Source organism: Gossypium hirsutum, chromosome A08, assembly GCF_007990345.1.
Source record: "Gossypium hirsutum isolate 1008001.06 chromosome A08, Gossypium_hirsutum_v2.1, whole genome shotgun sequence".
NCBI classification, from domain to species: domain Eukaryota; kingdom Viridiplantae; phylum Streptophyta; class Magnoliopsida; order Malvales; family Malvaceae; genus Gossypium; species Gossypium hirsutum.
Window position 1 is genome coordinate 111,602,472 of NC_053431.1, and position 72,089 is coordinate 111,674,560.

The 72,089-nt window shown below is 33.0% G+C and overlaps 3 protein-coding genes, 1 non-coding gene and 1 pseudogene across 14 annotated transcripts; 3 read left to right on the plus strand and 2 right to left on the minus strand.

Moving 5' to 3' along the window:
- Positions 1-14,177: 14,177 nt before the first annotated feature.
- On the plus strand, positions 14,178-18,233 carry LOC107920463 (pre-mRNA splicing factor SR-like 1; annotated as a pseudogene).
- A 901-nt stretch (positions 18,234-19,134) lies between these two features.
- Positions 19,135-19,241, plus strand: LOC121205242 (small nucleolar RNA R71). The gene has a single exon (XR_005900327.1). It is a non-coding gene; the product is annotated as a small nucleolar RNA R71 (small nucleolar RNA).
- A 9,185-nt stretch (positions 19,242-28,426) lies between these two features.
- Positions 28,427-34,818, plus strand: LOC107919828 (inactive poly [ADP-ribose] polymerase RCD1). Of its 11 annotated transcripts, XM_041074793.1 has the most exons (10): positions 28,463-28,799; positions 30,007-30,207; positions 30,353-30,394; positions 30,463-30,663; positions 30,804-31,613; positions 32,026-32,267; positions 32,670-32,767; positions 33,483-33,668; positions 34,183-34,278; positions 34,388-34,818. In XM_041074793.1, exons 4-10 carry the CDS (start codon positions 30,623-30,625, stop codon positions 34,448-34,450), a joined length of 1,536 nt encoding a protein of 511 aa, XP_040930727.1. In that variant the 5' UTR covers positions 28,463-28,799; positions 30,007-30,207; positions 30,353-30,394; positions 30,463-30,622; the 3' UTR covers positions 34,451-34,818. The 11 variants fall into 11 exon arrangements, with proteins under 11 accessions (XP_040930729.1, XP_040930727.1, XP_040930725.1 ...); XM_041074791.1 differs by having other exon boundaries at positions 30,353-30,663; positions 32,652-32,767; XM_041074790.1 differs by having other exon boundaries at positions 30,451-31,613.
- Positions 34,819-59,206: 24,388 nt separating this feature from the next.
- LOC107919110 (uncharacterized) lies at positions 59,207-62,316 on the minus strand. Its single transcript, XM_016848639.1, has 7 exons — positions 61,891-62,316; positions 60,901-61,139; positions 60,642-60,813; positions 60,447-60,567; positions 60,227-60,374; positions 59,893-59,961; positions 59,207-59,534 (listed from the first exon to the last, which is right to left on the minus strand). Exons 1-7 carry the CDS (start codon positions 62,314-62,316, stop codon positions 59,207-59,209), a joined length of 1,503 nt encoding a protein of 500 aa, XP_016704128.1.
- A 309-nt stretch (positions 62,317-62,625) lies between these two features.
- Positions 62,626-63,433, minus strand: LOC107919111 (uncharacterized). Its single transcript, XM_016848640.1, has 2 exons — positions 63,137-63,433; positions 62,626-63,051 (listed from the first exon to the last, which is right to left on the minus strand). Exons 1-2 carry the CDS (start codon positions 63,431-63,433, stop codon positions 62,626-62,628), a joined length of 723 nt encoding a protein of 240 aa, XP_016704129.1.
- Positions 63,434-72,089: the final 8,656 nt, after the last annotated feature.

Here is a 72,089-nt window from a genome sequence, read left to right on the forward strand (position 1 = left end):
ACACATAAAATACTCGAATCAGGTTTTTATTGGCCCACTCTATTCAAAGATGCCAACAGGTATGTTACTTTTTGTGACAAATGTCAAAGGACGGGTAATATATCCAAACGTGATGAAATGCCCTAGACAAATTGCTCTCATGTGAAATATTTAACATTTGGGGTATCGACGTCATAGGTCCATTCCCCAGCTCATTCAGGAATAAATACATATTAATAGCTGTTGATTATACGTCTAAATGGGTGGAAGCCCAAGCTTTACCTACTAATGATGCTAGAGTGGTAATACGATTCCTTAAGAAACTCTTCTCTTGATTTGGAACCCCTAAAGCAATTATCAGTGATAAAGGTACTCATTTTTGTAACTCCCAATTTGATAAAAACCCTTAAGAAATACGGAGTTCACCACAAAACAGCTACCCCCTATCATCCTCAAACTAGTGGACAAGTCGAAGTAACAAACCAATAGCTCAAACGTATTCTAGAAAAGACAGTAGAGTCAAACAGGAAAGACTGGGCGATGAAAGTAGATGATGCTTTATGGGCTTATAGAACTGCTTTTAAGACCCCTATAGGAACATTCCCTTATAGACTTGTTTACGGAAAAAGTTGCCATCTACCGTTTGAGTTAGAACACAAGGCATTCTGGGCTATAAAATTTCTAAACCTTGATCCCAAACTTACAGGTGAAAACAGGTTGATGCAGCTGAACGACCTAGATGAGTGGCGAGCCAATGCATATGAAAATTCGTGCCTATACAAGGAAGCAACGAAGCGCCGCCACGACACTCGTTTGAAGCAACGAAGACAATTTCAAGTTGGAGATCTTGTCCTATTGTACAACTTGGGGCTCATATTGTTTCCTAGGAAGCTTAAATCACGATGGTCAGGTCCTTTCGTAGTCCAAACTGTGTTTCCATATGGCACAGTAGAGGTAAGTCATCCATCACAAGGCGCTTTTAAAGTAAATGGACATCGTCTCAAATTTTATTATGGTGAGAATTTCAAAGACGATAAAGATGAGCTACGACTCCACGAAGTTACCTAAATATACCCACAAGGTAGATTTGAGTTTAGACTATAAATAAGCACTTCTCGGAAGGCAATCCGAGCAATAACGGTGTTAATTTCTTTAAATTTTAGTTTTTAACATTTAATTCACTAACTGAGTCACTGAACACAGGATTTCCAGAATCACATGGCCAGGCACACGGGCGTGCCTTAGGCTGTGCCTATACCATGGAAGGCAACACGACTGTGTGATACGGCCGTGTGAAAACAGAGCAAAAACTTTTCCCCAACACGGGATTCGATAAGTTGCCACGGCTGTGCGACATGGCCATGAGCAATCTTGACAAATTAACACGGGCGTGCGCCTTCATACACTGGCGTGGGAGAAACGAACGAAGAATGACTCGGCCGTGCAACATGGCCGTGTGCACCAATGCGCCCAATTTTGAAAACCATGAAACGCACGGGCTGAAATGAGGGCACAAGGGCGTGACTCACGGCCGTGTGCCCTAATTTCTTCATAAACACCTATTATTTTTATTTATTTTTTTATTTTATTTTTATCTTTATTTATATGTTGAAATTACTTTTTATTTCCCTTTAATACTATTTTTATTTTATCTTAAGATTTTATAATTTTTATTCGGCTATTCCTTTACGAGTAATTATGCTTCTCTATATTTCCTAAAAGAAGTTTCTGATTCTATCACAGTTATAAAGAGCTCCAAAGCTGGAAAAGGTTCTCCACGACTACCATGTCTTGCCCGACCACCATGATAACCTCTTCGCTGGACACTGTGGTCGCAGAGCCCACCCTCTACCACCACCGGAGTATCCTCTACCAATCTCATCATTTCCTTGGTCGATTATTCTCTATAACTCCAATTCAAGGATTTCATTCATCATTCAGGAAGTCTCACTCATTTCCCTATCTTATGATCTTATATATATATATAATTCAATAAATCTAACTTTGTACGTTGAGGGCAATGTACATCTTAAGTGTGGGGGGTTGTTTATATCTTTATCAGAAAAATCCCTGAATTTTGTCTTATTCTCATGTGATCTTCTCATATCAGTATTAGAATGAATTTTGATTAATTTATGATCTTTATTGATATGTCTTGAATTAAAACATAGGTATCCATGCATTGATGGTTCAAACTTTAAGGAATTAGAGAATCAAGCATGATAAGTTGATTTTTGAGTTTTAAAAAATTTATAGGTTGTTTCCCCAAGTTCAGGTATTATCTTGAGTTGAAATTCACAGGTTTAACATCAAAAAGCCATAATTTTGTGAGATCTTGAATCTTTAAAAGCATCTATTATTTCTTTCATGCTCACTTTTATTGTTGCTTTGAGTGCGTCAATCTTGATTTGTTATTCTAGAAGTTGCTTGATTATGCATGTCAAGATCACACCATTTGGTTTGATATGACAAGATGATAAAGGCACTTAGGTTTAACCCACTCACTTCATAAAAGCCTACCTTTACAATTAACCCTTAGTGAACCTCCTTGAACCCAATAACACATTTATTGATTTACCCTTAATATTAACCCATAACCTATTATTATTGAAATCCCCTAAATTAATTTGATCCCTATTTTTGTCGAGATTTGATTTGAATAGATTGCTTAGCTATGTTTTATTTTTGATAGATAGCCTATGTTATTTGACTTATTCTTAAAAAAAAAATTTAATACATACATATATATTAGTAGTAATTCGTTGTTTTTGAGCTTAAGTGTTTAATTCCATATTCTGAGAAGAAACTCACTTGTATACGATTAATAATTAAGTATTTTTCTAGTTAGGTAATTTTTCAATTCAATCTCAATTCTAACCTGTTCTTTCAGTTTGTGACCACACCCCCTAACTAAAGCCACGTTACAACCCTCTAAAAACCTTTTGATTGATGTATCATCTCAATTTATAGTGGTGGAGATTTGATTTTCATGCAAGCCTATGATAATAACTTTTTATATTGACTAATGAGTGCTTCATTTATTGTCCTTAATCACCTCGAGTGATTTGAGTGAATCCTTAGTGAGGATGTTAAACTTTGTGATATTTTGAATCAAAGGTAATCACTTAGATGAGGGGAGACACATATGTTTTCATGATAAAATGCTCAACTTGGAATGTTTGAAACTTTGATGTTCTTCTAGTTGATTTCTCAATGTATGATTACTTATGGTTTATTTTGAGATATTATTGATAGGGGTTATAAGTTGAGAAGAATTTATTTTGATTGTGAGTTGAAGAGTTTGCTTGAGGACAAGCAAACGCTTAAGTGTGAGGGTATTTGATAAACCGTAATTTATACATATTTTTATCCCATGCTTAGCACATTTATGGATAATTCTCCTTATAATTGGTGAATTCGATGCTCCTAATTCTTTAATTCCATGTTTTATACTTAGGTGAGTACAGGAGAGTAAAAGAAACGAGAAAGAGGCGGAAAACGGAGAAAATGGACCAACATGGGAAATCAACATGGCCTGGACTTCCTCACACGGGTAAGCCACACGGCCGTATCCATTTGGAAGAATCGAAGCACGACTTACACAGGTAGACCACACGCCCGTGCCTATGTAACAACCTTGAACATGGATTAAAGAAATCGCACACAGACGTGTCACATGGGCATGTCCCTGTCGAGCCCAAGTTTAGTTCTATTCAGAAAAGGCCACTCTTGAGGGCTTTTAGGCATTCTAAAGCCTATTTAAACACCTGAGGAGGCACTTAAAAGAGACACACAGAGTAGGAGATAAGGAATTACTCAAGGAAAGCCGATTGATCCATCTAAGAAGCCGGATTCATCGTCAAGACTGAAGATCTCCCTTCAATTTCCTTCAGAAGTTTTAAGTTTTCTTTATGTTTTGTTATCTTTATTCTTTTGAGATGTTTTCTTTCATAATTATGAACTAAACCCCCTAAATACCTAAGGGGAATGAAACCTAAGATGGATCTTGTTATTATTATCTGAATTGTATGATAAATATTTAACTTGTTCTTAATTATGTGTTCTTAATTCTTGTTTTAATATTCCAGGATATTGATTTAAGTTAATGTGCTTATTTAGAGAAGTAAAAGTCCCTGTCTAAGAGTAAATTTATCGTAATTAAGTGGAGTTGATTACACGCCTAGAGATAGGGTGACAAGATTTTGCCAAATTAGGGTGAAACCCAATAAAGGAGTCCATAGATCGAGTTAATGCAACACTAGGGTTTTAATTAGAAAGAGATTTCAATTAATCAACCTAGGGTTAGACGTTATTAGTCTTGAGAGAGATAATAATATAAATTAGGGATTTCTACGGATCATGTCAAATGAATAAATCGTCTGATTAAGAGTCAAATAACAAGTGAAGTCTAGGTGGATTTTTCCTTGGGTATTACCTTAGTCAATTGAGTTTTCCCAAAAGCTTTTCCCCAAATTTCTCTCTATACACCCTTAGTTTAGTTAATTAGTTTAGATAAACAAATCCCTTAATTTTTTAGGCTAGATAATAAAAAGAAAGTAATTACTAGTACTCTTGGTTCCTTTGGGTTCGACAATCCAATCTTGCTAAAGCTATACTACTGTTCGATAGGTACACTTACCTTCATCGTGATAATAGTTAGTTTCAAGAACGATTAATTATAAATTTTTAAAACCTATCGCGAATATCACGTATCAATCATCTCACTTGCATCTCTGTTTCATTATTTCTTCATCTATTTACTGTTTTCATGTCTAACATAAGTTGTCCATGTCAGTTCCTAGGTATTTCTTATCACTATTTCCCGTATTTCTATTGCTAATAACTTGATTTGTCTTTTAGTTGAGATTTGTTTATTTTTAAGTACTATTTTCTCACTAAGATTTATCATTATTCCTTTAGTCCTTTGATTCCTATGCAGTGTCACTATTTAGTTTTGGCATGCTTGAGTATTTGTCCATGCTATTTTTCGACTAATTTATTATTTTGGACTACTCAGATTTTTGGCTTGCAGGTGTGGGGATTATTTTATTGATAACTTAGTCTTTTATTTGCAGGCATCATGACAAACCCAAAAGGCAAGAAAGCCGCGATTCCCACCTCGAAAAAACGAAAAAGAGTGACATCTTCCTCGGGTCCCACCACCGAGATACAGCACCCATTCCTCCAATTCTCACCAGGGCCTCAAGAAGAACTATTTCAGATTCTACGTGCCCGACCCCTTGGTGTGGGCCGTTGCATCAATTGGGCCGTACTAGAGAAGGTCTACCTAACTGATTCGGTACGGGCCCTCCTCACCACAGCTCCGTGGGACCAATTTTTTGATATCATCAAGTTGACATATTTGGAATTCACCTTGGAACTAGGCTCGACTTTCCAGTTACAGACAGTGATGGCAGAGTATGACGACCCAGGAACAGTTCAATTACGCCTTGGGAGTCTAGTACATCAGTTGAGTGTCCCTAAATTTGGAGTTACCTTGGGACTCTATACCGATGAGTTTATGGAGGCCGGCCATTTTCCCTACCTCCACTGCCACATACATCGTTCACCTTCATCATGTTGGTTAGACCTCCAGCCTACTACAGGCATTTATGATCCTAGTCGTTCAAAGGCATCGACTCTAGCTCCAGCTCTGCGCTATCTCCATGCCCTTTTGGCACACACATTAACGGGGAGGCGAGAGAATGCTGGCGTCGTCAACACTTACGACGCATACTTCCTGTGGAGCATGAGGCAAGGGCATATTTTTGATCTCGCATACTTCGTAGCCCTTGCCTTCCGCCACCAGACAAAATGACACTGAAAGGGAGTCATCAGCATCTGCCCATATGTGACTCATCTAGCACGATATTTTGGGGTCCTAAATACAGTGGCGCAGTCTTCATCGCTCACTCTCATTGGCCAGATGTCCCCACAGGGCATCCAAAGTATGCTCCATATGCGAATGATTGAGCGTCATCGTGGGTTCGACCCTCCTCAGTACCGACTTACACGAGCTACCGATGAGGAGGACACCTAGGATATTCCTGATGATATCCTTGTATTTTAGGAGGACCCACCTTCACAGCCACCACCGAGTCACTGACCAGTTCATGCGGCTGCTTCATTATCGAAAGTTTCTGACCACCTTCATCGCTTTGAGCAGTATTGCACTCCGCGATTCGATAGTATCAAGGCGACGCTACAACAAATTTGCCAACATTTTCACATATAGCCTCCAGCACCACCACCTCACGATCCAGCTGTCGACGAGGACTATTAAGTCCATCTAATTTTCAAATTGCTTTTCTTTTCATTTTATCTTTATTTTGGCATTTCTTTTGCACTTTCGTTATCAATTACTTACAAGACTTTTATTAGTATAATTTGAATATTATTTTATCTAGTTATTTCATTATTACTAACCACAATAACCATATACATATAAATCCCTTAAATATTATTGATGGTATCGCAGTTTCAAAAGGTTCAGTCGATGAGTACTACTAAGGCATAAACAAACAATCATCCACAACTGCCATGTCCTATTCGACCACGACCATGCCACCATGACACCGACCACCATGATAACCTCTTTGCTGGGACTGTGATTGTGGAACCCAACCTCTACCACCACCTTCACCTCTATCTACATGTCACATACACATCACTTTCAATGCCTCTAAACCTATTCCCACTCTTTCAAAGATTACATCCAAATCCATGGCAGTTTTGCTTCTCTCCCTCTCTTTTGGTATTATGCTTATATTGCTATTATCTATCTCTGTACATTGAGGACAATGTACATCTTAAGTATGGGGAGGTTATTGATGTGATTATCAGAAAAAGACCTGAATTTTTATCTTGTTCTCAAATAATTTCTTCATATTACTATTAGAATAAATCTTGATTGACTTATGATTTTTTATTGATATGTTTTGAATTAAATCATAGGTAACTGTGCATTGATTGTTTAAACTTTAAGACACTAGAGGATCAAGCTTGATAAGTTGACATTTGAGAATTAAAATTGCTAGGTTGTTTCCCTGAATTGAGGTATTATCTTGAAGTTTTGAATTTACAGGATTGACATCAAATACCTATAAATTTCGAGAGATTTTGAGCCTTTTAGAGCATACATCTTTCTTGCTCACTGATTGTTTTTATGAGTGCGTCAACATTGATTTGCTATTCTAGAACTTGCATCGATTATACATGTCGAGATCACACCTTTGATTTGATATATTAAAATGATAAAGACACTTAGGTTTTAACCCATTTACCTGCAAAAAGCCTACCCACATAATTGACCCCTAGTGAACCCCTTTGAGCCTTAACTATTATTTCTCGACTTTATCCCTCAATTTAAACCCACAACTTATTCCTTTTTTATCCATTAAGAATTTTTCCCTTTTTATTGACTCCCTTTTTATTGAGACTTAATTTGATTAGTTACCTAATTATGTTCATTCACTCCAGTTGCTAAATTATTTCTTATCATGTATTCTCCATTATTGTTCTTATTCTTAAAAAAAACCGTATATTTATTCAAATTACACATTTTTCTAAAGAGCTTGGATAAGTTATCGTATTGAGAGAAAAGCTTCCTTCATTAGTTTTGGTTAGTGTTAATTCTGGCACTTGTTTGTAATTCAATGACTAGCTTTATTTTTTCTAAGTTTGGTAACCTATTAAATTAATCCCAATTCCAACCCTCTTTTGTAGCCTTTATCCACACCTTTAACCCAAGCCCCATTGCAACCTTGTTAAAGACATTTTGATTTGTGTATCATCTCATTATAGTGGTGGAGATTTGATTTTCATGCAAGCCTATGGTAATAACTTTTCATGTTTGACTGTTGAGTGCTTAATTATTGAACCTTAAACACTTTGAGTGATTTGAATGAATCATTAGTGAGGATGTCAACCTATGATTTTATAATTGAAATGCTCAATTTGGATTGTTTGAAACTTTAATGTTCTTATTGTTAAGCTCTTAATGTATGATTACTTGTGGATTATTTCGAACACTATTAATGAGAATTATAAGTTAAGAAGGATTATTTTATTTATGAGTTGAGGATTTTGCTTGAGGACAAGCAAATACTTAAGTGTGGGGACATTTGATAAACCATAATATATTCATATTTTTACCCTATGCTTGGCATATTTATGGATGATTTTTCCTTGGTTTCATTGAATTTGCTCCTAACCCTTTGATTTCATGTTTTATACTCAACAAAGCCTAGGATAGAAAAAAGAGCGAGAAACGGGCCAAAAACAGACAAATTAGGCCTAAATCAGTGTTTCACACGGCCTAGGCACTTCTACACGGGTAATCCACACGCCCGTGTGTGACACACGGGTAGACCACACGCCCTTGTGTCATGGCCGTGTCAACATTAATCGAAGTCAGGATTGTACACGGCTGAGCACCTTCACACGGGCGTGGCACACAGCCGTGTTCCTATCGAGCCCAAGTCTAGTTCTACTTGGAAAAGGCTAATTTTAGGCTATTTTAGGCATTCGAAAGCCTATATAAACACCCTAGAAGAGGATTAAGGGGGAGACGGAGAGTAGAAGGCAGAGAAGTACTCAAGAACAGCCATCGGAATCACCTCGATGGCAGGATCTACATCAAGACTGAAGATTTTCATCCAATTTCCTAGAAGTTCTTTGGGTTTCTTTATGTTTTGTTGTTTTCCATACTTTGAGATGTTTTCCATTATTATCATGAACTAAACTCCCTAAATATCTAAGGGAGATGAAACCTAAAACAAATCTTATTACTTTTTGATTTATATGATAAATATTTGTTCTTATTCTTAATTGTAAGTTTTAATCCTTGCTTCAATATTCCAGGATATTAATTCAGGTTTTTGATATGCTTATTCAGTGGAGGAAAAGTCTTTGTTTAAGAGTAGATCATTCATAATTAAGTGGAGTTACATACAATCCTAGGACGACATAAATCTACCGGATTAGAGTCAAATCTAATAAGGGAATCCATAGATCGAGTTAATGCGACTATAGGGGTTTTAATTAGAAAGAGATTTCAATTAATCAACCTAGAGTCAGTTGTTTTTAGTCTCAAAAGGGATATTAACATAAAACAGGGATTTCTATAGAATAAGTCAAGTGAATAAATCGTCTAATTCAAAGGTAGTAAGTGAAGTCAAGGTGGATTCTTTCTTGGGTATTGTCTTCTCAATCGGTTTTTCAAATGTATTTTTCAACCTTAGTCTCTGTCGTAATCTTAGCTAATTAGATAATTAGTTTTAGGTAAATATTCTCTTAATTTTTAGGCTAGATAATAAAAAGATAGTAATTACTAGTACTTTTAGTCCTCGTGGATATGATATTTCTGGTCTCACCATAACTATACTACTGTTCGATAGGTGTGCTTGCCTTAAGTCGAATTTTTAGTTAGTTTAGCGATCATCACACTTCGTGACGCATCATCTAATTACTTGATCTACACATATGCGAAAAAGAAAAAGGATCTTCCTAAAAATATTTTTTCCCATCAGTAAAGAACTGTTTCTTTTGCTCCCTTTTGGTGTAACGTTAGCAGCTAAATAATTCGCAATATCTGCAAACCAAGGTTCCTCAGAGTCAGTATAGCAAAGAGTTGTTCTTCAGGGAATGAGTCATTTATCACATGTTCATCAAGCTCCTTGAGATGTGGATTTTCTAATATAGATAGATGATCTGCTGTAAGATTTTCTGCTCTTTTCTTATCTCGAATTTCTAAATCAAATTCCTGCAACAATAAAATCCACCTTATTAGTCGAGGTTTTGCATCTGTTTTAGTAAGGAGGTATCAAAGAGCTGAACGGTCAGTGTAAATGAAAACTTTAGATAATATTAAATATGGTCTAAATTCATCGAATGCAAAAACCACAGCCAACAATTCTTTCTCCGTCGTCGTATAATTTTCTTGAGCGCCTGTCAATGTCTTGCTAGTATAATAGATCGGTTGAAAATGCTTGTCTTTTCGCTATCCAAGAACCGCACCTACTACAAAATCACTCGCATCACAGATTAGTCCAAAGGGTAAATTCCAATCAGGTGCAACTACAATTGGAGCATTAATTAATTTATTTTTAAGAGTATTAAATGCTTCTAAACATTCTTGATTGAAATTGAAAGGTACATCTTTTTCGAGTAAATTCGTTAAAGGCTTAGCTATTTTAGAAAAATCTTTAATAAATCTTCTATAAAATCCAGCATGACTTGAAAAGCTTCGAATAGCCCTAACTGAATTAAGGGAGGTAATTTCTCAATAGTTTCAAATTTTGCTTTGTCAACCTCGATCGTTTGCTAGAAATTTTGTGGCCTAACACAATCCCTTCATGAACCATGAAGTGACATTTTTCTCAATTCAGTACAAGGTTAGTTTCCTCACATCTTATTAAAACTCGTTTTAAATTTTTAAGGCAAAGATGGAAAGAGTTACCGAATACCGAGAAGTCATCCATAAATACCTCCATAATGTCTTCTACGAGTTCATCAAAAATGGGCAACATGCATCACTGAAAAGTAGTAGGGGCGTTACATAATCCAAAAGGCATTTGTCGATAAGCAAACGTACCGTATAGACATGTAAATTCATTTTCTCTTGGTCCTCAAGAGCTATTGGGATTTGGAAATAACCAGAGAGTCCATCTAGGAAGCAATAATACATATGCCCAGATAATCTTTCCAACATCTGATCAATGAATGGTAAGGGAAAGTGATCTATTCTGGTGGCATTGTTCAATTTCCTATAGTCAATGCAAACTTTTCATCTCGTGACTGTTCGTGTTGGGATTAATTCGTTCTTCTCATTAACCACAACAGTCATGCCTCCTTTCTTAGGGACAACCTGCATAGGACTCACCCAAGAACTGTCAGAAATAGGATAAATAATTCCAGCATCTAGAAGTTTAATTACCTCGACTTTTACGACTTCTTTCATGTTAGGATTCAGTCATCTTTGAGCTTGCACGCAAGGTTTATATTCATCTTCCATTAAAATTTTATGTGTGCAGAAAGAAGGACTGATCCCTCTTATGTCAGAAATCTTCCAAGCTATAGCTCTTTTATGCTCCTTCAATACTTGAAGAAATTCATCCTTTTTAGTTGGCTGCAAATCTAAAGCAATGATCACTGGTAATGTGGAATTATTTCTAAGAAACGCATATTCTAGGTGATTTGGTAGTTGCTTCAATTCTAATCTAGGAGGTTCTTCCACGGAGGGTTTTAATTTTAATTCATTGTTTACCTCAATACCCTCATAGCTCTTCTATCTAAGTGAAGGCTCATTAGAATTTAGTTCAGCTTTTATCTTACCTATCATAGAATCATCGTCATTTACCTCCTCTCCTTGAGCAAGACACAATTCCAACATGTCCTTATGTATGATTTCTTGTAAAGAATCTTGAGTAGTATGATCAATAGAATCAACAAAATAACAGGAGTCATCTTATTCTCTAGAGAATCTCATGACATCATAAATTTTAAAAATAATCTCTTCATCACCTACCCTAAGCACAAGTTTACCGTCACCCACATTAATAACAGCCCTAGTAGTGGCTAAAAATGGGTGACCTAAAATTAAAGGTACCTCAACATCCTCATCCATGTCAAGCACAACAAAATCAACAGGGAATATGAATTTATCTACTTTAACGAGTACATCCTCGATAATACCTCTAGGATATTTAACAGATCTGTCAGCTAGTTGAAGACTCATCCTAGTAGGTTTTGGTTCCCCAATGCCAAGTTGCTTGAACATTTTGTAATGCATCAAATTAATGCTAGCGCCTAAATCAGCTAGTGCCTTCTCAACATTTAAACTATCAATTAAATAGGGAATAGTAAAACTTCCTGGATCTTTCAGTTTGGTTGGCAGTTTATTTTGGAGTATGGCCGAGCACTCCTTGTTGAGTTCTACTATGACAACTCTTCAAACTTCCTTTTATTTGTTAACAGCTCCTTCAAAAATTTTGCATATGTAGGCATCTGCGAGTTAGCTTCAACAAAAGGTAAGTTAATATGCAACTGTTTAAAAAGTTCAAGAAATTTACCGAATTGTGCATCCATGCGGTCTTTCTTCAACTTTGCTGGATACGAAATTGGTGGTTTATATTCCCTCAGCACCGGTTTTTCACTTGTTTCAGGTTTTACTCCTCATCTTCTTTTCTGTCAGATTCTTGTGGCAGTTTCTTTTCAGATTCAGCTAACACTTTTCCACTCCTTAGTGTAACTGCTTTCACATGCTCTTTTGGATTGGGTTCAATGTTACTAGGTAGACTCTCTAGTGGTCTCTCTGAAATCATTTTAGCTACCTGTCCTATTTGATTCTTGAGCCCTTGAATGGATGCTTGCTGATTTTTAAGTGCAGTTTCAGTGTTTTGAAAATGGGTTTCCGCTCCTGAAATAAACTTTGTCATCATCTCCTTAGGGTTTGGCTTTTTCTTTTGCTGGTAAGGTTGTTGTTGGAAGCCTGGAGGGGGTGGTCTTTGATCCCCTTGGCCTCCCCATGAGAGATTTGGGTGGTTCCTCTAACCTGCATTGTAAGTGTTACTGTAAGGATTATTTTGAGGTCGAGGATTATTACCCATATAGTTCATTTGCTCATTCTCCATGTTGGGGCCGTAGGGTGGGTATTCTGAATTGCTCATCCACTACAGCAAAACAGGTTTTTAGCGGCGTTTGGATAAAAAATGCCACTATAGATTAAGCATTAGCAGCGCTATTTGAAAAACGCCGCTATAGGTCGAGCATTAGCGGCGCTTTTTAAAAAACGCCGCTATAGGTCGACCATTAGCGGCGCTTTTTTTAAAATGCCACAAAAAAGTTAAGCACAACGTCATCGTTTTATGTTGAACTTTAGTGGCATTAACGGCGCTTTTTGAAAAACGCCGCGATAGATTAAGCATTTGCGGCTCTTTTTGAAAAACGCCGCTATAGATCAAGCATTAGCGACGCTTTTTGAAAAACATCGCTATAGGTTGACCATTAGCGGCGTTTTTTCAAAAATGCCACAAAAAAATTAAGTACAACACCGTCGTTTTATGTTGAACTTTAGTGGCATTAGGGATGCTTTTTGAAAAACGCCGCAAAAAACATTTTATCTGTTTATTTATTATTTAACTGGTTTATTTATATTAATTAAAATACAATTTATTTTTAATTGAATATTTAAATTCTTCAAAAATAATAATAACATGTAGAAAAATTTGAAAGTAAAAACATAGAAAAATATTTGTTAAAAATGAAAAAAATTAAAATACTATTATTTAAAATAATTTTAAAGTTTTTTGGGTATATGACTTATTGTTTTTAAATTTATATATTAAATAATTTCTTATATAATCGTAAAAGAGATAGTATTAATTTTAAAATATTGAATTAATTATCATTATGGTTTAAGGTTTATGATTTAGGGTATATAATTTAGGGTTTAAGGTTTAAGAGTTACTATTTTAAGGTTTATGGATTATGGATTATGGATTATGGGTTTAGGGATTATGGTTTATGGTTTATGGTTTATGGTTTATGGTTTATGGTTTATGGTTTAAGGGTTGGGATTTAAGATTTAGGTGTTAGGGGTTAAGGGTTTAGGGTTTATGTTTTATGATTTAAGGTCTAGGGGATAAGAGTTAAGGGTTTAGGGTTTAGATTAATTAGTGTTTTTAATTTATATATTAAATAATTTCTTATATAATTGTAAAAGAGATAATATTAAATTTAATATATTAAAATTATGATTATAGTTTAAATTATTTAAGAGATAATAGATAAACTTTATATATATTAAATGGTTTAGGATTTAAGGTTTACTTGAGATTTGTTAAATAATGAAATTTTATGCAATCAATTAATGCTTCTATATTTAAAAATATTTAATCTAATTCATTTGATATATAAAAATATATAAAAATTTCAAAATTTATCTAATTTTTTAAATATTACTTAAATTTTTTAAAAAATATTTATATAAAATTGATATGAAAGATATAATAATTCAATATAAAAATTATAAAAAAAATCAAGCATTAGCGGCGTTTATAATAAAAACGCCGCAAAAGGCAAGCAATAGCAGCGTTTATGATAAAAAAGCCGTAAAAAATTAATTTATTTTAAATAAAACTGTATCGTTTTGATATAATACGTGGCTAAATTTTACTTTTGATTGAAACGACGCTGTTTTATTTCTCTCCCCCCAATTCACTCTTCTTTCCCAATTCCATTTTCTTTCTCAGCGATTCTCAGCCTGTACTTTTATTTCTCTTCCTCCATTCCCTTTTCTTTCCCAATTTCCTTTTCTTTCTCAATTCCCTTTTCTTTCTCAGCCTTTCTCAACATGTTCTTCTAATTTATACCCGAAAAACTTGATTAGTCTCTCATTTTTGTTTTTAATAGGTAAGAGGTAAGCCTAAGCTCTCATCTCTTCGACTTAGGTTTATTGTTTATCCTCCTCCTATCAATTGCTTTGATTCCTTCCCAAAATTTCATCACTCTCACGCTTTTTAGTGGTGCGTTTCTCAATTCCTTATCCTTCCCTTATGATTTCTCGGTTTTCCCCCTTATCTTATGTTGAATCTATCTACTTTTTCTCTTTATTCGGTTATTTCAATTCTGGCCGAGGATATTTTGTTAAATGAAACTTTTTTAAGGGATTTGCTTTGTCGTTTGTACTTATTAGGGTTTTGAGATTTGATTGACGATTAATATGCTTCTACGCACGATGTTTTAAAGAAAATACCTTATTTCCAATTAATTTGATTAGGGTTGGTTTTCGTATCTCGAATAATTTTAAGGTTTTTTTTTAGATATTAGAAATCAGGATGGGTTTTATGGTTCTTTTGATTCTGTTTCTTTTCTCTCGAAAATCAGATGATGTTATTTTGAGCGGAGTAAGGTTATGATTTATGACACTTTGTGTGTAGTCTTGTGTTGACAGTGCAGGGTATTGTCATGGAGATACAAACATGTGCTAAACCGACTGATTCACTGTTAGAGAAGGTGCTTTGTATGAATATATTATCTTCTGAATATTTCAAAGAGCTTTATTGATTAAAGACTTACCATGAAGTCATTGATGAAATTTACAATCAAGATGATCATGTCGAACCGTGGATGACTGGGAATTGTCGTGGTCCTTCTACTACATTCTGTTTTCTTTACAAGTTTTTTTACCAAGAAACTTGCTGTCAAGCAAATGCATGGGCTACTGAAGCACCCTGATTCTCCTTACATTAGAGCAGTAAGTAGAAGTTTTGCCGTTTATCTTCTCTTATTTGTTTTCCCAACCATGTAAAAATTGTTTGTTGGAAGAGAGGATGGATAGTCGTTTCACCGTTGTTTTTGGATTTATTCATGTCTATTGATCTTTGATGTGTAATGCGGTTGAGCTTTCCCACTTTTGTACATTTGCTATCAACTTATAGTTCATTACTATTGTTGTGAATCTGAAGTTGTCATTACAACCTGATTATGGTTTAAACATGACTTCGTTACTCTATCATTGTTGTTTGTATTTTTGGACATTTTAAAAGTTATAAGTGCTTGCTTAGTTAAGTGGACTGCCTGACCAAGTTTGCCTTATTTTTCTTTTATTTGTAAAAATAAATATGTAAGCATTATAATATTATTGTTTTACATAGCAGATTTCCTCGTTAAATGTTTGATTTTTTTTTGTTTAGAGCAGATCCTTTCGCTAAGAAGGATTGGTACGATATCAAGGCTCCTTCGTCACTCGTACTCAGGGTACCAAGGTTTTTTCTTTTAGAAAATTATTTATTTATTACCCTCTTGAATTTTGTTTTAGGGTTTAATTTGACTGTGATAATAGTAAAATTAAGTCTGTTATAAAATTTTCCCTCAATCTGTCTTTGGAACCTTGATTCATTTGTTGCCATGCGACTTAGTTCAATGCTTCTGAATGTTAGTCTTTGATTGTTTGTTTATGGTTTATTGAAACCAAACCTAACCAGGTACCTAGTGGGGTTTTCCTTGTTAGTTGATGTTCATGTTCAAAGTAAATCCTGAGAGAGAAAGAGAGATAAACTAAAGTCATGGTCTTTAAGGTTAAAATATACTCAGATTGGTTATTGTTTACTATTTAGTCATATGGAAACTGACTTACCTTAAGCTGTAGCTTTGAAACAATTATAGGTAGCTAATTTTATGAGAAGATTTCTAGTTTGATTCTGCCTATGTCATAAAAACTTGAATTGATAGATGAAAAAATATTGAGTGAAGTGATAACCTATATTACATTTTAAAAAGAGAATGTATGTTTAAATTTTGAAGGTAATATTATTGAAAGAGACAGATACAAACTTCAAATATAATATTAACAGTAAATTTGACGAGAAAAATATAAAAAAAATCATAAAAACTTTTTTTAAACCAAAAGAGGAAGGGAAAATGTTAAACATAAATAAAACGTTACAAATTTAATGTCAAAATTCGAGTCTCATCAATATTTTTGTTTCACTCTTTAGGAGCTTTGCAATTTCTTATATATCTCTATGAATGAACTCTGAACTCAATGCATTTTCTTATATATTTTCTATCCGACATCCATTCTTTGGTCACAAAATGATTAAAATATATATGATTAAAATCATAGACTTCTTTTGATGTTTTTGTCTTATATATGATTAAAATATATATGATCTAAAAGCAAGAGAGAAGGAACTTAAAGCAAAAGAGGCTGAACTGAATAAGCGTGAACAGGTAATTTGTTGTTGGCTGTTTACAGTAGAGTGAGGCTGGCCCTTGAATAATAAGTGTGGTGCTTTCGATTTATTTTTGCAGTACTCGATATCAATTGTGATAAGTTGTTCCTTTCGCTTTGCAGTTACAAATTATACAGATTTCTGAAGTAATTTAAATATTGTTATCTTGGCACAAAAAAATCAAAACCATAGTTTTTGAATCTGAATTTCCAATTCATATTTCAGTTTAGTTTTTCTAACTGAATGCTTGTAAAATATCTTTATGTTCTGTAGTCTTTTTATTATGAAAATACTAAAATTATGCAATGACTTGATTCTTATATGTTCGGATGCAATATGTAACTGTGTTGTATGTAAGGTGGTTTTGCTATTCATTTTGCTTTTAGATTAATTTGTCCTTGTAGTAACTGAATGTTAACTTTATATTTTGCAAGAGTTGAGAAGGAAAGAGGATGTAATAGCACGAGGTAGGTTCTTTTTTATTTTTTATCATGATGAGTCCCGAGTTTATCCATTACCAGTTTGATTTTGACATGAGTTCTTGACATGAGTCCCTTAAACATCTTTTGCTTTTTTCTTCCAAAAGTTTAACGTCTTTCCATTAGAGTTTCATCGTCAAGTTTATCTCCTCTTCCTTTTGATCGACATTTTCAATACTTTGGGTTCAAGATCCCTTATATGCTAGAGGTATAGAGTTCGAACTTTGGCATGAGCTTGTTTTTCAGCAACTATGGCATTTTGCGCTCATCTTCAACGATTAGACACTTCAAAGTGACTAAAGATAATACCAAATTTGTTTGAATGAAAAATAATAACTTTATCAATGCTATTGGACATAGAAATTAAGATTATGATAACTAAAAACCTGTGATATTTGTGAGCTTAATAAAAAAAGTGAAACATGTTATGAGTCACATGAAATCGAGAAAGGAGATAGACATTAAACACGTGAGGTTCGTCATGACATCTCCTTTAACCTTCATTTGACCATTTTTGTCTTTTTCATATATGGCTACTTATTTTCTTTTTGAGGCCTTTACAAGTCCATCAACATGAAACTGGACTTATGCCTATCACTTATTTACAACGACATTAGCATTTACGATTAGCCTAGCCTCAGTTTTTTTATTATGGGTTTACTTTTTACTGATTTCACTTTTATTACAGTAAATGGTATAGCTAATTTCCTTGTTTTGCTCAATCAGGTGACCTAGATTCCGTTTAACAATTTTCTTTATTGCTGGAACAAGTCTTATCCTGATATAAACCTAATGTATCTATTTTGGTAATTCCATGTTTCATTTGATTTATTGATTACAATTGTGATTGTTTGTTGCAGGGTTTTGGTTTTGATTTTAAACCTTATGTCCACCCAACCTATAATGCAATAATGTCTCGCTTGACTAACCAAGATCAAGATCAAAGTACTTCACTAAGTTATATATGCAGGCATTGCAATACTTTGGCTTCATCTAAGCTTGAACCAGCCCTCTGTTGTATATTGTTTCTTCTTCTTTTCTGATTTTTTTTCCTTTGATTAATGAGAGGTGATGATGATTTGGCATTCTTTTCTCACCAAGATGAATTTTGTTTTAGAAATTGTAATACTTTGTGAGTGTGTCTGTGTGTGTGTGTGTTTTTTTATGTATTAAATTACATATTGAATCAATGTTTATGTATTAAATTTAAATTCATTAATTTTTATATTTAGTTTTGAAGTTTAAATTTTAATAGAAAATTTAATTTAATTAATATTTTTTATTTATCCTTAAAAGTATATAGTTTAAAGTTCAAATTTCAAAAATTAAACATAATATAATATTTAACATAGAAATAAATATTATTTAATTAAAATAAAATAATTTTTTTAAGGGTCATGATCTTTAGCGGCATTTGTGAGAAAAGCGTCGCTAAAGGTCATGTTTTTTAGCGGCGTTTGTGGAAAAAGCGCCGTTAAAGGTCATGTTCTATAGCGGCGTTTTTTTCATAAACGCCACAAAATGTTAGCGGCGTTGTCTTTAGCGGCGTTTTTTGCGGCGTTTGTAAAAGCGCCACTATAGGCCCAAAAAGAACGCCGCTAAAAACCTATTTTACTGTAGTGATCTCACCTCCACTTGCATCACACTGCATTACTGGATGTACCTGCGTAGAACCAAATAAACCATCAATCTTCCTATTCAAAAGTTCTACCTGATTTGAAAGTATAGTAATCGAATCGATGTTAAAAACGTCGGTTGCTTTTTTTGGCTTTGTCCTCATGACTTGCCACCGATAATTATTCAGTGACATCTCTTCTATGAACTCATAAGCCTCTTCAGGTGTCTTATTATTGATAGTTCCTCCAATAGCTACGTCGATCATTTGTCTAGTTGAGGGATTCAAACCATTGTGGAAAGTTTGAACCTGTAGCCAAAGAGGTAACCCATGGTGAGGGCACCTTCTCAATAAATCCTTGTATCTCTCCCATGCATCATAAAGTATTTCTAAATCCATCTGCACAAAAGAAGAGATGTCATTCCTTAACTTTGCCATTTTAGTCGGCAGAAAATATTTAAGCAAAAATTTTTCAGTCATTTGTTCCCAAGTAGTGATTTACCCTCGTGGTAACGAGTTTAACCACTATTTAGCCTTATTTCATAATGAAAAGGGAAATAACCGAAGGCGAATGGCATCGTCAGAAATGCCATTGATCTTAAAGGTGCCGCAGAATTCCAAAAAATTTGCTAAATGAGTGTTTGGATCCTCGTCCTGCAAACCATCAAACTGAACAAACTGTTGTGTCATTTGAATTGTGTTAGGTTTCAATTCAAAATTATTTGCAGCAACAGCAGGTCTAACTATACTTGATTTAGTTCCTGTTAAATTGGGCTTAGCATAATCGTACATAGTACAAGGAGCAGGATTCTGATTCACTGGATTTGTGGCCACTACAGGAGGCAACGAGTTGTTTTGATTTTCAGCCATCTCCTCGGAGTTATTGGTGTCATCCTCGTGCTCTTCCTCTATATACCGTAAGCTTCGCCTTATTTCTCTACGATTTCTACGAGTTGTACTTTCAATTTCGCTGTCAAAAAGTAGAGGTCATGACGGGTTTCTTCTAGTCATGAACTATAAAAACCTGCCAAAAGCAAATAAAAGAAAAATTAGTAATTAAAGTAAAAAGAAAATTAAATTGCAATAAAAATAAAAATGGCTAAAGTAATAAAAATTAAGCGTTCCTAATATCTTAGTCTCTAGCAACGGCGCCAAAAACTTGATGGTCGCTAAACTAACTAAAAACTCGACTAAGGCAAGCACACCTATCGAACAGTAGTATAGTTATGGTGAGACCGGAAATATCGTATCCACAAAGACGAAAAGTACTAGTAATTACTATCTTTTTATTATCTAGCCTAAGAATTAAAGGGATGTTTTTAAACTAAGACTAATTATCTAATTGACTTAAAAATACGACAGAGATGAAAGTTGAAAAATACTTTTGGAAAACCGATGAAGAAGACAATACCCAAGGAAGAATCTACCTAGACTTCACTTATTACTTCTGAATTAGACTATTTATTCACTTGACTTAATCTGTAGAAATCCCTGATTTATGTTATTATCCCTTTTGAAACTAAAAACAACTGACTCTAGGTTGATTAACTGAAATCTCTTTCTAATTAAAACCCCTATTGTCGCATTAACTCGATCTATGGATTCCCTTATTAGATTTGACTCTAATCTGGCAGATTTATGTCGTCCTATCTCTAGGATTGCATGCAACTCCGCTTAATTATGGGGGATCTACTCTTAAACAGGGGCTTTTGCTCCACTGAATAAGCACATCAGAACCTGAATTAATATCTTGAAATATTAAAACAAGAATTAAAACTCACAATTAAGAATAAGAATAAGTATTTATCATATAATTCAAATAGTAATAAGATCTGTCTTAGGCTTCATCTCCCTTAGGTATTTAGGGAGTTTAGTTCATAACAATAGGGGAAAACATCTCAAAATTGGGAAAATAACAAAACATAAAGAAACCCAAAAACTTCAGTAGAAATTGAATGGAGATCTTTAGTCTTGAAGTAATTCCTGCTTCCGAGTTGATTCCAATGGCTGTCTTTAAGTATTTTCTGCCTTCTGCTTTCCGTGTCCCTTTTGATCCTCTTCTAGGGTATTTATATAGACTTTGGAATGCTTTAAAACCTTAAAAATTAGCCTTTTCGAGTAGAATTAAACTTGGGTTCGACAAGGACACGGTCATGTGCCACACTCGTGTGAAGGTGCTCAAGCCGTGTGTAATTCTGAGTTGGTTTTTAGTCGACACGGTCATGACACACTGGCGTGTGGATTTCCCGTGTGGAACTGCCTAGGCCGTGTGAAACACTGAACTAGGCCCATTTTGTCCGTTTTTGGCCCGTTTCTTACTCTTTTTACTATCCTAAGTTCTCCTGAGTATAAAACATGAAATTAAAGGATTAGGAGCATCGAATTCATTAAATCTTATAATAAACCTTCCAAAAATATGTCAAACATAGGGTAAAAATATGTATATATTATGGTTTATCACACAAATATACTGCCATGGTCCAACCATGATCTTACATTCACAATGCCATAATCCAATTATGGTCTTTTCACTGAAATGCCATAGCCCAGCTATGGTCTTACGTTCTACACTTTTCCATGGTCCAACCATGGTCTTATCCGTCAATTCATCACTGATCACAGAACGATCATACTCAATCCTGTTTTCTACTCAATTTGAAAATTTGTTTCGATTTTCATCTTATCACAATAATCATGGTTCCACAACAAAGATTTGAAATAATACATTATATAATCTCTGATTTTAACAATCAATCATAAAATTCAACCATATTAACTTACCTGGGTCAATCTGTAAAATTTGTAGAAATTCAAAGACCAATCCGCTACTTTCTCTTTTCCACTTTTATCTTCGGATTCTTGATCTAAAATATAAAATTTTCTATTCATTAGCATATAATTCAATTCTAATTCACTTCACAATTATGTCTTTCAATTTTTCTAAAATTACACTTTTACCCTAAATTTTATAATTTTTACAATTTAGTCCCTAATCAATTAACCCATCAATTGAACTATTTTTTCTCAATCAACACTTTATTCCATCATTCTAAACTACTACACAACATTTTGTACTCATAATTTTAGCACAAAACCCTAATTCTTAACTTTTTCACAATTAGGTCCTAAAAATCAGTTTCTATTAAAATCACTTAATAAAATCATCATATAATGAAATTAAAGCTTCAAATCCATGATAATTCATCATAAACCTCCAGAACTCATGCATGGTAACTTTCAAAATCACTCATAAAATCAAAAACTAATGATTTCAATAGTTGGACCTAGTTGTAAAAGTCTCAAAATCACAAAATTACAAGAAATAACCAGGAATTGAACTTACTTGTAGCAAGAATATGAAAAAACAGCTTAGAGAGACTCTTTAATGGTGTTTTTGACTGAAGAAAAATGAAGAAATGTCTAGATTTTCAACTTAGTCTTTATTTTATTTGTTTAATTTGCAAACTTTCCAATTTTGCCCTTATTTCACCCAATTTCTTTGTTTTTCTTTGCCTTAACCATTTCAAACATTTACTTTAGGCTAATTTCCCTTTTAAGTCCTCTTTCATTCAACACTTAAGCTATTTAATCATTTTAACAAGTTTTGCACCTTTTTCAATCTAGTCCTTTTTAATTAATTAACTATCAAAACGTTAAAATTTTCTAACGAAACTTTAATTCTAACTCACTAACACTCTATAAATATTTATAAAAATATTTACAGCTCGGTTTATGAAATCAAGGTCTCAGTACCTTGTTTTAGACTAACTTTTCCTAATAAATTCTTTTACTTCACAAAATTCACTAATTCAAAAATACTTCTAAAATCTCATTTAAATAATAAATATTAATTTATTGAGTTTTAAAACTCACTCATCGGATTTAGTGATCTCGAATCACTATTTTCGACACCACTGAAAATTAGACTGTTACATTCATGTAACCGAACAATCATTAAAACATTTCAATCAGTTCAATCCTAATAATCAATGCTTATTCCAGTAAACAAGTCAATCACTTATCTTATTTAATCAAGAGAAATTGAAGAAAAATAGTAAAAAGATTCAGATACACGAGTTATAGTATCAGGGAGCACCGATGTGCTAAATAGGGCACAAATGTGCATACAAGAGCTCCGAACTACAAACAAGAAACCGGAGTGCATAACAAGGCACAAATGTGCAATCAGGGGCACTATAGTGCATACAAGATCACAAATGTGCTATTAAGAGCATCGTAGTGCTAACAGGAGTACGAAAGTACTATCAGGAGCACCATAGTGCTAACATGATAATCGCACATTTACCTTATTGGCATGTTAATTGTATCCTAAACATTCATTAGGTTTAAACGGGCAATTGTACAGGATTCAGGACTTTCATGTTACTATAACATTCACAAGTACGAAGGCATATATCAAAATCATCTCAATATCATGCGTTACTCTACACAGAATATATTTATCACATACATGTCTATTTATCTTTCAATTGAGTCCAAACTCAACCTTTATACAATGTTATTTCATCCAAGATTCATTTAGTACATATATAAGTATTTATAATAGAATTAATTAACATTTATAATAATTTTAAACTTATGAACTTACCTAACACAATCAGCTAACGAAATAAAACATAGGGATTATCCTGTAGTTTTCTTTTTCCTCGATTATCAACAACTTGATCTATATAATAGTTAAAGTTCAAATTATCAATTTCAAATGTATTATAACACTCAAATACATGCATATGACCTTTTAATTTCATTTTACACAATTTTCCTAAACTTTTACATTTTATTCAATTTAGTCCCTAAAATAGAATTGAGTATAACTTTCACAATTGTACTTTGTTTTTCATTCCAATTTCAATTATAACTTTTACAACCCTAATTTATAGAATTCTTCATCAACATCTCATTTTAGTCCCTTAATGCAAAAACTAACAAAAATCACTTAACAAAATAGTCCTAAAGCATTTCCAAGCTTACAAATCTATCATTTCCTATCAAGAACATTAAAACATCAACAATGGTAACTTTTACAAACTTTAACAAAAATTTAATTTAGTACCCGAGATAGCTAGTTAAGTTACAATGATTTTTAAAACATAAAATTTATAAAAAAAGAGTTTATAAAACCTTACCATGCAAGGCCAAATAGATTGAATATTTGAGAGATTCTTACCTATGGTGAAAAATAATCAGTGGAAGAAGAAAGTGATGACAACCATCACTTTGCTATGTTTAATTATTTTTATTACCTTTTATTAAATTATTATTTTAACCTTAATCATAAAAAAGTTCCACCCAAAATCATAGGCTTAACAGTCCATGCTCTCATACAAAGGGTTATTTTCCTTTTAAAGCCTTAAGCAATTACCAATTAAGTATTTTAGCTAATAAAATCCAATACCGATTAACTTACGATTTTTTATGTTTTAGTCTTTTTTCCTTAATTAACTATCAAATCATCAAAATTAACAGACCAAACTTCAATTCACCTATACAATAGCTCTGTAAATATTCAATGAAAATATTTATGAGATCGATTTACAGAAATAAGGTCCCGATACCTCATTTTCAAAAACCATTGACTTTCGGTACGAACCACTTGTACTATGTCTAATTGGCCAATTAACAATTCTATCAAATCATGATTTATTATAATATTATATTTAACTTATAAATATTACATAATAATATTTATAGACTTACTCGTTGGAATTGTGGTCCCATAACCACTTTTTTCAACACCACTGAAAAATGGGTTGTTACAATGATGAGCTTGTTTTTAAGCAATTTGAATGTCTTTTCAATAGTTTAGCTTATTTTTTGCAATTAAGTAAGTGTAAATGTCTCTTTTTATTCATTTTGAGACCCTAATTGGCCAATTGTGCCATTGGGGGCCCTAATTCCCTAAGTTAGTTAAGTTAGTTATTATTGTAGCTAGGGTTTATTTGCACCTTTAGTACCTCTTCTTTATTTGTAATGACTTTCAAATTTTTATGTTAATGATATTTCAGTTTATTTTATTTTCATCTGTCAAAAACTTCGTCTTTAGTGTTCTTTGTTTATTATTTGGCTATTAGATACTCGTCTTTACTTTTCTTTTAAGTTTTCTAGGTATCTAAAATTTCATTTTCTTGTTGACTTTGATGTTAATGGCTACCATGTTTCCTTTTTTTATTGTTTGTTAGCTTAGTTTTTATCATGAGTAATTGAACCTTAAAGGGGTTGATTGATGGAGATGTGGGTCAGCTGATTTTTTAATAAGGGGCTAAATTGCAATAAATTAGACTAAATGGAATAAACCTAAAAACTTAGGATTAACGCCCCTTAAGGAAAATCTAAGCAAGTGACACCGATAGGTAATCTTCTTAAGCATCTATTCGTTAGTCTCGGGCTAGCCGGTGAAATCGAGAGATAAATCATATTAACTTGTCTAATTTGGTAAAATTGGGGCCGAGAGGTAAAATGGAATCATTTTAGACATTTAAGCAATTTAGGTCCCTAATTTAAGAGTTGGTGAACCACATCAAAATCAATCAACCACTGTTATTTATTTATTTATTAATTCATCAATTTGCACGCTTTACGATTTAGTCCTTTTGTAGTTAGTTCATAAATTAGTGTAATCACTCTCAACTTTATGGTTTTTCATAATATAATTTTTAGTGATTAGTTGGTTAAACTCTTTATTTTGCATGCTCGTAGCTAGATTTGGTTCAATTGTTGACTCATTTGGGTTTGATCCTTAGAGTACTCCATACCCCATTGTATAATTATATTACAACAGACCCGTCACACTTGCAGAAATTGCACGATAGTATATATTTTGATTATTTGTTTATTATTTTAGTGTTGATTTCTCTCTTCCATTCATGAGAGTAGGGGAGAGGTGATCACTTCCGGAATCTCCATTGCTTCAACTTAGTGATGCTTGGTAAGCAGAGTTGATAGTTTCTGTCAATCATGACTCTCTTCTTTTCCATGTTATCAAAGCCAAATATTTTTCCCATTATGGGTTCTTTGACTTTATAAAATGTAGGAACCCTTCGTTTATTTAGAAAAGTGTTCTAGCAACCAAATGTTTGCTTGCTCAATGAGTTTGATGGTAGGTTGGTCTGGGACATGATATTCAGATTTGTAATGAACCTTGGATTCCGGATGATTCAAACTTTTTTGTTGCCTCTACTCTTTTGGATGGTATGGATGAGCTTCGACTGTACGATCTTTTCAATTAGAACAAGGCTAGATGGGATTTGGCGATGGTTGATGGTTTATTGGCCCCTTTGATGTGCAAAGAGTGTTACCAATCCATTTAGCAACCGATAAGTTGAGAGATAGACAAATTTGGCATTTCACATGATCGAGTGAGTACGGGGTTAAGTCGAGATACATGCTGGTTTTGAACACGCTGTCCAATGTTATGAATTTTGCTATTGAGAGGCATTGGAACAAGTTGAGGAATTTAGAGGTCCATCCTAATGTCATCGACTTCTAGTGGTGTTGCTTACAGTGTTTTCTCCAGTATAAAGGTGGCGTTGCTGATATTGGTTGTCCGATCATTTCCCTTTGTCCTCATTGTGGGGTGTCAAAAGTGTAGAGCATGTTCTAATATATATTGCCTGATTGCTATAGTTGTTTGGCGGGAGTTGGGGTTGGTAGTGGAATCATAGTCGATTTTTCCTTCTTGAGCACCATTTTCGATTTGGTTGTTGTTCATTCTCACCACCGCATATTGACAATGACTTAGAGTTTCTGGCTACATTGAAATCTTCTCATTTGGTAATAAAGTATAGTGTCCTTACAGTTATTTTGATTGCTGATCATTTTCTACAAGATTGAATGGATGCTCGTAACATTATTAACAATTTACATTGTTAACAATTTACAATAACCTATTGTCGAGGTGCGATAATAGTGAGCATTAGTTTAGACCTGATCTGGAATGGCTAAAGTGTAACGTGGATGCGATAGTTAACAACGAGCAGAGACGTTCCTCATTTGTTGTTGTCCGTTCTCATATAGAGGCTTTTGTCTAGGGTGTTTCTAGTTCGCTACTTTGAGGGTTCAACAATAACATGGCTAATTTGTTTGTCATATATGAGGCTCTATCATGGTTGAAACAAGAAGGTTTTGAGGAGGGGGTCATTGAGTCAGATTGTGAATTGGTCATAGCCACATTGAGAACTACTATGACAAATCTTTCTGAGTTTGGGAGCATTTTGCATGATTGTACTAGTATTAATAAAATATCTGAGTTAGTGTTACGAGTCAACTAGGCACCAACTCGTTTAGTGAAATTATGAAGATGTTCTTCCATAATTAAAATAAGTTATTTTTTTCGAAGGTATTTTAGTCTTTTTATTTAAAAATAAATAAAAATTTTACACGAGGTAGGATTTGAATCCATACCAAGTACATAGTTTCCACATGCATACGTATGTGATAAGATTTCTAATTTTATTAAAAATAATATATATATACACGTGTTTTAATTTTTATATAATTTCTTTAAAAACTTACTTTTTTTTCCATGAAGTAACTATTTTGCCTACATGCTTATATAGCTAGATATAAAAGGGAGTTTAATTGATATTCTAAAAAAAAAAAAGTTCAAATGACCTTTCTTTTAGCTGACAAGTGGAACATCCACAATGCTATTTTATTTTTTATTTTATAAAAATAGTTAAATTTTAATTTTGATCTCTCTAATATACTTTAGTTTGAGGTTTAATCTATATATTTTAATTTCTAATATAATTTGGTCTTTATATTTTTACATGTCATTAATTATTACAAATAATTAATATTGTTAACTTTTTTAATACTTTAAAAGTCTTACAAACTAACATGTGGCTTTCTATTTCTTTAAATTTGCATCGCTTTTTTCTTGACTTTATAAGATAATGGTTAAATTTCAATTTTCACCTCTAAACTATGTTGAAACTTGAGATTAATTTATATATACTTTAAATTTTTACATAATTTGATCCATCTACATTTATAATGTTATTAATTAGTTTAAACAGTTAATTAATATTATTAACTATTTCAATCAAAATACCGACACTAATTTTTTTCTAAATATACTATTCCACAGAAATTTTTTTTATTAAGACAATTTTGAATGTGTATTTTTTAAAAAACATTCCATCAATATTTTCAATGCTATTTTTATTTTTACATGATTTAATTTCAAAATGTCATACCACGTAATAAGCAATTATATTGTAAAGATAAAAAAAATCTAAATTTACAAAATATATAAAATTTTAAAATATATTTTAATTTAATTTGACTTAAAATGAGTTTAGATAAACGGTAAAATACAATACATTTAGTTTAATTTTTTTCTTATGCTATACGATTATTATAATATCTAATTTTACTATTATTATTATTTTTAGACTAATCACAAAGCGTCTAATTTTTTTAAAGGGTGTCACAAATTCCAGTAAATAATCATGAAAAAGGAATTTTCAGTCAATAATTGTGAGTTTGACAGGAAGTTTATCTTCTAATGGGGCCTACACTGAGTTATTTTTGCTTTCATCCAAATATATAAAAACCTATAATAGTAAGCTCCTTGTTTTTCCGGCTATTTTTTTTTAGTTCCCCCAATTACCCTTCCTAGCAACCGCCTTTACGCTTTAAATGAATGAATTTTAAAATCCCGAAATGACCCTCATGTTTCCTCTCGTTTAATTTCGAAGTCGTGGATGACGGATCCAATCAAAGATACTTGGTGACAGCATAATTTGTGACGGGCTTGTAACTTTATCCTCAACTCGTTTTGATGGTTCGGTTCGCCCTTGCTTTTCGTCCAAGAAGGCGAGATAGCGCAAAAGAAAATAGTAACTAATTCTTTGAGTTAGGGTTTTTAACTTTTCTTTTTCTTTTATTTTCTTCTCTCTCCCATCCCTCCACCTTCTAGAAAACAGAAAAGTAAATCAATCACTCCAAAATTTATCTCATCTGCAGGTAATATTTTCCATTTTCTTTTAGTTTTATTTTCCGTTTTATTTTCTTTGATTAAGTTTTTGACAACGGATTATATAGATCGGCCCTGATCTTGGCATCTGGAAGGCGTTGACTTCATTTGTTGAATGGTTAATTCTTTTGATGGTTGATTTCTGTGATAATTGGTTTTCTAGGGGGATCAATAAAAACATTATGATATGTTAATTTTGAGAATTTTGCTTTAGGATTTTCATTTTAGGTTTTTTTTCGACCTTGCAGTTTTTGTGAGAAATTGCGGATTTGTAGAATATTGATATTCTCCTTTTCTTTTTCTTTTTTGATTGACTCAGTTTTCAGCTATAGAAAACATTTTTTTAGTTTTTAATTTTAGGAATCTATGTTCCAAGGTTGAAATTTTGTATTTTCTTTTTTTAATTCTCGATCACCATTCTAATCACGTGAAACACCAGATTTCTTGTCATCTTATGTTCTTAGTTTTTTTAATTAGTGTAGAAATATATTTAGTTTGATGATTTGGATGAAATATTTTTTAGGCTGATTTTCTATTTTTTTCACAAAAAAAAACACACTCGAGTCTTTATGTATTTGTAAGAATTTTCCAGTTTTTCCTAATCTTAATTTTCTTTGGTTTCATTAATTTTTGCTCAATTTTCTTAACAGAAATCAGCATAGGATTTAAATTTTTGGTATACTTTTGGCTGCTTTTTTTTTTCTTTTCGAGGTCAACCGGGGGATTGTCGTGACTATACTTGTTATTCAAAAAAGCTCATATTCTCAGGTCAACGCCGGTTGTGTTTCGATATTTATGTAATTAGTATCATACTAATTCTGCTCGGAGTAAATTTTGCAGTTTTGTGAAAATTTCTAATTTATTTTTGGTCAGATGTCTGATTAATATGTGCAACATCAACATCAACTTGTTATTCAAAAAAGCTCATATTCTCAGGTCAACGCCGGTTGTGTTTCGATATTTATGTAATTAGTATCATACTAATTCTGCTCGGAGTAAATTTTGCAGTTTTGTGAAAATTTCTAATTTATTTTTGGTCAGATGTCTGATTAATATGTGCAACATCAACATGTACAATATTTTTATAAATATTGTTGAAACATAATTTCTATAAATTTATTTGCTACAATAAAAAATGGGAACCGAAGAATTGTTGAAACATAATTTTTATAAATTTATTTGCTACAATATTTGTAGGTATTGTTATGTGATGCTGTGGGAGGCAGGGTACCAAATGCTGTAGAGTAATAAAGAAGTTGCTATTTCTTCTAGGAAATAATTGTTAGGAAAGAAAATGAAGAGTAACATGTCCAAGATTAATATGTGCAACATCAACATGTACAACATGGATATGTGCAACATGAACATGTACAGGATTGACACTAACTGCAGTTCTAGGTATGCGATCCTCTTGCCTTGTGGCGATTCTATTAAGTTTGGTTTCATATGCTATCAGTTGCTTGATTATTGCTTATATTCCAATTAGTATGATTTCATATCTAGGCCATTTAATGCCCTGACCTTTTTTATTTCTTTTTTTCAGGATTTCAACTTTTAGGAGACTGTTCCTGTAGTTCGGTAGAAGGTTAGACTTTCTATTCGTTTTTACAGTAGAACTATTGGTTTTAAACCTGTTGATAGGGATTGATCTAGGAAGAAATGGAAGCACCGAACGCCATGGTATTGGATAGTAAGCCTTTGGTTCTACATGGCATGAAGAGGAAGCGGGAAACACAGCATACAACATATTTTCCTGGGGCCTCGCATCTGGTACCACTACAGTTGCCCAGCTTGTGTTTAGCTTTCCAGAAACATGACAAGCACAGGAGATTGGAGGATTGCGAAGGCAGAGTTGTGAGTTGTGGTTATACTTCAAAAAGATCTTTGTTACTTTGCTATTCAAATTTTAAGAAAACAGGCATTCCAAAGCGCATAATGTTCTATGAGAAAGGTGAATGGACTGATTTTCCCAATGATCTTATTGCCTCAATCAGGAAAGATCTCGTCACAAAGAAGCCGGCTATTGAGGTTGAGATAGACAGTCAATCTTTTGTGTTAGATTTCTTGCATATGTTTCGATTGGAGCTGAAAACTGGCATGAGACACCCCATTGCTTGGATTGATGAAGCAGGTGGCTGTTTCTTTCCTGAGATTTTTACTGGTGAGGATGAAGCATACCCGTGCTGCAAAGATGAATGTGCGAATGACCAAGAATTCATGTTTAGTGAATCTTATGCCCCTCGTGAGATCAAGCTACATCTTGAGATTGGCATTAATGGTGTTGAGCAGCCAAAGTTGGAATGTAGTGGGGAGTCGAGTTCTTTTGTGAGACATTTTCAAATTGCTCAGAAACCTGCCTCCAGTTATTCTGCTGCGGAAGCCGAGGATAATTGCAATAGGAGTGCCGATGGAAAACCCAATAAAGCTGTTGAGGATATTCAAGAGAAAAAGAAAAACTTAGTTCCAGAAAGCGAGTTTGTTGATGTACTGTTCAACGAGCCGTTGGAGTCTTCAACTGTTGAACAGATGTTTCTTATGGGTATGAACACTTGTGAAGGTGTGGATATTCTTGATATAAGACCCTGCTCCAGTACACAATATAGATTAGAGCGTTTCCAGAAGCAGGTCCAAATTATGAAGAAGTATCGGGGGACTGCAAATGTTCAACGTGCATGGCTTGCTTCCTCTAGAAAAGCATTGCCTACCATCATGATGCATGGGCTTGCAGACTGCCGTCTTTCTTCAATCCCAGACCTATATGCCGCTGGTGTTCATCTTGCTGCAGCAGAATTTACTAATGGCAGGTTGGAGTTTTTTTGTTGTTTTTGCTATCAATACATGTATGGCACTGGTGTTCATCTTGCTGTGGCAGAGTTTACTAATGCCACATTAATAGTTTTATGGATTCAACTCTACAGAAATGTAGGCAAATTTTATGTTGCATATCATGATTCATGTCTTTATTAGGTTCACTCTGAACATAGACTTCCTCTTTCTACGAGAAATTTTCTTGCTTTCTGTTCCTGATCTCTCTTTTCACGTAAGTGCTGGTTTCCACTAGCTTCTATCTTTTTTCTTCAGTGCTTCATTGATCTTCCAGTTGTTTTCAAGAATCCTATCCAGACGAATTTTACTAATTTATCTAAAACATTTTCATGCTTTATTTTCCATACTGTGGTGATGTTGAGTCTGAATGTTTATCTTTTATTTGTGCAGTGCAAAGTATTGTGATGTTGACGAAAATGGAGTACAGTACATGATATTATGTCGCGTAATAATGGGAAAGATGGAGCTTCTTTTCCCTGAAAGTGGACAATGTTTTCCTAGCAGTGAGGATGTTGATAGTGGAGTGGATGATCTTCATCATCCGAAGTATTATATTACCTGGAACATGAATATTAACACCCACATTTATCCAGAGTTTATTGTTAGTTTCAAACTCTCCTCGAATGCTAAAGGTGATATATTTCTTCTTTGGAATGCTGTTTATTTGATGCTGATATGCATTATTTCTTTTCTTTTATGTAACATCAAATTGAAACTGTTCTCAACTCATTGAACATGACAATTAATTTTGGTGGTTGGCAATCAACTTAATGACCTTTAATCATGTGATCTGTATTTCAACTTTGATATCTAAATTTTTAATTTTGTTATTTAAGAAAATAAGGCTTCCTCCACTATGCATTGTCATCCGCCTCTTGGTGCGGGATTTTTTTCCGCTTGAGATTAGTGATGACTCCCAACTGGTGGTTCAATGGCTGTGTTTTTGGGAAATTCTGTATGGATATTGTGTATTTCCTTTTCTGTTATAAACATTTACAGTTCTTTATCTCTTGAAGTTTATGTGGTACCGACAGGGAATTCGGTTGGAAGTGAGGCTAGTCATGCTATTTCAGGTGTCACTGCATCTTCAAAAGGAGCCCAAGGTTGTTTACCAGCATCTGCTGGTGAATTGGTGAGTAATATAATTGCTGTATTTACATTTAGAAGTCATGGTGTAATGATAAGCAGGATGATTAATGAACTTGATCCTACTCTATGGTGGTTGCTCACCTGTTCTTACTTCCTAGCTGTTGATTTTTGTGGGATTGTCTTTGGTCAGAAAACGGTTGGACTTTATGGATACTTTGATTGTCGTCATTAGCTTTATGGTTTTGGCACAAATGGGAGGAACTCTATCTTGTTTGACAAGCATTTCAAATTATTGTACATTATCTACTGATACGCAAAGTATCCAAGATACCATATGGCTTGTGTTAAGGTCTTAAATTTCTGAGATGCTAGGTTTGTACTAGTTCATTTGCCTACTCTTTTGTCCTGCAATGTATGTGCAATAGGTGGTTGCTGTTCGAGCACTCAGATTCCAAAAGCTTACTTTTTAAAATCTGTGTGTGGAAGGTGTAGATGCAGCAAATTATTGTGTGATGTTGACTTATGCTAGCAAGAGTGGTGGAAGGAAAGTGGCACTCAGAAGAATTTTAAAATAGAAGAGCATGATATTATCTGTCTCTGCACCCTGAGGCAGTCTTTATTCCTATGTTTTGTGTCATACAGCAACACAAAACAACCTTTGTACTTTTAAGATATTTTCAGGCGGAAATGGCAGTCCTGATAATTCGTATATCTTGTGAGGTTTACTTATGTTTGCTGCTGATATTCTTGTCATTTAGGGGAGTACTAAACACCAAAATTCAGATTCAGGGGGATCCCAAGAAAATGATCCTAGTCTGGGTTCAAACACTTCAAAGACCCCTAAATCCCCTTGGATGCCTTTCCCTATGTTGTTTGCTGCTATCTCAAATAAGATTCCTCGTATGGATATGGACCAAGTTGCTAATCATTATGAACTGTTCAGGGTATGTTTAGTAAGATGTTTAATTGTTGGTTTCTAGGGGTGTAAGTGAGACACTAGTGTCCGCAAGCTACTCGAGTTCGACTTGGAGAAAATTCGAACTTGATTTGATACTTATCAAGCCAAGTCGAGCTATTGATCAAGTTGAATTCGAGCTTGTAGTACTTGACTTGAATATCTTGCGAGCCTTATCGAACTTTTCATATTTTTATACTATTAAATTATGTTATTACCCTTAATATATATTATTAACCCTAAGCTTAATTATTGAGTTGAGCTCGAGGTCAAGTACAAAAATTGGTAAATGAGCTTGATTGAGCTCAAGCTTAAGTAGCTCGATTATATCTCAAGCTAAGCTTGAGCTTAAAAATAGATGTTGGATCAAGCTCGAGCTGAGTATCGAGCTTGAGCGTGGCAGTATTGGGCTTGGCTTGGCTTGATTACACCCCTATTGGTTTCTCTATGGTTTTAAATAAAGCTTCTAATTCTTCTGTGTTATATCTTTTTTGCTCCGTAAGGCAAAGAAGATAACTCGTGATGATTTTGTCAAAAAGTTGAGATTGATAGTTGGAGATAATTTGCTGAGGTCAACAATAACTTCACTACAAAGCAAGGTATGATTTTAAATCCTTGGTCTGTTTTAATTACTCTGCAATGCAATACCACTACAAAATGTTGATTTGATTTAACGTTAATCTAATTTAGTTTTCTGGCAATTTGCAGATACCATCGAGGCATGAATTAGAGGTGGCAAAACAGAACATGAAGGGTCCTGGAAGCCTTTGAGTTTTACCATTTTCACGTTTAGGTGTGGAAGGCTTTGCTGCTTGGTATCCTCAAAAGCTGTTGGTGCTATTGGGTGACTTCAGCTTGCTTCTTGTTATCAAAATGCATCGACATGATAAGGACATGTTTGAAGGTACTTGTAGGAGTCTTAGCACTGCTTTGTTTTTTAATGGTGTAATTGTTCGGTATATCTCCTAGTCTCTAGTAGCATTGATTTGGTATTTGCTCAAAACTGAAGAACTCGTTTTCAACCTGAACCGGCTTGCTAGCCAACTCTATCCTTTTTTTCTTTTGGTTTTCAATTTTTTTTCTGAATGTGGACGTGGTGCATCGTTCTCTTATAATAAATAAATAATTGTTGCCTGACATTTCTACGAGTTCTTTTGGGCGTTTAAATGTAATACCGGAGAGGAGGGGAGCTTCCAACTTCCAAAAGTAAAAGAAACGTGCCGAAGATCAATTGTGGTAAACTTGGTGCCGCCTGTCCATATCCCATGGTCATGTGCGAGATTAGGATGGCACGCCAGAGATAAAGGATTAAGTCGTTTGGAATGAGGAAGTCAATTATCGGGTAAGATGATTGGGGGATCGTAGATAAATACCTAAGAGCAACCATTTGGTTAATGTCAGTGGAGCCCCCAGCACTTCAGATTGATGTTTCTTTATGGAGTTGCATGGGACCGGCTAGTTGACAATGACTCCCATGACTCGTGGTATAAGAGCAACCATTTGGTTAATGTCAGTGGAGCCCCCAGCACTTCAGATTGATGTTTCTTTATGGAGTTGCATGGGACCGGCTAGTTGACAATGACTCCCATGACTCGTGGTATATTTGCAAATTGCAATTGCACCAGCCATTGGTTCTTTACTCTTGAGCAATGAAAAGAAAAAGAGTGCAATTGGTACCGGCTTGCTTCACAGCAAAGTGAAGTTGGATTAATCTTCAGTTTCCCCCCAAATAAAATCTGTTGGACGTTTCATTATATCTGGTTTTCCATTAAGTCTTTAGGTCATGATATAGGAAATGGGCTAGGACAAACGAGGGCTTTAGTTTTTGACCCAGTTCAATGAGACGCGGGCCTGATGATCCATCTTCAGAAAATGAAAGTGATTGAAGACTTTGCAGTATTACGAGCAAAAGATGAAAACATCTGTTTTGGATGGGGAACAGAGCAATTTAATGAGCAGCTTTACAGATTTCTCTTTATTGCTTCATTATGAACTGTAAAGAACAACGGGAAATTTTTCTCTTTTACATGCATTGTATTTAGAGAGATTCTTTTCTTGTACCTTCCCCGGGTTTGAAACTTTGAACCTTGAGGTAAACATCCGAATTTACACCTTTGACACACACCCCAAAAAAAAAATCCATAAAAAACATAGACCAAAAGAATCAAGCAGCTAGTTTACTAGTCTACGACACTGAAATAATAATAGAAAGAAGAATAAACATATGGGAAATTAACCTAAAGAAAAAAGGGGAAAAAAAAAAAGGGTGGTCCACTTACGGTATCTGAGTAGTGGGGAGGGTTAATGAGAGAGTTCAGTGGTTGTGGTAGTCTCCTTCCCATGGACCACCAGAAGATAAATTGATTCAGCATTTGTCACATCATACCATCACCTTGCATTAAAAGCTCCTAATTATGAATGAATGATTCATATCTGACTTTCAATATTTCAAAAAACTAAAAAATAAAAAAGGAGGGGTCTTCTGACATCTTCACTTCACCTTCCCTTAGCTTTTCACATTCTCAAAACATACCCCCAAATCTTTCCTCCACTATCTAATTCATCCCTTTTGTATTAAAAGTTGCAATAAATCTTTAAAACCGTACGTATGATATTTGTTACCAATATTAAAATAAAATAAAGGAGAGAGATGACATGAATGACAGTTTTAGGTTTTGCTGTACAATGTACATATAACTCCAAGAGAAAAGAGTGGTTAATTTATCAATCAACAGGGATAGTAAAAGTTTGGTGTGGTTAATTTATGGCTTGATGCTCTATCATTATTAATGCAAGTTGGACTTGGAAAATCGAACCCAACTAATTACAACTACTCTTTTATTTCTTTTGCTTTTTTGCCTTTTACCTGCCTAAGTCTGTCATGTTTTTATTATTTCCTTTGGAATATTCTTTCGGTGTCAGCACTGAATTATATCTTCAAACAAGCTACTAATTTAATATAGGAATAATTAAAAAAATTACTTTTAAGACAAGACAAGTTCTTTGTTTTAGAAGCTTGTAACGTTATACGCTGAATATTTTTAAGACAAGACAAGTTCATTAATTATAAAAACATATATGAAATTCACTCTCTCTAGATGATTAGTAGGTTGGAGCAATGTTTAGAGGGTCCGGAAAACAACACAATCGCTGGCAACTAAAGAAAAAGCCTAAAATTATTTAATGCTAGACGAAACTGAAAAATCCAACGCATAAAGTTGTTGGACCAACATGCTTTTGCCTAGTAAAATCTATAATAAGGGAGATAAAATTCTCGGGATTGTAAAAAATAAATTGAAACAGTGACGCCGGGATTAATCTTTCTTAAAAGGGCACCCATTAATTTTTTATTAAATTAAAAACCAAAGTAGAGCAGACTAGGGCGTTTCTTCATACTTCATTATGTAGGAGTGTTGTCGATAAGAAAGGAGAGTAGGCACCCTTTTTTGTGAATCCAAGTGATTATAGCCCTTTTCCTCTTTTGGTTAATGATTGTTAAGAGAGAAAGCCTATTTCACTGTATTGGGAATTAATAAATCTATCCAACTTTGACCTTGATTACAATATGTCTTGCTTGGCCTTGCTTTTGGATAAGATGACCTTTTTTTAAATGTTTGCTATACAACCACTCATTTACACCCCCCCCTCTCTCTCATTTGAAAGTTGCTAGGCAAGAATAATAATGAATTTGTTGGTAATTAAAGACACTTTTAATTGCTACAAAAAGGTAATAAATAAAAGAGGTTTTATTGCATGAATGAATGAATGGAGGATAGCCATGCATCCTTCTGTGAGTATGGTAGAGAATGGGCCCTCGCCTCCCTACACCTTTTTTCATGCAACAACAAAAAAATAAAAGGGTTCTCGAGTTGCTCAATCAATGCAAATATAAATGAATAAATCGGATGGCCAGCAGCCTCTCCAGTTGACCCCATCGAACCAGCTTGATGTTGACACGTGGTTGAAGATGGTGGAACTAAAATGAATGAATGATAGCGTAATGATGATAAAATAATTATTTTGACATTCTGTGGACTGTATATTTGTGAATATATGTGCCTATGACAGTGCTGCTCAGTGCAGTTATGATTTTATTAATGAATGGGTGAATGAATGAATCTACTGAGCTGAGTCTGACCACAAAACCCCCAAAGCCAAAAAATCAACCCTCCCCATGAGTACGGCCTCTCTTCCCTATCTCCCCTCTGGCTGGCTGATGAGTAGCTCGATACTCTTTTATTTGTTCCACTGCAACAATACTTCTTTATTTGCTGCCTGTCTTTATACACTTGCCTCTTTATTACTCACCCATCCCCCTTTCTCTTTGAATTTCGAAGCATCTACCTTATTTATGCTTTTAGATAGGCCGGTGAGTTAGTGACTGACTGAGATCTGCTTTCTTTTAAATCTTATATATATATGGCCATTTCATTGAAAATATATGGTCCTTGTTTAGGGCATTGGAATGGGCGCACCTCTATCTACTATGTTAATGGCATTCGCAATAGTAACGCAAATGGGGGGGGGGGAGAATTTTATTAAAATCGGAGCAAATGAACAAATACTGTGCATAAAACAGTGGCACACAATTGCAGCTACCGAAAAACAGAAAAGCTCTCGGTCAAATTAAAACTGTGGTACTTTCTGCCTATACTCATAGTTGGGGGCTATAGGGGAGGGAGGGCTAAAGAATTATGAGGCATTTTCACAAGTGTATCAGCATCAGAGTGAGAGGGATTTGTATATTTAAGGTTCTCTTCCTTAGTATGGGCACTGTAATATACATTTTCCCTCGTGTTCACACATTTAATTATCAAACTTATAGAAGGTGTATAATTGATATAAATGAGTTTAAATGGGTTTGGATATGTAATTGGGTGCGTTGCTGTGCGTTTTGTTTTATTTTACAATATCATTATAATATCTAATCTCACCACCACCCACCGGTGAAATCTAGATTATTTTTATTTTTATTTTTATTTTCTGAATGTTCGTTTATCTCATCATTTTGAGACTGAACATATAAAGACAATCAGTTTCCAAATGCCTTATAGTTACTGATTTTATTATTATTATTTTTTTGTTTGGGGGTAATATGATTTTTAAAGGTAATAAATTTGTTTAACTAAAATTCGCTGAAATAATTTTAATGTTTTATAAGTTAATAATATGATGATAGCTCAATTCAGATTTACTTCATAAAAGTATATCTTTTATGTAGATGTTTTATTATAATAGAGATATTTAAAATAACTGAATATTTTACAACATTTATCATTATATAATATATATAAATTTTATAAACATAATTAATATTATGATATGATATGATATTAAATTTTTATTGGTATTTTATATATTTATTTAATAAATGATACATACCAACGTTATAATTTGTATTATTATATTTCGTAATACAAACGCGGATCCCTTGACCCAAAACTTGTGCCCCTCTATGACCTTTTAATGAAATTATGCCACGTTTTTGTTTTTGTTTTTTAATTATTTTTAAGTCAATTTTATAAGCCTTGATTAAAATTATAATTATTTTTTAATTTTATATTAATTATAGAATAATTAAAATTGATAAGAGATAAAAATAATGAATTTTAATAATAAAATAGAAATAAAAGAAATTAAATCAGTTCATCATATATATATTTAAATGAAAAATATAAATAATCTAATAGATCGAATTTTGACAAGATAATTTTTAAATTAAATCTAAAACATTAAAGTAAAAAAAACTATTTTTTTATAATTAAAAAACTTAAATCAATTGAAAAGATTGTAATTCACCAAAAATAAAAGAAAAATAAAAAAAAATCTTTTCCATTGATATGAGTTTTTGTATTAATAAAAAAAATTAATTTTTAGTTTAATGTTGTGAATTTACTATATTGTCAAATTTAATATATTAAATTATTTATATATTGCCTATAAATTAAAATATATATCATCAATGAATTAATTTTTTTATTTCTTATTTTAATTATTTTACAATTAATATGAAATTGAAAAGATAAAATTTAAATTTAATTAATGTTTATAAGATATAAAATGAAAAAAAAAAGTATACAAGGGGCACGGGGGCAGAGGATTTATATTCATATTATGTATATTATAAGCTACTATATACTATAAATATGTCATATTTTTTCATGGATATCATTGTCGTATTTGTTTATCTTCAATGAAATGTATATTAACTTTATAAGAAAATGATATGCATAATTTAACTCCAAATTAATTTGATTGAATTTAATTAAAAAATTAATATAGAAAATATAAATTAATATATTATATTATATTATATTAATAAATGTATTATACATATAATTCTATAATCTATACTATATTGATATTTATATATATATGTATTCCATATTATTATACCATGTAAAGTTATATCATATATGTAGCGACGTAAAAAATTTAGCTTAGCTTGGCCGCTAATTGTGGCGATTTATTGAAAAAAAGTTTGAAATTTGACGTCTGATTTTTGAAATAAGCAGGGAGTCGCCACCGATCCTTTTTCCTAGGTGTGATCGGACACCTATTAGATCTCTTATTAAAACAAGTAAAAGGCTAAGTTTAGGTCTACGTTAAAATCCAGAGAAAATTTAGAGTTCGGGAGTCGGTTACGCGCGAGGAAGGTATTAGCACCCTCGCGACGCCCAAAAATTGGTATCTCATAAACATGTGTTGTCTTGATTTTCAAAAATACGAGTTCAATATAAGATTTAATCGTGATCTGCTTAAAAGAAGACGAGAAATTTTCAATTTTTGATTTTTGAAAAGGTCATACCGATTGAACACAAACCAATTGATGTTCACCCAACATAGCGATGAAATCGATGACTTAATGTTAAATCGGTACGTTGCCTTGATTATTGAAATTAATTCGGAAAACAAGAATAAGATTCTCGGCAAAGTAAATTGATATGAAATAGAAATAAATAAAAGTGCCAGGTATATGCTAAAATAAATAATAACTATGATAATAATATTAAAAACAATAATTATACATGCGATATTAAACATAAATAAGGATAATATTAAACATGAGATAAAAACAACAAATATGTACATAATATTATTAAAAGCGTATACATAAAATACATATAAAAGAGTCATAAATATACTATATCTAGTATTTTAAAAATATATATATAAAATAGGGAAAAGACTAACTAATATAGTAAAACGTATATACAGGTATGATATTAAAAATGTATACAAAAGAAAACATGTGTGCAAATGTATGTACGTAAGACCGCATAAAATATACAACTAGGATACTAAAGTATATATATATATATATGCATGATATGTAAAAATCCCACATTGAGAAAGCATATACACATAAAATACACATATAATAATACTCGAATATTTACATAATACATACACTTGGGAAATAAACCCATTACAATATTACATAAGCATGTACTTATATATACACTAGAGATACATACACATACATACATAAAACACGTATTAAGATTAACAATAGTAATTAAGATAAAAATATGTACATAAAATAATAATAATGTATATATAACTAACAAGAAATAGGAATAATGAAACATGTATGACATGTATATAAACCTATATGATATATATATATTTATATTGAAAATGATATATAAAAAAGAATGTTCGTGTACTAAATAGATGCGTACATGTATATAAATAATAATGATGTTATAATATATGTTAGTATTTGAAATGTACATAAAATATTATGAAAGATAGATAGCTAATAACATTAAAACATATGCATAATAATATAATATTAAAAAGTACATATATATGTATACTTTAATATGAAGAATACGGGCATATATATATTATAGTATTAGAACATTTACATAGTATACTAATATGAGTACCATTAATGTTTAAAAGGAAACTTAGTAATTATATTACATAAATATGTTATAAAAACTTAATAACACATATATGATAATAACTATAATAATAATATATTAGTAATAAATATAAGAAGAATAAAAATAACAGTAAAAAATAAAGACAATATGAAAATATGCTTAAATCTGAAAAAAGGACTAAATTTAAAACGGAAACAAAGTTTTGGGGCGATTTTAAAAAATAAAAACAAAGGGAGGGATTCATTAGAACACGAGCAATATTGAGGGGGATCAAAAGCCCAATATTCCCTGTTGTTAAAACGCTACGTATGCAGGGGGACCATATTGAAAACTCTGAAAAATTAGTGGGCTAGATTACAGAACGCAGTAAGTCTAATTGTAAACCCAAAAGAAAGCGGAGGGGCTGAAAGCGAAATTAGCCCCTCCCATAAAAAACACGCGGATCCTAACCTGGGGCGGGTCGGGTAGATCCGACCCATACTCAAAACGGCGTCGTTTTCTAATTAAACGGGAGGGACCAAAACGGTGCGTTTTGGTCCCTAAAAGCTAAAAATTTTGTAAAAAAATCATTTGAGAAGGGGAAGGAAAAAAAAGAAGAGAGGAGAGGGAGAGAAAAGAAATCCGGCCGGGGAGGGGGAAAGGTCCGATCGCCGGACGGTCACCGGAGCCTCGCCGGCGCCGGCGCCGGCCGCCGTGAGAGGTTTTTTTTTGTGTTTATACTTTGTTTTGTATTTTTTATATATATTAATATTTGTGTGTGTAAAATAGATTTAGAGAACGAGATTTTAAAAAATAAAGAAAAAGATTACCTTATATTTGTAGTTTTTGATTTTTTTGACAACTTTGAACTTCTGATTTCAGTGTTAAAATCACGGCTTGTACATGTGTTCTGTTCTATCTTGGTTATTGATTTCTTTTGAACACTTGAATGAATGTTAAAAGCGAAAACAGAAAAGAAAAAAAAACCCCTATTACATTGATTCTCTTTCGGCTTTATAGCCAATTCCATGTGATTTCCACTACTTTCTGCTTGTTTTGCTTTTGCTTTGCATGTTTCTCTGTTCCTTTCCTGTCTTCTTTTGTTTATTTGCAGGTGTGGAGGTGCAAGTGATGGGAGTGTCAGATAGTATGGGCAGTGCCTGGTCTCGGGCAGAGGAGGAAGTGGTTTGGCAGCTCGCGTGGGGGCTGAGTGGGAGACTCGATCAGTGGCAGCTACTGAGTCAGAGGCCAAGTGGGACTAGGGTTTCCCGATTCTGGTCTTGGGCTAGGGATTTGGTATTGGTTTGGGCTTGTTTTGTTTAGTAGGCTTATTGGGTTAGGGGTTTTTTGGATTAGGGTAGGTTAGTTTAGGGTATTGGGCTAATAGTATTTGGGTTTGTAAAAGTGTGAATGGGTTTGGGTTTTAAGGGGTTTAGTGTTTTGTAAATGGGGTTTTAATTTGTAAATGAGACTGGGCCGAAATTGGCCTAGTACAATATATAATCTAATAATGTATAAATGGTTATTCTTTACTATAATCTAATATGTAAGTAATTATTTTATACATCATTTTTTGAACTAATAAAAATATTATTTATTATATTATCGCATTGTTGAATATTAAAAAAATATTTTATTAAATTAATAAACCCTAAAACCTTATAGGTGCGCTGAAGTTAATTAAAATTGATTTAACTGTTCTAATTGAGTCTATTTAATCAATCAATTTAATTAAACTGATTCTAATTTTGGACTAATTGGAGAGATGAATTAAAACGTATTACCCTATTAAATTTATTTTTTAAAAAAAATATTTATATCGAATCTCAACTCAAAAATATTTTACCCAAACCCAAATTTATTCTCTAAAGCACAAACTCAAACAATAATAATTTAAAATACAAATCCAAAATATGATAATATCTACGTCAACCCAAATCCATAAACATTAAATAGTAAAAAATTTAAAATTAACCCAAAATCTATGTTACAAATAATGTTTTTATTAAGAAAAATATGAGTTAAAATCAATGTATTAATTGCCAACAATATTTTGGTCTTTTGTGAGGCATAAAAGTTTAGATTTAATCCCACGCAATACCATCACCACCCTAATTATAAAAAATATATTTTATTAATTATATGTTAAAATAAGTTGTTACTCCTTATACTTTAATAAAAAAAATGATATTTAGTCATTGTATTTGAAAATTAAATCATATTTTTATAATTTAAAAATCTCAATCTAATAATTAATATTGTTAGTATTTTTTGTCAAAATTTATCACCAAGACATATTAGTTAGGGTTCTCTAATATGATGTGGTATACAATTGATGGGAAATAAGCATATTAAGTTGACACTTCTGGCAGAAACTATCAATAACATTAATGATTGAACTAAAATTTTTAATTTAAAAAAAATAGAAGGATTGAATTTTTAACTTTTAAAGTATATAAAGTAAATCTCAAATTCTATAAAAATATAAAGACTAATAACATATTTAACCTTAATTATATTATCAGTGTTACATAATAAATCATGTTTAATCATTCATGAAAATTATAAAATTAATTTTAGTATATTTGAATTATTATATTATATTATTAAATTAATAAATAAATACTTTATAAATTTTAATAATTATTAATTTTATATATTTATAATACATTGTATTACAAACTATAACTACAACTACAACTAGAACTACAACTAGATTTGGATTTTTTTCAATGAATGCATTTTTATAACTACAACTACAATCAAACTATTACAAAAACACAAATGGATAAATTGGTAAGTGTGTAACACCCCCTAACCCTATACTGTCACTGGAATAGGGTTACGGAGCATTACAAGACATATCGAACAAATTACGAATAATTCACAAATAATAAACATACAAAGGATAAATTTAATCCTTAAGTCCCTATAATGGACCATCGAGGCCCAAAACGCGTATTAGAAGTGGATCGGGACTTATCCAGGTGCTTGAAGAATTTTCGTAAATTTTAAAATTTTTTTAAAACTCAATATAACCTTATTTACATACATTTAACCTTCCCTACAATTTGAAACCGAATCCAATCCAATACCAATGATATAACCAATTCAATTCATATATGTAAAAATCTAAAATTTACCAAGATTAATACTAGAATTTACTATATGATCATTCATACCATTATTCAAATTAAATTAAAAGTTCTATTCAATTTTCAATTAAAACATATATATATACCATTTCATTTATTTAATCTTTCATTTACCAATTTAAATCATCACATATTATCCTTACAATCCAAAACCACATTAACTCAAAATACAACCTAGGTACATGCCACATATACCAAAATAAAATATACATCACCAAGGTCGGTGAGATCGGGATTGATTTGGATGCTGGACCAGATTTTGACTCATATAGACCTGCGCACGGAAAATAACCGTACACCGAGTATAGACATACTCAGTGGTATTACTATAAATCAAACTATAATAACAATAATGAAATATAAATATTAAACATATAAAAATTGAATTTTCTCAAATATTAACTCATTCTTAAACTTTATTCGTTAATAATAGTAACACAATTTCAACAATTTATTGTTTCAATTAAATATCAAAGACTTCAATTTTCTTCACTACATCAACGTTTAGTTCATGCCTTCCATTTCCAATCTCAATTTCAATCCACAATTTAAATTTCTCATTTCAGTTTTTCACCCTATTAACAAACCCAGACTTTGGTGGATACACGGATCCAACCAAACACACCAGAATGGCACCTAGTGCCTCATCGGACAGTTCAAAGCAAAGTTGACACCCAGTGTCTCATCGGCCTAGCCGAAGTAAAGTGGTACCCAGTACCTCGTCGAATTTATCCGGAGTAAAATAGTGACACCTAGTGTCTCATTGACTTGAGGTTGAAGTATCCCCGAACACTTCCAATCCTAGGGCATGCCAATTATATCCGACTTAGCCCGACTAGTTAATAGGGTTTTTAATTCACTTTCTCTGTTTCAATCAATATTCACATCAATTCCACTTAAATCACAATTTCACTTTCATTTAAAAAATCCACTTTCAAAATCAAATACACTTTCCATTCACCAATCAAAATACAATTCAATACTAACAGATATTTCTCATTCAATTCAACTTTACTTTAAATCTCAAATTCTTTTTCAATTCAATCATAATCCAATACTAAAATTTATTTAACAACCATTTCAATTATCATTCAATTCCATAACAACACTTACGTCATAATTTACTTACCAAACACATAATTTAATTTAACATTTAATGAATAAATAAATAATTTGAATTATAGTACTACAAACTCGGATTTGTTCGATTACTCCTCGATAACTTTTTCCTTTCCTTTCGGTACCGATGCCTCGGATTCTTTGCTAACTACGAAAATAATAATAATTTTCACTATTAATTACAGCATTAAATTATAATAAATAATTAAATTTTATTCAATTCCTACTTATTCTCAATTTAATCCTAACTAAGTTTACTTACTTTTCTAACTTAATTCATACTTCTTTTCTACTTAATTTCTTGCCATGTGAAACTAAATTATTCAATATTCATAATAAAACCCTACTTTAAAATTTCTTTCAATTAATCCCTCTATCACAAAACTTATAGCTTCTTTTACAATTTAATCCCTTTATCAATTCTAATTTGAAATTCATTCAATTAAATCCCTAATTCACTATTTTGTTCAACATGAACTATATTCAAAAACCTTAAAACTTCCAAAACCTTAACTTAATTTCATCAAAACTTTATTTTAAAGCTTCTAAAACATCAAAATTAAATAAAAAGAACTTAATTAACTTGTCAAATTAAACTCTAAGCTTTAAAAACCCTATTTCGCCTTTTTCTTTCTTTCTCCTTACTTTGGAAAGTCTCTTTCTTTATTTCCTTCTGTTTCTTTCTTTTCTTTATTTCATTCCCTTTTTATTTACTTTATATATATATATTATAATAACTATAGTAAATATCTATTATATAATTAATGATATATTACAAATGTATATATATTTTCTTACATTTGTACTTAATCAATACCTTACACTTATCATAAATTAATTTATTTATCACATAAAAATCTTATAAAATAATTATTTAATTAATAAACATCTTTTTAACTTAATAATAAATAATAAATATCTATTTACTTAAATTAAAGAAAATACATTAGTATTTTACAATTGTTCACATATATTTATTACACATGTAATTTATTAACATCATACATTTGTCAACTTATTAATTTATTCATTAATTTAATAATATAATATCAATTAAATAATAATAAATATAATAAGTATCTATTTAATACACAAATGCATATGTTACAAATGTACATTTATACATTGTTACATTTGTACATCATTATCACCATGCACTTGTCATGAATTTAATTTATTTATCATATAAAAACTTTTAATATAATTAATAATCATAAAATATCTTTATACTTAAATTATAAGTAAATTATGTATTTAAATTACAATTGTACAAATATAATTTTTACACATATATATTTTTATTACTATACATTTATATTTATTTAATTTATTTCATAATATAATATAATATAATTATAATATAATCAATTAATAATAATATATAATATATATACCCAAGAAAAATCTCAGATTTTTCAATCTAATTGCCGCCTCAATTATATCAAATGGCATATTTGCCATTTTGGCCCCCTTTCTTTTTATTAATCTATAATTCAACTTTTTCCCCTTATTCAATTTAGTCCTTTTTCCTAATTATTCTTAATTAAGCTAAATTCACCTAATTAAAATCTAATTAGACACACTACTAGACTCATAGATATTTCTAATAATTATTTACAGGTTCGGTTTACTAAGACGGAAGCCCTATAATATACTTTTTTCGATGCCCGTGAATTTTGGGTAATTACACAACATAAATTTGAACTTGGACTAGAATAAATCTAGGCAAAAAAACACAAATGGCGAGACTTAAATCTAGAACAAAATCTATTTGGAGAACCTATATATGTATAAATACACATAGTATGATTCAAACCTGAGTAGAAACCTTAGCCTTTACTAACACTACTGAAAATCTATTTGGAGAACCTATATATGTATAAATATACATAGTATGATTCAAACCTGAGTAGAAACCTTAGCCTTTACTAACACTACTGAATCTTTTCCATAGTATGATTTAGTCATGGATAATTCTTAGTTAGATCATAAGTAGAACACTTATCTTTATATGAGGTAATGTCCACACAAATCCCAAAAGTTCAAAGATGATTCAAAGTTTTTCTGAGCTTTATAAGACCTGTTTTTCTACTTAGGATTGGAGGCATTTTAGGACTTGAAACAATAAAGAGAAGATGAGAAACACAAGTAATAATGATAAAATAAAATAAGAAAATTGAAAATTGTTGGAAAGATAAAATCCATGGAATGCGGAATAGGAGGATAAGTATCAAATAGAATCCTCTAAGAAAATTTCTTCGACAAACTCAATTAATGGCTTTAAATGACCCTCCAAGAATGAATTATTGACAATATGAAATCTCTCAAAATATAGAATAAGATTAAATAAAAAGAATTTTCTGAAAAAAAAATTTAATCTTACAAAATAAAATACTTTAAAGATGGCTTCTCTTAATCAAATAATTAAAAATTGTCATATATAATAAATAATGAAAGTGCCTTTTTATATGTAGATTTAATGAAAAACAAACTCCTAATTTAATTAGCTAAGTAAAAAGTAATTTTAGTTAAACTAAACTTTGTTGTTAATTAAAAAAGATAAAACTTCTAAAGAAGTTAAAATACTTAAAACTATCATAAAATTCAGAATAAATAAATACAAAAGATATAAAACTTAAAAAATAAAATATTAGACTTATATATAATCAAAATCAAGCCTTAAAATATATCCCAATATGAATTAAATACGAAACAAAGTCTAAAACTCGTAATTTAGTAAAAATTTCGTTCAAAATTTGTCTATTCGCGCAGTTTTCACTAAAATAATAATAATTTGAGCTTACAAATTCAAAATGAAGTGATTCAAAGTGTGTTTTTAAAAAGCTAACAGAAAGTTTTTTTTATCAGTTAAGAGACATTTTGACCCAAAAATATTTAGATACCATCTAAAAATATATCACAAATCAATTAATTTTCGAAACTTAAAAATTAACCATTTCAATAAATTCCACCAAGTATAAATATAATCTCAAATGAAAGAAACCAACTTGATTTTGTTAATTATGGTCACTATAAAGATTTAATTAATTAACAAACTAATAACTTATAACAAATTATATCATGTTACAAATTTAAACTCAAAAAAGAAAAAAAGAAAAAAACCCTTGAATCGCCTTTATTGAATTTGAAGGCAAAGGTCACAGCACAGCACAGTGCACACGACTGGGCCTGGCCTCCTGCTGCTGCTGCTGGGGATTTGAAGTTTCCTAGTTTTAAGTGATAATTTAAAAAAAAAAATTCGTGAAATATATAAAAGAAAAACGATATTAATATAATAATTATTATAATGTGAAGCAAGCAAGTGGGCATTCAGTCATTCACCTGTCCATGCAAAAAGCAGAAGATAAAGCCAAATCCCATGCTAAGCAGGTACGTATTGGACTGCTCCACAGAGCTTTTGCTGTTTCTGCTACTGTTTTCCTAGTGCTGCTACGCTGACAGCACTGTCAGCGGCACGTCAATCATAAAGCAATGGATTGCTAAATCATTTTGCCTCTGTCTCTCTCTCTTCTTCCTATTGGTTCTGACACTGACCATATGTCTTTGACTGTATGCCCTCCCCATAAACCGTGTGGGTCCACCTTTTTGACACGTGTGTATAAATATTAAGATTTAACTTTTTTATCTATTATTACATGCCTTGTGTTCTGTTTTCATGAAGAAGAAGAAGAAGAAGAAGAAGATGAAGAATGATGGGTTTGCCTCCCGCGAGATTCTCGCCTTATTATGCGATGTGTTGTAAGGAAATAAACAAAACAAAAACAGACCATCCCATTACCTTGTTTTGAGATTTGGTTTGTTCCTTTCCTATTATTAATATTATTTTTTGTCTTTTCTTTTCCATTAATGTTTATTTCATGAAAGTGGGAACGAAGCTAATAAGATAACACATACCTTTTATGTATTAGAAAAATAATATAAAATACTGACTTTTATTTTGTTATATCATACACCACAAGTTTGTTTGTTTTTTTTTTAAAGATTTACTATCAAAATTAAAAGGTTACTACTACATGGCTCTTTTATGGTATTTTATATAAAAATGTATGACATCATTTTTTAAATTAAAATTTATTACCAAAAATTAACTTTATAGGTTATATACTAAAAATATATTGTTAACCCAACTTTTTTTTTATTTAAATCTTAAAGAAGCGGTCAGTAAAATGCAATTGCCGGCTGCACAGAAAAACCTGGCAATGTTGAGAGCGTCAGGGAGACAGCAGAAATGCTGGCAACCAGAAAAAAAGTCAAATTTGGTGAAGGCTGGTCGAAATTGAAAAAATCCAACACATAAAAGATAAAGTTGTTGTTGGACCAATATGCTTTTGTTAGTAAAATATATAGCTTCAATTTCCTTACAACAAACATCAAATTCTTCACATTTCTACTCAATTCATTAATTAATAGTATTATTATAGGAGCCGATACAACTTTTTAAAAGAATAATCGATTTTTGGCCTCCAATTTCATAAGTAGGTTCTTGAAATTTTTTTTTTATCTACTTTCATACCTGAATTTAAAAATTATTATTCATTTAGTCTCATTATGTTAACTGTTAAACAGAAAAAAGAAATAATGACTTAACAAGCAAGTGTTGCTTAGTTAATTTAGTTGTTATTGTTTGAGCAGGCACTCATTTTGTTTTTTATTTCACTGGTCTATGCATTCCATCTTTATTAATAAATTTTTAAATTAAATGAACTAAAACTGAAAAGTAAACAAAAATCAAAGAATGTTGTTGAAGAGGCCGTGACCAGCAACCAACCCAGAGCCTAGTGCTACCACCAATAAAGCCAAGATTTGGTTTTAGAAAGTTGAGCAGTTAATTTTTTCCTCGACAAGGGCAATGCAACTTTTTTATTATTATTTATTTTAAAACAAAATTTTACTTCTCTCTCTCTATATATATATTATATCAAGGGGAAGTTTCTTCCACTATATTTTGTACGATTAAACTGTTGAATTTATCGATATGATTGTACTTGTCATGCATGTGAATTTTCGAACTAATTCGAGATCTCTATCATATCAATTTAAAATATTGTATATATTAGTATTTATTAAAAGGTTGAAAGTCTTTTCTATAAAACAAATAGTTAAAAATTTTAAATTCTCATCAAATTTAACATGCATGATTTGTATGAATGGAATATGAAATATGATGGTTGGATCATTAAAATATTAATCGTACATAAATATATGGAAGAGTGTAATGCTTTAGTTTTACACCGGTATAAGCGGATCCTTCTCCTTACATCATTTATATCTATAATCTATAACCTATATATATATAAACACGAGTTTGGGAAAACTTTTAAACTGACAAGAATACCCTTTAATTTTCATCAAATTACTAAATTCAAATTTAAAAATAATTATAATATTTAATTTAAAATTATTTGTTAAAAAAAGTTGAAGTAAAATAGAAATGATGATAATTATACATTTAAAAATAATTATAGTTTAATTTATGATTATTAGTTAAAAAAGTTGAGCTAATTTTATTGATGTAAAATAGAGCGAATAGAATTCTAAGCATCTTAATTATCATTTAATTAATATTAGAGTTAATTATGTTAATTAATTATTGTTTTGAAGAATGTTACTATATTTTAATTACATAAAGTACAACTATATTGTATGTTGATTATATTAAAAAAGGCTTTAATTATGATTTAATATTTTAATTATATTCACTAATTCAAATAAAAAATATTAATTAAATATTAAACGTGGAATTAATGAAGTTTTATAAATTTATTAATGAGCCCTTTGAATTTATTAAATATTATTTTATAGCTCTCAAATTAGCTTTGTGATCTACTTTTATTTTATCCCTACTACATGGTAAATAATTTAACTCAATAAAAACACTAATAGTTAATATTGATTAACTACCATATAAGTTAGACATGAATGAACAAAAGTCAAATCCAGTGATATCTTTCATATATGTATATATATATAACTAGTTTTTTTATCGAGTTAACATTATATATTTATTAAAATATATCATTTGTAATTTATTATAAAAAGTTTGAAATAAATATTAGTTTTAGAAATTTTAAAATAATTTTTTATAATTTTAAATTAATTAAATTTAATACAAAAGATAATTATTTTTATAATGCTTAAAATATTGTTGATCAGGGTTATATAAAATATTATGAAAAAACAACCACATGAGCAAACTACGTAAATTGTTATTAAAATAAAGGTTTTATTGTATCAATGATTCTCAATGAAGGATATTCATTATTGTAAAAAACATTAGATATTTTTTTATTAAAAATATAATGCAATTAATCAAAAGCAAAGATAAATTAAAAACAAACTTACATCACAGTTGAAGATTCAACCTTCAGATCAAGTTTTAAAATGTTTATTAAAATATAGAAAAAATTACATCAAATTTTATTAAAATGTGTAATAGTAAATACACTAAAAACCCTAACATAATGTTAAGGTGGAAGAGTCTAACCTTCTTCTCTTTGACATCACCGATAAATCGATTACTATAGATAATAAACTAATTTTAATGTTAATAATTTTGGAAATAATTTCATTAATGTAAAATAAATTAAATCAAAATATAATTTGTAACTGTGATAATTTTTTTTTTAAAAAAACTAACCTACTTAACGTGTTGGTTCTTATTGCGGGTGCAACATTTATAAGCCAGAAAATAAGGAATCCCAAAATGAATTTTGCAAAAAAATTAAATAATATGTGGTAACTTTTGACCTAAATTAAAAGCATATTTATATTTTAATTGCATTGCATTAATCATTAAAAACATATATTACAAGTATCATTTTATGTTTAGATTGTAATACCTCCAAAATATATAGGGTTAGATGTATGAAAACGACAGTACTCCAGTGACAGCTCTTAGAAAGACAGCTGGAGATAACAAGCAAAACAACAGCAACAAAGTTAACGACTTAGAAATAGATAACAGTAGAGAATAAAAGAAAATTTGGTTTATGTATTGCTTAAAAAATTTACTCTTCCCATGTATGCAAAGTATGATTTTATAGATTTAGTAAGGAACTAAGCAAAAAGCTTCAGTAACTCACTCAACAGCTTAACAACTTCTTTAACAAACTAACTTGTCCAGGCTATTTTGATATTGTTCAACATTCACCATGCTTTTTGATTTCTTTACCCTCTATGATCAATAACTTCTCTGCCTCTTGAATGGAAATGACATTTATCTTGCTCCTCAGCTATGTCAAAAGCAGTGCATGTAACGACCCGATAGTCACGGGTGTCGGAAAGTGTATTTTTGAGACTCCGTTATCTATATCGGACTCGTAAATATTTATAATAAATATTTATGAAGTTAGTTGTGTAGTTAATTAGATTTTGGTTAAATGAATTTATATGAATTAAGAGTAATTAGGTATAAAGACTAAATTGCATAAAGAGTGAAAGTTGAATTATAGATTAAAGAAAAAATTAAAAGGACTAAAGAAACAATTTTACTATTGTTTATAAATGAGGAGGCATAAGGGTGAAATTATTATAAAATTTTAAGTTAAAATATATATTATAATATGTTACTTAATATTTAAGTAAATATATATAATATAATAATAAAGTATATATAATAAACAAAACAAATAAATAAATGAATAAACAAAGAAAGAAACAAAATGAAATAAAAAGGAAAGAAAGAAAAGACAAAAAAAAAAAAAGGAAAGAAAGAAAGGAGAAAAACAAGGCTAGGGTTTCAAAGTTTCCAAGTTCAATTGGTTAGTTAATTTAGTCTCTTTTTCTTGTAATTTTTATGTTTTTGGAATCCCGTGTTAAGTACTACCCGACCCATGTAGAAATTTTAGTAATTATTGAGTTTTTAAGTGTTGTTAATATTGAATAATTTTAGTATTAGAGATTAAATTGATAGATTTGTAATCTAGAAATGAAAAAGGATTAAATTGCAGAATAAATTGTAAATTTTGAGTAATAGGGACTAAATTGTGAAAATTCAAAATTTAGGGATTTAAGTGAAAATAGGGAGTTAAAGTTAGTTTAAAGTGAAATTTGTATAAAAATATAGGATTAATTGTAAAGAAATAAAGTTAGTCCCGATTTAGGGACTAAATTGAAAATTAGGCAAATATTGAGTCAAAAATTGAAATATTCAATATGAAATTAAATTGTGTTATATTGATGAATTTTAATTTTTTTTTAATTCCGTAGCTAATGTCGTACCAGAATCTTCGACTAAAAAGGGAAAAGAAGAAGTCGACGTGGAATAGCTCGGAATTCTTGGTTTGTATTTCTATAATCCGAAACTAGTTATTAATTGTTGTATTTTTTATTTAATGCATATGGTAAGTATTAAGGTGAGTATTTGGCACTTTGACATTGAATTGAATTAAAGGTTGATTGAATGGATTGAATTGAATTAAAGGTTGATTGAATGGATTGAATTGATATATATTATGAATATATTGATTATTTGAATTGAAATGAATATATATATGTGCAAATATGATAATTGAATATTGGTTGTATTCGGAAAGTGAATTGAAATCCTATTAACTATATTGGGCTGAGTCAGATATAGATGGCATGCCATAGGATTGGAAAAGTTTAGGGATTTCTTCGACTTCGAGTCGATAAGGCACTGGGTGCCAAACTGGTGTGTTAGTTGGATCCGTGTATCCATCCGAGTCCGATTCGTGTTAATAGGGGTAAATAAATAATAAAGTTCTATAATTAATATTGAAATGATATTGTATGTGAAATGAAAATGGGATAGTCAATTGAAACATCAAAATGAGACACATGAATTACGTATTCATGAACTGGATATGGATTGAATAATATTATTGTATAAATAATATATATTAAATTGTGAAAAGCTATTATATAGCAAGTGATGAGATTTGAGAATGATATGAAATGATGTATTTATGACTTGAATATTGAATGACTAATGCCATTGTTTGAATAAATATGGTCTTAAATATTCAAATGTGTTTATAATTAAAATATGCATATTATATTATCTTGTCTTTAAATATTCAGATTATAGAAATATCATTGAGTTTTACTAAGCGTACGGTTTTGTTTTCCGTGCGCAAATTAGGTACAGTGATTTTGAAGAGTTGTAATTGAGGTTGTGAGCATCCATCTCATCACATCTCCAAGTGCCAAGAGGGTATGTTTCAAAATTTTGAATAGAATGACATGTACTTAGGAAGATCAAGTGTCTTCCTAGTAGTAGGGACTAAAATATAAGTTATGAAAACTTTATTTTTTTATGTTCAAATATATTAGTGATTAGCCAAAATCACTTTGCCACTGAATGTAATACCCCTATATCAAGTTCCTTGGGTCGAATTAGGTCTATGGTGTTACATTTATTGTAACAACCTGTTTTCAGTAAAATCAGAACAGTGGTTTCAGGATCACAAATTCGAGTCCGAAAAGAAAAAATATTTTAATATTATTTTATGGTCTGAATTATGATAGAAATATCGTATGAAAATTTTGTTAGGAAAATTTTACCAATAACATGTTTAATTGATAAAAGGACCAAATTGCATAAAAAGCAAAAGTTGAGTTCTAGTAGCTATAAGTATCAAATAGCTATGGAATTCAAAATTTGAGGTCCTTATATGGTAAATAAACCATTAAGAGGAGTTAGTAGATAAGTATGATGATTCATCTATAGAAAATAAAATAAAGAAAATGAATAAATTGGAAAGAAAAAGATGAAAAGATGATAAATAATAAAATAACATAAAATATCATCATATTATCATCTTTCCTAAAACAAAAACATGGAAACCCTAGCCATGGAATTTGGGTTTTGAACAAACTTATTAGGCTCAATTAGGTATGTTTTATTGTCTCGTTTTTAGAAATTTTTATATTTCCGAGATCGTAATAGCTTAATCTAGCTATCTCGAGGATTAATTCGTGAAGTTATCAAAGTATTAAAGTTTTGCCATGGATGAGTATGCATGAATTATGAATTTTTATGGTAGAAAATGAAAGGTTGTTGATAGATAAACAACTTTTGTAAATGGAATTTTGATGAAATTATGGTTTAGGGACTAAATTGAAAAGATGTAAAATTCATGAAAAAATTATAAATTTTGTGAAATACATGGGCTGCTAATGTTATATGTAAAAGATGGCTGGGATTGAAATAAGGATTAAATTGCATGAATTTCATTTTTCGAGCCTAGGGACAAAATCAAAATTTATTAAAAGTATAAGGGCAAAATGAGACTTTTGCCTAAGATGTGAATTGGATTGAATAGAGTATAAATTTCATTAAATTGAGCTAAATTTACTCATATAGATCCAGGTAGACCAAATACGAAATTAGATCGAGGAAAAGAAAAAGTATCAGATTAGTAGATTACAATTCACGAGCACTTGTCAAGGTAAGTTCGTGTAACTAAATTATGTAGATTTATATGTTTGAATTTAATGTTGTATATGTGAATTGTATAAATACCATATGTATGAAATTGATCACATATTCGATAATACCTGATAAATAATAAGTCCCGTTTAGATAAATGAGATTCGATGGATATAGGGTTCCTGAGGTAGTTGTGGTCCTGCATATGTTACAAACAACCATAGCTTGAAAGAGTGTCCCGTTATTTGCTCTTATGAGCATCCCGATATATGGCCCTCTCGAGTTTTCTGTTATATGGTTCTTGCGAGCAACCTATTAATAGCTTTTCGGAGCATCTCGATTGGTTTTGATTCTGCATGTGTTGTAGACATACCACAACTCTTATGAGCATCCCGATATATGGCTCTTCGTCAGCTTCCCAATTAAAGGCTCTTTGTGAGCTTCCTGATTAATGGCTCTCTAGAGCTTCCCGATATAGCTCGCTTGAACTTCCTGATATATGGCTATCCGGAGCTTCCTAATTAATGGCTCTTTGGAGCTACCCGTTATTGGCTCGCATAAGCTTCCCGATTATAGCTCTTATAAGTTTTCCATTATATAGCCTATATAAGCTTCCTGTTACATGGCTCACATGAGCTTCTCGTTATATGGCTCGAGAGATAGATTCCTGTTTATGTGCTCATATGAGCATTCCCGAATATAAATTGACGGATTACAGATTTGTACACTTCGCCTGTACCACCCGGGTATCCATCGATATTTTAAATGATTCATCGGGTGTAACACCCCAAACCCGACCTAGACGCTATGGCCGAATCTGGTGGTGTCATATTTGAGTGCTTTTTAGAAAACCTTAGCAAGTACAAAATCATCCAATTTGTTATCTTTACTTAAGTCGTGAAAACCCTAATCCAGATATTAAGTGAAAACATTTCATTAACGCGGAAGCTAAAACATCATTAAGTTATAAATCAAATAATTTATCAGTTTAAATTCCCAAAATAAACCCATGAATAGTTCGTGACCAAAACCATATTAATCACAAAACATACACTTAAAAAAAAAACAGACAAAATAAAATGTTACTTAAAAATCTGTAATTGTCTACCAGTGGTCACCATCGAGCCCTCCGTCACACCGATCCATCTACTGCTGAGGATTATTTGACAAACAAAATTAACAAAGGGGTGAGTTTTTGCAACTCAGTATGTACATCCCCACAAACAGCATGCATAAAAACAGATAACAGAATACAGTTAATCGGCCTTAGCCATACAGATATCACATGCGCAACAGATCAGATATCAGAAAACTTGCCCACCAACCCTGCACACCATCTCCGTCCTACCCAACACACCATGTGGGGATAGAATCGACCCACTCAACCCTACACACCAAGTATGGGGATTTAATTAACCCATCCAGCCCTATAAACCATAAAGTACCGCATCGCAGCACATATCATAAGTATGTAGCTTAGCTGCCAGATGACAGGCTAATCTCCTCTCAGACTTCCTTCTCTTCATTACAACAATCCCAACCCGATGCAATGCAGCATAAATAATATGACATGCTCTCATGCAGACATCGAATCATACCATCATCAAATCAGAACAGATATACCAAATCAGACAGATACACATGCTTAAATTTTACATGTTTTTTCATACAATCCAGTAATAAATCAGAGAATAGGGTCTAAGTGATGCTTACCGACCCTACAGCCAGGTCACAGTCCACTTGGGCGACCCGTGCAACCTTACAGAACATTTCAAACAAATTGGGCTCACATGCCGTGTGCCTTGCCCGTGTGGGTCACACGGCCCAAATTGGCCTCGCTCGTGTGGATCAGACGGCCTGGCCTAGATTCTTACATGCCCGTGTAGGCCCACACGCCCTTGTGGCCCACACGGCCCATTTGGTTGAGCTTGTGCCTCGCACACGGCTTGCAAACCATCATACGCCTGTATTTGTCGTGCCCGTGTTGCACGTGCACGATCTGGTTCATCGAACACACGGCTGTCTATCGCCATACGACCTCCACATGGGCAGTCCACACGCCCGTGTGGCACCGATAGTTTTGATTTCGGCTTTCATTGAAACTCGTTTTTTGTGCAAACGAGGTACACACCTAGTTCGTTTTCGCTGCTAATCCAACCACGAGCACTCCAAGCCTAAAATCGACAATACCGAGTCCAAAATTAGTCTCTTAAATTAGATTATTAAGAATAGGCAAATCCCGAAATGAGAGATCTACTTACCTTCAACGAATAATGGTGATTATTCGCTGTTTAGAACCCCGATTAGTGATCCACAAAACCTTGATTATAGCAACACAAATCCCTCTTAAACAATCTCCCAACGAAACCATGCAATTTAACAAAACCATACTTATCGAATTCGCGCCAAAACTAATCGGAGGAAAAAAAAATGGAGGAGAAGGTTAAAAGAACCAAAATTTCGGTGGCACAAAAGGGGGCCTTTCGGCAAGAAGAAAGCAAAAAGAAAGAATGCGGAGAAGGAAGAATAGAAGAGTAAAAAGGCAGAAAGAGTTCTTTTGGGGAAAACTTCAGAGAAGAATTTGATAATCAACGTCCACACGGCTTATCAGTAAAATAATACCACACTTACGACTCGAACTCAGGATCTCAGGCATAATCCCTTGCCACTTAACCACTAGACCAACAGGCCCATTCACCAACAATTTCGAAAAAGCCCACTAACCTAAAGTCAGGCTTTATTCAAATAAAACCAAAAGTTAGCCCAAGTTAAAACTTGAACTTGGGACCTCCCAAACACACCCCAAAGAACATAACCTCTTAAACCACATATATATACCAAAAAGTATCAAAACAATAGTTTTGATATTTCCATGCTCAACAATAAAAAAAAGACAAAATTACTGAAATTTGAGGCTTTACAACTCTACCCCCTAAAAGAAAATCCGTCCTCGAATTTTACCTGATCAGAAAAGGTGAGGATATTGCTGTCGCATTGAATCCTCTGGCTCCCAAGTAGCTTCCTTAGTGCTATGATTCCACCACAGCACCTTCACCAAGGGAATAGACTTCCTTCGTAAGACCTTAACGTCGCGATCTAGAATCTGCACAGGCTCCTTGTCGAACGTCAGATCCGGTTTAATCTCAATCTCCTCCACGGGCATAATGTGCGTAGGATCAGAGCGGTAGCGTCTCAACATTGAGACATGGAACACGTCATGTATACGATCCAACTCTGGAGGTAGCTCTAATTGATATGCGACTGGCCCTACTCGTTTCAGAATTCGGTACGGCCTAATAAATCGAGGACTCAGCTTGCCCTTACGACCAAACATCAGAACCTTCTTCCATGGCAAGACCTTAAGAAAAATCATGTCCCCCACAGAATACTCGATGTCTTTTCTTTTCAAATCCGCATAGGACTTTTGTCTATCAGAAGTCACTTTCAGTCGATCTCAAATCAAACGAACCTTATCCTCAGTCTCTAAAACCAACTCCGAACCCAGAACACGTTGCTCACCCAGCTCAGTCCAGCACAAAGGAGTGCGACACTTACGACCATAAAGTGCCTCATACGGTGCCATCTGTATACTAGATTGATAACTGTTATTGAAAGCGAACTCTGCCAAGGGCAAGTACTCCTCCCAACTACCTCAGAAATCCATAACACACCCTCTTAACATATCCTCTAGTACCTGAATCACCCTCTCCGACTAACCATCTGTTTCAGGATAAAATGCAGTACTGAAGTCAAGACGAGAACCCGAAGCCCCATGAAGTTTCTACCAAAATCGAGGCTTGAAACGAGGATCCCTATCAGAAATAATCGAGACAGGTACCTCATGCAGTCTCACTATCTCAGAAATGTACAACTTGGCCAACTTCTGTAGGGAGAAATCTGTCCTAATAGGGATGAAATGTGCGGTCTTGGTCAATCGGTCGACGATGACCCAAAAGAATCCTTCTTAGTGGGTGTTAGAGGCAACCCACTAACGAAGTCCATCGTTACACGCTCCCATTTCCACATCGGTATCTTAACCGGCTGCAACAACCTCGAAGCCAACTGATGCTTAGCCTTAACCTGCTGACAAGTCAGACAACGAGCAACAAAGTCTATCACTTCCCGTTTCAACCCTGACCACCAGTACAACTCTCAAAGATCCCTATACATTTGGTTGCCCCCAGGATGCATAGCGTAAAGGATACTATGTGCCTCCCTCAGAATCAACAACCTTAAATCCTCATAATTTGGTACATAGATCCTATCTCGGAAACGCAACACCTCATCATTGTCAATCCTAAAATCAGTGGTTGTTCCAGCCTCAACCTGACAGAATCGTAACTCAAGAGATTTATCTCCCACTGCTTATCCTTAATCTGATCCAACCTCGTTGGTTTAACCTGCAACTCAGCTAGAAGAGTCCCATCATCATAAAGAGTCAGTCGAGTGAACATCGCCCTAAAGTCAGTCATCACCCTACGACTTAATACATTCACCACCACATTGGCTTTACCAGGGTGATACTCAATACTGCAGTCGTAATCCTTGAGCAGCTCAACCCACCGACGCTGCCTAAGATTTAACTCCTTCTGAGTAAGGAGATATTTGAGGCTCTTGTGATCAGTGTAGATGGTACACTTCTCACCGTACAGATAGTGCCTCCAAATCTTCAATGCAAAGACAACTTCTGCCAACTCCAAATCATGCGTTTGATAGTTAGCCTCGTGAGTCTTGAGCTGACGAGATGCATAAGCAACTACCTTACTGTCTTGTATCAGAATGCAACCCAAACCTACATGTGATGCATCACTGTAACCCACGAAGTCCTTATCGGGTTCAGGCTGGATCAGAACTGGGGCTTGAGTGAAAACTGTTTTGAGCTTCTCAAAGCTCTCCTGCTGTGCGTTAGTCCAAAGAAAAGGAACTCATTTATGCAACATCTTAGTCAACGGTGCTGCAATCAACGAGAACCCCGCCACAAAACATTAGTAATACCCTGCCAGTCCCAGAAAACAGCAGATTTCTGACACATTCTTCGGCTGTTTCCAATCCAACACAGCCACAATCTTACGAGGATCCACTCGAATCCCCTCAGCAGAAACTACATGACCCAGAAATGTCACTTTCAGAAGCCAGAACTCACACTTGCTGAACTTCGCATACAATTGTTTCTCCCGAAGAATCTGCAGAACGACCCGTAGATACCCATCGTGTTCATCCTCTGTCCTAGAGTATACCGATATTCGTCAATGAACACTACCACAAACTGATCTAAGTAGGGCTAGAACACTCGATTCATCAGATCTATGAATGCTGCTGGTACGTTAGTCAACCCAAAAGGCATAACCAGGAACTCATAATGTCCATACCGAGTCCTAAATGCCGTCTTATGCACATCGGCCTCCTTAACCCTCAACTGATGATAACCTGATCGTAGATAGATTTTAGAAAACATTGAAGCCCCTCTGAACTGATCGAATAAGACGTCTATCCTCGGAAGTGGGTATTTATTCTTAATTGTCAACTTATTCAACTGACGATAGTCGATGCATATCCTCATCGCACCATCCTTCTTCTTTAAGAACAAAATCGGTACTCCCCACAGAGACACAGTTGGACGAATAGACCAACGATCTAACAACTCCAAACTTGAGCCTTCAGTTCTGCCAGCTCCTTTGGTGCCATTCGATAAGGGGCGATAGACACCGGAGCCGTACTAGGAATCAACTCAATCCCAAATTCTACCTCACGGCTCGGAGGCAATCTTGGTAGTTTCTCTGGAAAAACATCTAGAAAGTCCCTCACAGTACGGATGTCCTTAACCGAAGAGTCCATAGAATCAGAAACACTAATGTAGGCCAAGTATGCCTCATATCCTTTCGTCACCAACTTCTCTGCTACCAACGCAGATATCACATTACTCAGATAATTCCGTCGCTCTCCAATCACGACTATCTCATTATCCTCCTCAATCCTCAGAGCCACCTTCTTTTCAGCACAATCCAGATTTACACGATGCTTCACCAACCAGCCCATACCAAGAATTAAGTCGAATTCCCCAAACAGAAGTTCCATCAGATCAGCCAAAAATATTGTCCCTTAGACTTCCAATGGAATGTCCCTGAACAGCTTACTAACCCTAATAGCCTGCCCTACCGGACACACCACAGAAATCTCACTAGAAGTACTCTCAAACGAAATTCCCAAAGTTTCAGACACAGAACATGCAACATAAGAATGTGTAGAGCCTATGTCTATCAGTGCAACATAAGGTACCTTAAGAATAAAAAACGTACCCGTGATGACATCCGGAGTATCTCCATCCTCACGATGACGTGCAGCATAGACAAGTGCGGGTTGTCTCACCTCAGTCGGCCCAGCACCTCAGCCCGGTGCTTTCTGCCCTCGACCCATTCCGTTACCACCCCTAGCATGGCCTCGGCCCCTAGGTGGCTGCTGAACTACCCTCGGCGGTTGTGCAGCCTCAGTAGCTGGAGCTTGCATCTGATTAGTCCTCAATGGACAATCCTTAACACAATGCTCAGATGATCCACATCTAAGACAAGCTCTAGTAAACCTCCAACACTCACTCGGATGGCGTCTACTACAAAGTTGACAAATCACCACCCCAGCAGATGCAACAGTAGACCCAACTCTCACGGGCCCATCAGATCTTGTCTTCTTCCTAGGCCTCACCCCAACATTCAAAACCTCTACATCCCTCTGAGCCTTCCCTCTGTCACGGTTCTGGAGCTCAGCGTGCTTAACCTCCTCGGCTATCTTGGCCTTCTTGACCAAGACTGAAAAATCCTGCTCCCTCAGAGGAGCTATCAGAACCCTAAGTTTCTCTAAGGCCGTCCTCAAAATGAACACAGCGCTCATACTCAATCGTCACCATGCCTTGTGCATAATGGCTCAGCCTTAGAAAGTCGGCCTCATACTCGGCCACCGAACGGTCTCCCTGAGTAAGATTTAGGAACTCACGTCTTCTAGCATCGATATAACTGGCCCTCACATATTTGCTCTGGAAATCTGTATTAAACAAATCCCACGTTAGACTGTCAGGCTGAGTGCCATCCCTAACCGTCAGCCACCACTGATATGCTTCATCACGAAGCAACGGAATAGCCCCCTTGAACTTCTGCTCGGCAGTAAAACCTAAATCATCCATAATATGCTCCGTAGCCTCCATCTAGTACTCAGCAACATTAGGAGCGACTCCAGCTATGCCCCTGAATACCTCAGCCCCATTGGGCTGGATTCGTTCTGTAACCGACCCACGGCCCCCCAATCCAGCATTAGCTCCAACGATCTTCTCCAGGATTCGCAGCATTGCCTGGGACAATGCGTGTCCCCGGCTGCATGGTCCTGAGAATCAGCACCCGTCTCAGTAACAGGTGACACCGGTGTCTTGCTAGTGTCCAGATTAGGGATCGTATCAGATGCGAAAGACTCAGCTCCAATCCCTCTATGGCCTCTACCTCTGCCTCTAGTGCCCCGTCCACGAGTACCACGTGTGCTTATCGTAATTATCGAATTAATCTGTATTTAGAAGTTTTATGCACATTAGTTTACAGTTTCGATAATTATTAGCAGATATTTTATGCAAGACAGTATCAGAGTTTTAAAGTCAGTTATCGCGAGTAGTAAGCTAACTACAGTTTTTAGTTTACACTACCTAAAGTGTTTCATAACACATACACAGTATTTCAGACAGATACATACAAAATTTTCAGTATAAGCATGCTTTCAAACTGTACATATCAGAGTTTCAAGAACTTACAAGATCAATGCTGGAGGCTCGGTGTACCACATACTTACTATCAGAATATTTCAAATCGTTTCACAAATCGTTCCACAGCAAGTTTTGAACCAGGTTTTGATACCACTAAATGTAACACCCCAAACCCGACCTAGATGCTATGGCCGAATTTGGCAGCGTCACATGTGAGTGCTTTTTAGAAAACCTTAGCAAATCAAAAATCGTCCAATTTGTTATCTTTACTTAAGTCGTGAAAACCTTAATCTAGATATTAAGTGAAAACATTTCATTAATGCGGAAGCTAAAACATCATTAAGTCATAAATCAAATAATTTATCAGTTTAAATTCCTAAAATAAACTTGTGAATAGTTCGTGACCAAAACCATATTAATCCCAAAACATATACTTAAAAAAGAAACAGACAAAATAAAATGTTACTTAAAAATCCGTAATTGTCTACCAATGGTCACCATCGAGCCCTCCGTCACACTGATCCATCTACTGCTGAGGATTACCTGACAAACAAAATTAACACGGCCTCCACATAGGCAGTCCACACGCCCGTGTGGCATTGAAAATTTCGATTTTAACTTTCGCCAGAACCCGTTTTCTGTGTAATCGAGGTACACACTTGGTTCGTTTTCGCTTCTAATCCAACCACGATCACTCTAAGCCTAAAATTAATAATACCGAGTCCAAAACTAGTCTTTTAAATTAGATTATTAAGAATAGGCAAATCCCAAAATGAGAGATCTACTTACCTTCAACGAATAACAGTGATTATTCATTGTTTAGAACCCCGATTAGTGATCTACAGAACATTGATAATCCCCTATATAGCAACACAAATCACTCTTAAACAATCTCCCAACGAAACCATGCAATTTAACAAAACCATACTTACCGAATTCGCGCACAGAAACTAATTTACACCTTTTTTGAGTAGAGAGGGCAAAATCCAATTCGACTCCTAAAATAAGGACCTCCATGGTACTTTTACATTAAAGGGTATAATCTATATCTATAATATATATAAAGATTTTGATTGAATTGATGTAATTTATAATTAGATCTCAACTCAATTGTTAAATTACCAATATATCATTATTTTTTTAAAGTAATAAATATTTAATTTAAGGGTAATTTTATCTCTTTATATAAAATTCAGAAAAACTACATATTTATAATAGGATTTAAACCCAAAATTCCATCATATATATTTTCTTAATTTTACAATTTCAACCAAAGTAAAATTTTCATGTGAATCTTTAATAAATATATTACGAAATTATTTTCACCCGTAAAATAATCTAAAATTTACTCTCGAGCAGTTTAATTCAATTAGTTTTCAGATTATATAATTTGCGAACTAAGACGAACATTTGTATTCATTGTGTGCAACATTATTTAATAGTAGAATAAAATTTCTATCGTCTGCTATATGGTTTTATATATATATATTCATTGTTAGTTATATGTATTGATTAAATTATTTTATTTATTTTTTAGTATTTTAAAATTATAACATTTCATAAATAATATGATTAAGAAATTAAAAGCTGGATAATATATGTTAAAAGACTCTGCCATGATGTGTTAGAATAAGTTGTAGATCTGGCTATCCTGCTGTCTCATAAATTATTTAAACTAATACTAAAATGGGTACATGTTTTAGTTAAAATTCTTTGTATTTAGAATTTAATTCACACGAGCATGGGACACGGGCGTGTTCCTAGATACTTCGGCCATGTGTGTCACACAGGCCATTAACACAGCTATGTTATAATGACCCCACACCTGTGTCTCACGCCGGGTCGGAATATGAGGCATTACCTAACTTAAACTTATGCATATAAACGTTTTCATAATACCAAAACATGGCCAAATTAAAACTTTTTCAATTGCATCTATAAACTCCATAATATGAGCATACTAAGCCCAAAACATCCATTGGAACCCATTCGGAAACAACTCTAAAAATAACTCTAAACACAGGGGCACACGCCCGTGTGACATTTCAACATGGCCGTGCTATTGGCCCGTGTAGCTCACACGGCCTAAGCAATACAGGGACACGCCCGTTTCATATACCCGTGTGGAATTAATTCTAAATGCACATCTACAGGGGTTTTCACACGATCTGGAACAAGCCCGTGTCTCAGGCCCGTATCCTTCACACGGCTAGGACATGCCCGTGTCTTAACCCGTGTGCAAAAACTTTGACATTCTGTTTCTGACGTCAGCAATCCTTAAGGGCCACATGGCCAAGGCACACTCCCGTGTGCTAGGCCGTGCCCTTCACACGGCTGAGACACACGACCGTGTCTCTACCCGTGTGTTTACTATCATGCATACTGACTTACAATTCTTACGTGCAGGGGACACACGGCCATATCACAAGCCCATGTGGTAAACCGTGTGTTACACACGGCCTAGACACACGCCCGTGTGCCTACCCGTGTGGACAAAATAAGGCTATTTACCAAGCCTTTTTGTCACCCTTTCTCATGTAACCTGCACAAAAATCACTCTATACTAACATAAGGGCACATCACATAGCCAAAATAACCACAATGGACAACATTTCATATATGCAATTTACTCATCTATGAAAAATCATCTTCCATTTATAAATCAAAATGAGTTTTGACCATCATCCATGGCCTTATACAAAATAAGTATCGTATTCATCATATGAGCCAACACATTATGGCTAATTAACAAAACACTAAACAAAGACTCGAGTCCTTATACATGCCAGAAAACAAAACAATGAAACTAGCTATACCAAGGTCTTCAGTGATAGTGTGATCGAAGCTTTTGATGTTACTGGATCCCCGATGCTAGCTTGGCGGCACTATAAGGAAAGAAAAGAAAAGAGGGTAAGTGTGGGAGCTTAGTAAGTACATATATGCAAATGAAGTGTAATTATCAGGAAATCATATTCATCCAACGGTAGCTTGTCATGCTTAAAAGATAAAAATCACTTAACAGCTCTATCTTACTTTTCCTTTCATTTATGTATACTTAATACACTCCGTTCCTTACTCAGGTCCTAACCATGAGTTCGGTCATCAAAGTATTCACCAACTAAATCTTCGGGTTACCTGTTGAACTCTCAAAATACATATGGATACACAGGGAATTTGCATTTAAATGCCATATACAAAATTAGGGTTGCCTCGTGCTATGAAACGTTCACAATTGAGCTACTCAAGGGCCTTTCTATCAAGTCAGGACCCGGACCCCATAGTTATCATGTAACGTTTGCTCATTGAGCCACTCAAGGGTCTGTACACAAAGTCAGTACTCGGACCCACGTTACCTATAGCATTTATCTCATGAACTCAGACTCAACTCATGAGTTCAGACCACATAATTTTTATAGCATGCCCCTTTGTATCCTATGCTATGTCTAAGGTTCAACGGGCTTCATATCCAATCGAATAGCATCACATTTTACTCACATCGTAATTTACTTGCATAACATGTCGTTTATACATTCATGGCAACAATTAGAATTTAGGTACATAACAACAATAAGCTAGTTATACATGTGTATTATTAAAATATACTAAAGTAAACTTCGATAACACATTATTTACATATGTACTTACCTCGATACAAAATGATGAAGACGAGCTTAATCCTCGTAAAAAAGCCTGATCAAGACCCGAATCACGTTTCTCTTGATCTAAATTAATAAAATTCATTTATTTCATCAGCATATCAATTTAAATGCCCGAAAGTTCATAATTGAGCAAATTGACTGTTTTATCCCTAGACTTTCACAAAATGACCATTTCACCCCTATGCTTGAAAATTGGTTTTATCAAATTTCTTCATATTATAAACCTAGATGATTACATTATATACTAGAAGCAATAAAAAATTTTCATTATTTCACACATTTATTATCTATTTTACAACTCATGCAAAATAGTGTAATAACCCGAAATTCACGGGCACCGGAAAAGTGAGTTATAGGGCCTCCGTCTTAGTGAAATAAGTTCGAAAATAATTAATAAAAATATTTATGAGCCTATTGGTGTGTCTAATTAGGATCTAATTAGGTGAATTTAGCTTAATTTAAAGTAAGTAATAAAAATGATTAAATTGAATAAAGGGTAAAAGTTTAATTATAAAGCAATAGAAAATAAAAAGGATTAAAATGGCAATTAAGCCATTGAATACAAATGAGGCGGCATATTGGTGAAATAAAATCAAAGATTTTTTTTAGGTTTTATATATTATAATGATTATTATTATGGTTTTATATTAAATTATTATAATTATTAATTAACATTATGGTTTTATATTAGATTATTATTATTAGCATTATTATTAAATAAATTAAATAGAAGACAATTGTATGGTAAAAAATATACATGTGTAAGAATTGTATTGGTACAATTGTAATTTAAATATTTAATTACTTATAATTTAAGTATAAAGATATTTTATAATTATTAATTGTATTAATTAAATCATGAGATTTTTATTTGATAAGCAAATTAGATAATGACATTTGTAATAATATAAATATGTACACTTGTTATATAATTATTAATTTACTTAATATTAAAGAAAAGATATTTTAATATATGCTATTAATATTATATTATGTTAATAAAATAATAAAGCATAAAAAGAATTAAAGAAACAAAGAAACAAAACAAAAGAAACAGAAACGAAGCAGGGAACAAAACGAAAATAGGGGAAGAAAAAGGGAAAGGGAAATTTGGATTTTAAAGCTTCAAGTTTAATTGGTAAGCTTAATTAAGTCATTTTCTCTTAATTTTGATATTTTAGAAGCTTTAAAACAAGTTTTGATGAAATTAAGTTGATAATTCAAGAGTTTATATGTTTCCAAATATGGTTCATGTTGGATAAATTATGGAATTAGGGATTTAATTGAATGAATTCTAAGTTAGAATTGATTAAGGGATTAAATTGTAAACTAGGCTATAAGTTTTATGTTGAAGGGACTAAATTGAAGAAATTTCGAAATTAGGGAAATATGCTGGAAATTTTATAGTTAAATATAAGTTTAGACAAAATTTGAATAGAAAAAGAGAGTGAATTGGATTAAGAAAATAATTAAGTTTAGTTAGGATTAAATTGGGAATAAGGTAGGAATTGTTTAGAAATTTAATTATTTATTATAATTAATGCTGTAAATAATAATATAAATTACTATTATTTTCGTAGCCAACAAAGAACCTGAAACGTCAGCATCGAAAGGAAAGAAGAAAGTCATCGAGGACTAAAACGGGAGAATTACGGTGTGTATTACTATAATTCAAATTTTAATTATTATTGATTGCTGAAATTTTAATTGTTATGTATGGTAAGTAAGACTTGAGGTAAGTATGTGATTATTTGAAAAGTGTATTGATTGAAAAATAAATAAATGGTGACAATTGTATGGTGTTGATGGTATACACTTGTGTGAAAATTAATTTGTATATGAATTAAGATAATAGATATTTGAATTGAATAAGTATTGAAAATTTTTGTGTAAATTAAATTGAAATTAGAAAAAGTAAAATAATACCCTATTAACTTGTCGGACTAGATTTGATACAAATGGCATGCCATTGGATTTGTGATGTGATGAGGAGATTGTAGTTCGGCCGAGAAGATGTTTCTGTTATTATATACTTCGATTTATCCGAAGAGGCACTTAATGCCTTACTAGTGTGTTATGGAGGATTTAAAATATTCTGGGTGTGTTTGGGTGGAAATCCGCGTATCTGTCATAGTCCGAGCTTTGTTAATAGGGTAAATAATTGAAATGAAATTTTGAAAATGAGATTATTTGTTTTAGCACTATTGAAAAGTACGAGAAAGAATGTATGAACTAAATTATGAATTGAGTTAGTATGAGAAAATGAATTATGAATTTAAGATTTATGAAGTAAAATAATTATATATAAAAGTAGTTTAAATAATTATAAAATTTATGGTTGATGTTTGTAATTTATTAATGTTAAATAGTCTTGATTTATAGTAATACCACTGAGTATATCCATACTCAGCGTACGGTTGTTTCCGTGCACAGATTAGTAGAAGTCAAGTGTCCCGGCTCAGCATCTAGAACAATCCCGACTCCAACACGAACTTGGTGATGTATATTTTTCTTTTGGGTAAATGTGGCATGTACATAGGTGTTATTTAGTCACTTGAATATGTATCAGAGCTATCAGGTTTAGCCGATTCTCGGGCTAAATTAGGCTCTGAAGTGAGTTTAGAAGTACATGCCACTGTCGAGTCGAAATTGAGTCGGGATTTTTGGATGCTAATGTATTTATTTGATTTTGTTTTATAGATAAAATGTCAGATGAAAGAATGGATAATGTTGAATAGGAAATGTATACTGGAAGTCGAGAATTAGAAGAAACTGAATCTGTTACACCTAGTGTGAATCCGTTAAATAATCAATCTCCTAACGTAGGGAGAGAAAGAAATACCTCACAAGTGTTAAGAGATATAGCTGATGCATTACAACATATAGTGAGAGCTATACCTGCTACTACATCTGTACCTACTGTCAGACAGGCCCCGATTAAAGAGCTACGAAAATATGGTGCCACGGAATTTCAGGGATTAAAAGGAGCTGATCCATCCATTGCTAAAAATTGGATAGAAACAACAAAAAGAGTTTTGCAACAATTAGACTGCACCCCCCGAGAGAGTCTGATATGTGTTGTATCACTGTTACAAGGAGAAGCGTATCACTAGTGGGAATCTGTGGTTAGACATTTGCCGGATGATCAGGTAACTTGGGACTTATTTCAAAAAGAATTTAAGAAGAAGTATATTGGGGAATTGTACATCGAAGAGAAAAAGCAAGAGTTTTTAGTGTTGAAACAGGGGAATATGTCAGTACTGGATTATGACCGAGAGTTCTCTAGATTGAACAGGTATGCTTTAGAATATGGTCCAACCGAGGCTGATAGTTGTAAACGATTTCTATGGGGACTGCAAGACGAAATCAAGATTCAATTGGTAAGTCTCAGAATTACTGAACTTGTTGATCTGGTTGAGCGAGAAAAAATGATAGAACAAGTACTGGGTCTGGATAAAAAATCAAAAATTGGTAAATCAGCTGGGAAACGTATGGGAACTACTAGTTCTTATCCATTACCGAAGAGATTCAGAGAATCAAGAAGTGACTGGAGATCCAGTTTTAGTTCAGATAGAGGTGGTAGAAGCAGAGGTAAACAGATGACAGTATCTACTAGTAGTGTGAGAGGTCCATCCCGAAGTATAGAAATTCCAGACTGTGAGCATTACGGAAAGAAACATTTAGGTGAATGTTGGAGGATAACTTGACGATGTTTTCGATGTGGGGCCACAGATCATTTCATTCGAGATTGTCCGAAAGGTGAAAGTGCCACACCTGCAACATCTCAAAGATCAGTACCTACTGTTCGTGGCAGAGGATCTAGTAGGGGTGGTTCGGGTTCTGTGTCTAGAGGTGGAGGTGTCAGAAGAAACAGCGATATAGTTACACAACAGTCAGAGGCCAGAGCGCCGGCCAGAGCGTACATAGTCCGGGCCCGTGAGGAAGGCGATGCACATGATGTTGTTACAAGTATATTTCTATTGTATTCTGAGCCTATTTATGCTTTAATTGATCCGAGTTCGTCACACTCATATATAAATTCAAAACTAGTCGAATCGGGGGAATTAGAATCTGAAATGTCTAAAGTTTCTATAGAAGTGTCTAGCCCTTTGTGAAAAACGGTGTTAGTAGATAGAGTATGTCGGAGGTTCCCGTTAATAATACATGATAAAATGTTTCTTGTGGACTTGTTGATCATGCCTTTTGGTGATTTTGATATCATTTTGGGTATGGACTGACTATATGAACATGGGGTAGTTTTGGATTGCTATAAAAAGAGGTTTAGTATTCAGACAGAAAATGAGAATAGAATTGAAGTGAATGGCATCCGTACTAGTGGTTCAACACGCATTATTTCAGCGATGAAGGCTAATAAATTACTGCAGCAGGGTTGTCCAGCATTGTAATACCCCAAAAATTTTTACAGTAAAATATTATCCATGATTTAGTAAAAT

Bases quoted from the DNA above. Each gene is read 5' to 3' on its own strand.
- LOC107919828 (XM_041074785.1), top strand. From the start codon at position 30,469: ATGGAAGCACCGAACGCCATGGTATTGGATAGTAAGCCTTTGGTTCTA. The intron at 32,268-32,651 runs GTGATATATTTC...TATCTCTTGAAG, and splicing joins ACTCTCCTCGAATGCTAAAG to TTTATGTGGTACCGACAGGG. The intron at 34,279-34,387 runs GTATGATTTTAA...GGCAATTTGCAG, and splicing joins TAACTTCACTACAAAGCAAG to ATACCATCGAGGCATGAATT.
- LOC107919110 (XM_016848639.1), bottom strand. From the start codon at position 62,316: ATGGAACTTCTGTTTGGGGAATTCGACTTAATTCTTGGTATGGGCTGG. The intron at 60,814-60,900 runs GCACTATCTGTA...GTTAAATCTTAG, and splicing joins TTTGCATTGAAGATTTGGAG to GCAGCGTCGGTGGGTTGAGC. The intron at 59,962-60,226 runs GTTGCCTCTAAC...ATCCTGAAACAG, and splicing joins ACGATGGACTTCGTTAGTGG to ATGGTTAGTCGGAGAGGGTG.
- LOC107919111 (XM_016848640.1), bottom strand. From the start codon at position 63,433: ATGGAGGCTACGGAGCATATTATGGATGATTTAGGTTTTACTGCCGAG. The intron at 63,052-63,136 runs GTGACGATTGAG...CTGAGGGAGCAG, and splicing joins GCCATTATGCACAAGGCATG to GATTTTTCAGTCTTGGTCAA.